Source organism: Somniosus microcephalus, chromosome 21 (assembly GCF_052327205.1).
Source record: "Somniosus microcephalus isolate GS21.2 chromosome 21, FLI_Smic_1.0, whole genome shotgun sequence".
Taxonomy (NCBI): domain Eukaryota; kingdom Metazoa; phylum Chordata; class Chondrichthyes; order Squaliformes; family Somniosidae; genus Somniosus; species Somniosus microcephalus.
In genome coordinates this window covers 8,738,073-8,809,621 of record NC_141007.1, presented here as the reverse complement: position 1 = coordinate 8,809,621, position 71,549 = coordinate 8,738,073, and the positions used below count along the sequence as shown (strand labels likewise).

General features: G+C 50.2%; 1 protein-coding gene across 1 annotated transcript; it reads left to right on the top strand.

Moving 5' to 3' along the window:
- The first annotated feature begins 24,837 nt into the window (after window positions 1-24,837).
- LOC147102579 (glutamate receptor ionotropic, NMDA 2C-like) lies at window positions 24,838-56,336 on the top strand. The gene is made up of 4 exons (XM_085963230.1): window positions 24,838-25,127; window positions 26,006-26,124; window positions 40,926-41,337; window positions 55,597-56,336. The coding sequence occupies exons 3-4, from the start codon at window positions 40,951-40,953 to the stop codon at window positions 56,194-56,196; spliced, it is 987 nt and encodes a 328-aa protein (XP_085819356.1). The 5' UTR covers window positions 24,838-25,127; window positions 26,006-26,124; window positions 40,926-40,950; the 3' UTR covers window positions 56,197-56,336.
- The last annotated feature ends 15,213 nt before the right edge of the window (window positions 56,337-71,549 follow it).

Genomic DNA, 71,549 nt, shown 5'->3' with positions numbered 1-71,549 from the left:
AAGTAAATCGCTGTTTCACCTGGAAGGGGTGCCATGTGACCCGGTTTCCCACAATGATCACAGTTCCCTGATCTCTGGCCGGCTGAACCTCCCTTCCCTTTACCCTTATCCGGATTGGGCCGTGGTCCTGCTGCCCCTCTGCCCTTTAACCTGCGCTGGTGCTCTTTCCGGGGCAGATAATTCCCGTCCACCTACAACCTTTTCCGTAACCATCTGCTACGGTTGACCTTTGTGGACTGAAACTCCACCTGCCTCCCCCCCCCGCAGAGGTGCCCTCCACTGACCCCAAAACATGGCGTTCAAGGGTCCATCAGTGGGAGCTGGTGGCAGCACCTGGGGTGCAGGACCCAGCTGCCTGGAGCCGCCTGGTTATTCCATTCCCAAATTGCACACGTTAAGCAGCCGGGTTATAAATGCCCGTGGGTATTCCGATAAACCCTGCTGCATTTGGCCTGTGTGTTCTCGCAGTCTGTCCTGATCCATGCCCAGCGCTGTCAGTGTGGCGCGCTACCGGGTTTGACCTGTAGTAGGCGGTGTAGCCCCCATGCAAGTTGGCCATCTGGAAAATGTCACCGGGGGCCGACAGGCGTCAACAGCAGTGAGCCTGGTCTTGATCATCTAATTTATGATGTTGAGCCATAAAATTCATCATCCTCTGCATGCTGTCCACGGGCTCTGAATCCACATCAATGGCTCCCAATTCCGCTGCTAGTGCCCTGGCCTCATTGCCATTGAGGAGTCTGCTTTGTTGTGAGTGTCCTGTCCCAACTGGCGGGACTGCGTTGTTATAATTATCTGTGCGGGTCACTGCTGCCATGGGTCAGCCCTTCTCTATCGGGGCTGCTGATGGTTTGACAGAGGAGGGGCTGGCCCGATGGGGGTGTCTCATCCTCACCCTGATAATGAGATGCCTCATACTCCAATCTATGTCATTGCCATCATCTGCTAGCAGGGTCGAACTTTCTGCTACAGGTAGCTAGGCCTACAGTTTTCCTTATCTAATTCCCTTTTACAGGCTTGATGCTTTTTCTGGATTTGAGAGCAGTTTCAATCGAGTGACTCGCGTATCTTTCAAACGGTGCCGTTTACTGCCTGGTTCTTCTCTCAGTTCCTTGTTTTCCTGTACAGTGACCGTGGTTCCAATGCACTGAGCATTCCTAGCTGGCACTGGAACTCCGGCACTTTATCTTGCAACATCTCATGTCTGATTTCCCAGTCTTGGCTTTCTCCTCCAGCCTGGCCCAATTGTTTTCCCTTTCCTATCTCTTCTTCTGATGTAACTGCACAGAACTGTGCAGCATGTATCACCAGTCGCCTGGTTGGTTTAACTTGCAGTTTCCCATCTGCTACTTCTTTATCCACATATTTTCTTGCCGTCCAAAAAGACTGGTCTCCCTCCATCATTATGGGAACGAAATCCTCTTTCCCTGCTGTCCCTGGTAGCTTTTTCTCAAAGGCTTTAGGAGCCACATGGTCACTTTACTCTACTTCTGTCAGGGTTGCTGTCACGGGGCCGTGTGGACACGAGGCCGTGCTGTCAGGGCGAGGCTGGTTCTGGACCCAAGTGCAGACAGACGAGGCGAGAAGCAGATATGCAGTCTTAAATAAAGGTACTTTACTAGAATCACACAAGTAAACAGTTACAAAACATAGGAGCTCAAGACAAGCTACCACATAGGCAAATGGCTAGTCAAGATAGGAACTCAAGACAAGCTACCGTGAGGCAACCGGCTTGTCCAGACTGAGCTCAAGACAAGCTACCCCAGGGCAACCGGCTTGTCAAGATAGGAACTCAAGACAAGCTACCATGAGGCAACCGGCTTGTCCAGACTGAGCTCAAGACAAGCTACCACAGGGCAACCGGCTTGTCCAAAACTGAGCACCTAGTCAAGACTGAGCACCTAGTCAAGACAGAGCACCTAGTCAAGACTAACTCCCTTGTCAGGACTGAGCCCAGAGGGAAGAAACCACAGAACTTAAATACAAGCAAAAACAGGTGAAACCAATAAACCAGATAAAAGGCAGTTAAGTAATAAACACAGGAGACTAAAAACAATTAACAAAGGGAAACCAACCAGTGAAGGTGCCATCTAGGGGTTACTGAAGGAACTGACCGGCACCCTCACAACTTCTAGAGGTATAGAATTGAAAAGTAGGGAAGTTTTGCCAAACCTGTATAGGACCTTGGTTAGGCCACACTTGGAGTACTGCGTGCAGTTCTGGTCGCCATATTATAAAAAGGATATAGAGGCACTGGAGAGGGTGCAGAGAAGATTTACAAGGATGATACCAGAAATGCGAGGGTATACCTATCAGGAAAGGATGAACAGGCTGGGTCTCTTTTCTCTTGAAAACGAAGGCTGAGGGGTGACCTAATAGAGGTCTTTAAAATCATGAAAGGTTTTGATAGAGTGGATACAGAGAGAGTGTTTCCACTTGTGGGGAAGGGCAAAACTAGAGGCCATCAATATAAGATAGTCACCAAGAAATCCAATAGGGAATTCAGAAGAAACTTCTTTACCCAGAGAGTGGTGAGAATGTGGAACTCGCTACCACAGGGAGTGGTTGAGGCGAATAGTATCGATGCATTTAAGGGGAGGCTGGACAAGCACATGAGGGAGAAGGAAATAGAGGGTTATGCTGATAGATTTAGATGAGGAAAGACGGGAGGAGGCTCGAGTGGAGCATAAACGCCGGCATGGACTGGTTGGGCCGAATAGTCTGTTTCTGTGCTGTATATCCTGTATAATCCTATGTAATATTGGAGGACCCTACGCCTTCTTCCCTCTATTTCTTGTCCTCCCAGCCCAGTCAGTCCAATTGATCGGTCTAACTTTCTTGACGCTGGCACTGCCTTCATTCAGCAATGTTTTTGCGCACTCCTGCACTCACTCCCCCTCTCTCACTTTCCTTTGAACCATTTCTTAAAAGCACGCTGTTGCTGATATCCCTGGTGCTCTGATTGCCCCCGATCGGGTTGGATCTGGGAAGCTAAGACTTGGATGGGAGACGGACTGTGAATACCAGGGGCAGTGAGCATTTCTTGCCACCAGAGGCTGCTCTCAGCTCTGTACTTTCACACTGCCTTCAATCAGCAATCTCTCCTGCACTCCCTCTCCCTCTCTCGATTTCCATTGCCCCATTGCTGCACTGCACATCCTCCTGCTGATTCACAAAGGCAAGGGGTCAAGAGAGAGCGAAAAAAGGAAACAGAATTAGCTGGCAAAAACAGAAACAGAACAGGAAGCCTTCAAGTAAGATTTAAGCAAACACTCACCCACTTCCATGGTACACTGGTAGGCAATGCCTGGTTGCGGGAAGGGGTAAGGGGGAATGGTTGGAGGGAAGCCCCTTTAAGGTGGTGGAGGTTCTGGGTTTTTTTATGGGGGGCAAGAAGGTCAGAGACGAAGTGCATCGATTAAATTGGGAGCCGAAGGTTAAGAAAATTAAAAAGATTCTGGGAAGATGGAAGCAAAGGTGTTTGAAAGTGCAAGGAGGAGTGGCAGTGGTGGCAGTTCTCCCGCTCTCCAAACGACGGAACATGTTGAGGGCGGAGGACACTCCTGCAACAGTCCACCTGAGAGGCTTGTGTGAGATTTTATGGGCCGGGAAACCAGCCCTGGTTGCTTACAATACCATCATTGGAAGGAGAGAATGAAGCTGGGCAGGTGGAAGGGGTATCAGTGGGAGAGCATTTTGGTGCTCGTGATCATAATTCAGTTAGATTTAGTGTAGTTATGGAAAACGACAAAGCTAGACCAGGAGTAAAAGTTCTCAATTGGGGAAAGGCCAGTTTTACTAGGCAGAGATCAATGTTCCCTTTAAGCTGTGCGGCTGCACAACGCTCCAGGGGCCCCGCACAGCGCTCCAGGGGCCCCAGTGCTCCAGGGGCCCCGCACAGCGCTCCAGGAGCCCCGCACAGCGCTCCAGGGGCCCCAGTGCTCCAGGGGCCCCGCACAGTGCTCCAGGGGCCCCAGTGCTCCAGGGGCCCCGCACAGCGCTCCAGGAGCCCCGCACAGTGCTCCAGGGGCCCCAGTGCTCCAGGGGCCCCGCACAGCGCTCCAGGAGCCCCGCACAGTGCTCCAGGGGCCCCAGTGCTCCAGGGGCCCCGCACAGCGCTCCAGGAGCCCCGCACAGTGCTCCAGGGGCCCCAGTGCTCCAGGGGCCCCGCACAGCGCTCCAGGAGCCCCGCACAGTGCTCCAGGGGCCCCAGTGCTCCAGGGGCCCCGCACAGTGCTCCAGGGGCCCCGCACAGTGTTCCAGGGGCCCCGCACAGTGCTCCAGGAACCCCAGTGCTCCAGGGGCCCCGCACAGTGCTCCAGGGGCCCCGCACAGTGTTCCAGGGGCCCCGCACAGTGCTCCAGGAACCCCAGCGCTCCAGGGACCCCACACCGTGCTCCAGGGGCCCCGCACAGTGCTCCAGGGACCCCGCACAGTGCTCCAGGGGCCCCAGCGCTCCAGGGGCCCCGCACAGTGCTCCAGGGGCCCCAGTGCTCCAGGGGCCCCGCACAGTTCTCCAGGGGCCCCGCACAGTGCTCCAGGGGCCCCACACAGTACTCCAGGTGCCCCACACAGTGCTCCAGGGGCCCCACACAGTGCTCCAGGGGCCCCACACAGTGCTCCAGGGGCCCCACACAGTGCTCCAGGGACCCCGCACAGCGCTCCAGGGGCCCCACACAGTGCTCCAGGGACCCCGCACTGTGCTCCAGGGACCCCACACTGTGCTCCAGGGGCCCCACACAGTGCTCCAGGGGCCCCACACAGTGCTCCAGGGGCCTCACACAGTGCTCCAGGGGCCCCACACAGTGCTCCAGGGGCCCCACACAGTGCTCCAGGGGCCCCACACAGTGCTCCAGGGGCCCCGCACAGTGCTCCAGGGGCCCCACACAGTGCTCCAGGGGCCCCACACAGTGCTCCAGGGGCCCCACACTGTGCTCCAGGGGCCCCACACAGTGCTCCAGGGGCCCCACACAGTGCTCCAGGGGCCCCACACTGTGCTCCAGGGGCCCCACACAGTGCTCCAGGGGCCCCACACTGTGCTCCAGGGGCCCCGCACAGTGCTCCGGGGGACCCACACAGTGCTCCAGGGGACCCGCACAGTGCTCCAGGGGCCCCGCACAGTGCTCCAGGGGCTCCGCACAGTGCTCCAGGGGCCCCAGCGCTCCAGGGGCCCCGCACAGTGCTCCAGGGGCCCCACACAGTGCTCCAGGGACCCCGCACAGCGCTCCAGGGGCCCCACACAGTGCTCCAGGGGCCCTGCACAGTGCTCCAGGGGCTCCGCACAGTGCTCCAGGGGCCCCATACTGTGCTCCAGGGGCTCCGCACAGTGCTCCAGGGGCCCCGCACAGTGCTCCAGGGGCCCCACACAGTGCTCCAGGGGCCCCGCACAGTGCTCCAGGGGCCCCACACAGTGCTCCAGGGGCCCCACACAGTGCTCCAGGGGCCCCACACAGTGCTCCAGGGACCCCACACAGCGCTCCAGGGACCCTACACAGTGCTCCAGGGACCCCAAACAGTGCTCCAGGGGCCCCACACTGTGCTCCAGGGACCCCACACAGCGCTCCAGGGACCCTACACAGCGCTCCAGGGACCCCACACAGTGCTCCAGGGGCCCCACACAGTGCTCCAGGGGCCCCACACAGTGCTCCAGGGACCCCATACAGTGCTCCAGGGACCCCAGCGCAGTGCTCCAGGGACCCCACACAGTGCTCCAGGGACCCCGCACAGTGCTCCAGGGGCCCCGCACAGTGCTCCAGGGGCCCCGCACAGTGCTCCAGGGGCCCCACACAGTGCTCCAGGGGCCCCGCACAGCACTCCAGGGGCCCCAGTGCTCCAGGTGCCCCGCACAGTGCTCCAGGGGCGCCACACAGTGCTCCAGGGGCCCCAGTGCTCCAGGGGCCCCGCACAGTGCTCCAGGGGCCCCGCACAGCGCTCCAGGGACCGCGCACAGCGCTCCAGGGGCCCCGCACAGCGCTCCGGGGCCCCACACAGTGCTCCAGGGGCCCCGCACAGCGCTCCAGGGATCCCGCACAGTGCTCCAGGGGCCCCGCACAGTGCTCCAGGGACCCCACACAGCGCTCCAGGGGCCCCGCACAGCGCTCCAGGGACCCCGCACAGTGCTCCAGGGGCCCCGCACAGTGCTCCAGGGGCCCCACACAGCGCTCCAGGGACCCCGCACAGTGCTCCAGGGGCCCCGCACAGTGTTCCAGGGGCCCCACACAGTGCTCCAGGAACCCCAGCGCTCCAGGGACCCCACACCGTGCTCCAGGGGCCCCGCACAGTGCTCCAGGGACCCCGCACAGTGCTCCAGGGGCCCCAGTGCTCCAGGGGCCCCGCACAGTTCTCCAGGGGCCCCGCACAGTGCTCCAGGGGCCCCACATACTGCTCCAGGGACCCCACACAGTGCTCCAGGGGCCCCACACAGCGCTCCAGGGGCCCCACACTGTGCTCCAGGGGCCCCACACAGTGCTCCAGGGACCCCACACTGTGCTCCAGGGGCCCCACACAGTACTCCAGGGGCCCCACACAGTGCTCCAGGGGCCCCACACAGTGCTCCAGGGGCCCCACACAGTGCTCCAGGGACCCCACACTGTGCTCCAGGGACCCCACACTGTGCTCCAGGGGCCCCGCACAGTGCTCCAGGAAACCCAGTGCTCCAGGGGCCCCGCACAGTGCTCCAGGGGCCCCACACAGTGCTCCAGGGGCCTCACACAGTGCTCCAGGGGCCCTGCACAGCGCTCCAGGGGCCCCACACAGTGCTCCAGGGGCCTCGCACAGTGCTCCAGGGGCCCCGCACAGTGCTCCAGGGGCCCCACACAGTGCTCCAGGGGCCCCACACAGTGCTCCAGGGACCCCACACAGTGCTCCAGGGGCCCCACACTGTGCTCCAGGAACCCCAGTGCTCCAGGGGCCCCGCACAGTGCTCCAGGGGCCCCACACAGTGCTCCAGGGGCCTCGCACAGTGCTCCAGGGGCCCCACACAGTGCTCCAGGGACCCCACACTGTGCTCCAGGGACCCCACACTGTGCTCCAGGGGCCCCACACAGTGCTCCAGGGGCCCCACACAGTGCTCCAGGGGCCCCACACAGTGCTCCAGGGACCCCGCACAGCGCTCCAGGGGCCCCATACTGTGCTCCAGGGGCCCTGCACAGTGCTCCAGGGGCCCCATACTGTGCTCCAGGGGCCCCACACAGTGCTCCAGGGACCCCACACTGTGCTCCAGGGGCCCCACACTGTGCTCCAGGGGCCCCACACAGCGCTCCAGGGGCCCCACACTGTGCTCCAGGGGCCCCACACTGTGCTCCAGGGACCCCACACAGTGCTCCAGGGACCCCACACTGTGCTCCAGGGGCCCCACACTGTGCTCCAGGGGCCCCACACAGCGCTCCAGGGGCCCCGCACAGTGCTCCAGGGGCCCCGCACTGTGCTCCAGGGGCCCCGCACAGCGCTCCAGGGGCCCCACACAGTGCTCCAGGGGCCCCGCACAGCGCTCCAGGGATCCCGCACAGTGCTCCAGGGGCCCCGCACAGTGCTCCAGGGGCCCCACACAGTGCTCCAGGGGCCCCACACAGCGCTCCAGGGACCCCAGCGCAGTGCTCCAGGGGCCCCACACAGTGCTCCAGGGACCCCAGCGCAGTGCTCCATTGGCCCCACACAGTGCTCCAGGGGCCCCGCACAGTGCTCCAGGGGCCCCGCACAGTGCTCCAGGGGCCCCACACTGTGCTCCAGGGACCCCACACAGTGCTCCAGGGGCCCCACACAGTGCTCCAGGGGCCCCACACAGCGCTCCAGGGGCCCCAGTGCTCCAGGGACCCCGCACAGTGCTCCAGGGGCCCCAGTGCTCCAGGGACCCCGCACAGTGCTCCAGGGGCCCCACACAGTGCTCCAGGGGCCCCAGTGCTCCAGGGGCCCCGCACAGTGCTCCAGGGGCCCCACACAGTGCTCCAGGGGCCCCAGTGCTCCAGGGGCCCCGCACAGTGCTCTAGGGGCCTCGCACAGTGCTCCAGGGGCCCCGCACTGTGCTCCAGGGGCCCCGCACAGTGCTCCAGGGGCCCCGCACTGTGCTCCAGGGGCCCCACACAGCGCTCCAGGGGCCCCACACAGTGCTCCAGGGGCCCCGCACAGCGCTCCAGGGATCCCGCACAGTGCTCCAGGGGCCCCGCACAGTGCTCCAGCGGCCCCACACAGTGCTCCAGGGGCCCCACACAGCGCTCCAGGGACCCCAGCGCAGTGCTCCAGGGGCCCCACACAGTGCTCCAGGGACCCCAGCGCAGTGCTCCATTGGCCCCACACAGTGCTCCAGGGGCCCCGCACAGTGCTCCAGGGGCCCCGCACAGTGCTCCAGGGGCCCCACACTGTGCTCCAGGGACCCCACACAGTGCTCCAGGGGCCCCACACAGTGCTCCAGGGGCCCCACACAGCGCTCCAGGGACCCCAGCGCAGTGCTCCAGGGGCCCCACACAGTGCTCCAGGGACCCCAGCGCAGTGCTCCATTGGCCCCACACAGTGCTCCAGGGGCCCCACACAGTGCTCCAGGGGCCCCGCACAGTGCTCCAGGGGCCCCGCACAGTGCTCCAGGAGCCCCACACTGTGCTCCAGGGACCCCACACAGTGCTCCAGGGGCCCCGCACAGTGCTCCAGGGGCCCCGCACAGTGCTCCAGGGGCCCCACACTGTGCTCCAGGGGCCCCACACAGTGCTCCAGGGGCCCCAGTGCTCCAGGGACCTCGCACAGTGCTCCAGGGGCCCCAGTGCTCCAGGGGCCCCGCACAGTGCTCCAGGGGCCCCACACAGTGCTCCAGGGGCCCCAGTGCTCCAGGGGCCCCGCACAGTGCTCCAGGGGCCCCACACAGTGCTCCAGGGGCCCCAGTGCTCCAGGGGCCCCGCACAGTGCTCTAGGGGCCCCGCACAGTGCTCCAGGGGCCCCGCACTGTGCTCCAGGGGCCCCGCACAGTGCTCCAGGGGCCCCGCACTGTGCTCCAGGGGCCCCGCACAGCGCTCCAGGGGCCCCACACAGTGCTCCAGGGGCCCCGCACAGCGCTCCAGGGATCCCGCACAGTGCTCCAGGGGCCCCGCACAGTGCTCCAGGGGCCCCACACAGCGCTCCAGGGGCCCCACAAAGCGCTCCAGGGACCCCACACAGTGCTCCAGGGACCCCACACAGCGCTCCAGGGACCCCACACAGTGCTCCAGGGACCCCACACTGTGCTCCAGGGACCCCACACTGTGCTCCAGGGACCCCACACAGTGCTCCAGGGACCCCACACTGTGCTCCAGGGGCCCCGCACAGTGCTCCAGGGGCCCCACACTGTGCTCCAGGGACCCCACACAGCGCTCCAGGGGCCCCACACAGTGCTCCAGGGACCCCACACAGTGCTCCAGGGACCCCACACAGTGCTCCAGGGGCCCCACACAGTGCTCCAGGGACCCCACACAGTGCTCCAGGGACCCCACACAGTGCTCCAGGGACCCCCACACAGTGCTCCAGGGACCCCAGCGCAGTGCTCCAGGGGCCCCACACTGTGCTCCAGGGGCCCCACACAGTGCTCCAGGGGCCCCACACAGCGCTCCAGGGGCCCCGCACAGTGCTCCAGGGGCCCCGCACAGTGCTCCAGGGACCCCACACAGCGCTCCAGGGACCCCGCACTGTGCTCCAGGGGCCCCACACAGCGCTCCAGGGGCCCCGCACAGCGCTGCAGGGGCCCCACACAGTGCTCCAGGGGCCCCACACAGTGCTCCAGGGGCCCCGCACAATGCTCCAGGGGCCCCGCACAATGCTCCAGGGGCCCCGCACAGCGCTCCAGGGGCCCCACACAGTGCTCCAGGGACCCCACACAGTGCTCCAGGGGCCCCACACAGTGCTCCAGGGACCCCACACAGTGCTCCAGGGGCCCCACACAGCGCTCCAGGGGCCCCACACAGTGCTCCAGGGGCCCCGCACAGTGCTCCAGGGACCCCACACAGCGCTCCAGGGACCCCACACTGTGCTCCAGGGGCCCCACACAGTGCTCCAGGGACCCCACACAGTGCTCCAGGGGCCCCACACAGTGCTCCAGGGGCCCCGCACAGTGCTCCAGGGGCCCCACACAGCGCTCCAGGGGCCCCGCACAGTGCTCCAGGGACCCCACACAGCGCTCCAGGGACCCCACACTGTGCTCCAGGGGCCCCGCACAGTGCTCCAGGGGCCCCACACAGCGCTCCAGGGACCCCACACAGTGCTCCAGGGGCCCCGCACAGTGCTCCAGGGACCCCACACAGCGCTCCAGGGACCCCACACAGTGCTCCAGGGACCCCACACTGTGCTCCAGGGGCCCCGCACAACGCTCCAGAGGCCCTGCACAACGCTCCAGGGCCCCCACACTGTGCTCCAGGAGCCCCGCACTGTGCTTCAGGGGCCCCACATCACACTCCAGGGACCCCAGCATCCAGGGGCCCCGCACAGCTGATAAGCCGGCTTTTAAATTGAAAAAAACACGCATGCGCGGACGTTTGAAGGGGCCTTGCAGCCTGTTAAAGGGGCCGCACAGCCCAAAAACAAATTACGGGGAACATTGGCTGAGGTTTGATTTAACCAAAGTGGACTGGAAACAGCTACTTGAAGGTAAATCAGTGTCCGAGCAGTGGGAGGCATTCAAGGAGGAGATAGTGAGGGCTCAGAGCAAATAAGTTCCACAGAGAAAAAGGGCGGGACTCCCAAATCTATAGCCCCTGGATGTCAAAGGGCACACAGGGTAGGATAAAGAAAAAAAAGGGAAGCTTTTGTCAAATACCAAGATCTCAATACGGCAAAAAGCCGAGAGGAGTATAGAAAGTGCGGGGGTGAAATTAAAAAGGAAATTAGGAAAACAAAGAGAGGGCATGAAAAAATATTGGCAAGTAAAATCAAGGAAAGTTAAGATGTTTTATAAAGGCATAAAAAGCAAGAGGATAACTAAAGTAAGAGTAGGGCCTATTAGAGACCAAAAAGGTAACCTGTGGCTCCGATTTTCAGCTTGTGTGGGAAATGGTCGGGTTTCCCCGAATGTGGGGTTTCTGACACACATAAAAAAGTGTCAGCCAGCTCCACGCAATTTTCCCTCGAGTGGCCAATTAATTCCCAGCATGTGGGAAGCCTTGCTAATTGTCCAATTCGAGTCAGAAATCCCCACAGTATGATGTCATCATTCGTGGTGCTTTCAAGGTCCGTAGCAAGCACTGCATCCCCTGAAGGCTTCCAAACGAACCATACAGGATGGCAGAGGAGCCTGCAGCAGCTGTGGCCAGTGTCAGACCCCGAGCTGCCTTCAAATTCGACGAGGCTTCACTGCAGGCATTATTGGATGGGGTTAGGGCCCACAGGAAGGTCCTCTTCCCTAGGTCAGGGAGGAAGAGGCCTCCCACTGAGACCAATGCTGCATGGATGCAGGTGTCTGTGGTGTATGTACCTTTAAGAGGAACCATGTTTTTTTGAAGCCCCTGTGTACTGTAGTACCGGTAGTGACCACTCGGGTATATAAGCCCGTATAGCGTCTTGTATAGTTTAGTTCACCTCCAGACTTTGTTCAGTAAACACTTGTTAAATCAACTCCTGCTTTCCGGGTCTTCATTAACACACGGATACAACAGTGTCAGCAACTCGCTGGGAGTCACCAGAAGAACCTTGGCATTACATCTCTAACTCCTTCCTTTACTCCCCCACAGTACCATCCAGAGCCCCCGTCCTCACTGTGGAGGAAACATAGAAACATAGAGATAGGAACAGGAGTAGGCCATTCGGCCCTTCGAGCCTGCTCCGCCATTCAATGAGATCATGGCTGATCTTCGTCTGAGATCATAGCTGATCTTACCAGTTCAGTACCCCGTCCCCGCCTTTTCTCCGTGCCAGACTCCTCAGAGGAAGCTCCAACCTCTGAGGGTGCAGCGTCAGCAGAAGTAAGCGCACCCAGCACCAGCGCAGACACTCACACCCCGGGGGGACCTTCGGGACATAGAGTAGTGTTGTCACCTGGTGTTTCACAGCTCACAAGTGAGCCTCAGCAGATTCTGGAGACAGGGACAGCAGTGGAGAGTCCTCGTCGGAGGGCGCAGGACTCTGCCAGCTCAGCTCAGCTGCGCTGCATGTCGACCCTCTGCCTCTGGGTCCATATGCAAGAGAAGAGGTGATGGATCTCCATGCACAGATGCAGGAGTCTCTGGCAGGTTTTGTCTCCAGGGTCGCTGCGAGTGTGGAGCGAATGGAGGAGTCCGTAGCGACCATGAGCAGAGCCTTTGTGGAGTCATTGGCGCATGAACGCATCACCATGGAAAGGTTGGCAACCTCCATGGAGGAGATAACTCGCCAGGGTACAGAAAACATGGTGAGTGCTCATAAGAGAATGACATCTCTTGAGGAGCGTTGGCCATCTGTTGAACAGAGAAACCAGATCTTCATGGAAGTCCTTCTGAGTAGGACTGCCAGTGCAGATACGGGTCCCCATGGCCCCCTAAAGCGCAGCAAGGTGCTCTCAAGCCACTTCCAAGCGCTGGCCCCTTCTGGCCTGTGCAGCTTCAGGTGAGTGAGCAGCAGCCTGGTGCTCCTGGTGCTCATCCTGCTGTTCCTGGTTCTGCTGCTGCCGCCTCTGCTGCTGGAGATCCTCTAATGGCAAGAAGGGAAGGAAAAAAAGGCATCCCATGCTTCTCGCAGATGCCTCTGCTGAGGAAGCGCTGAGTGAGGGTGGCGAGAGGGGCTTCCCAGGAGCTCACATTGGAGAAGTGTGTGAGGCTCCAACCTTCCACAGCTGTGCCTAAGCCTTGAAGAAGTAGCCCCAAGCCTGCAACAACAAGGTCCTTCAACATACAAGTGCTGTCCCTTTAAATCGCAGCTTTCCCTGACCTGCAGCTGACAGCAAGCAAGCCGGCAAGCTTCACGCCAGGTCTCATCGGCGGGGTTCCCCGCAGGCGTGTTTGATGTGGGGAAAGCCCCAAAGTCGCAACGGCCCCGGAAAATCTACTTCAACAAGGTAATAATTGGTCATTAGTGTGCCGACGACCAGTCCCACCAGCGGCGGCCGGGACTGAAGCGGGTCGCGGAGAAACGGCGGTCTGAAAGTCGGACGGGGCGGGGAATCAGGCGGGGGGGTCCCAACCCGCTTTTTCGGTGATTTTCGGCCCCTGGCCACCTGAAAAGCCGCCCGACGGCGGCCAGAAAATTTACCCCACTGTGTGTGGAGGCAGAAGACGAGGGTATGGTTCTTAATGAATACTTTGTGTCTGTCTTCATAAAAGAGGGGGACGATACAGACATTGTAGCTAAGGAGGAGGAGTGTGATATATTAGATGAGATAAACATAGTGAGAGAGGAAATATTAAGTGTTTAGTATCTTTGAAAGTGGATAAATCCCCAGGATCGGATGAAATGTATCCCAGGCTGTTAAGAGAAGCAAAAGAGGAAATAGCAGAGGCTCTGACCATCATTTTCCAATCCTCTCTGGCTACAGGTGTGGTTCCGGAGGGCTGGAGGACTGCTAACGTGGTACCCTTGTTTAAAAAGGGAGAAAGGGATAGAGCGAGTAATTACAGGCCAGTCAGCCTAACCTCGGTGGTGGGCAAATTATTGGAAAAATTTCTGAGGGACAGGATCAATCTTCATTTAGAAAGGCACAGATTAATCAAGGACAGTCAGCATGGATTTGTTAAGGGAAGGTTGTGTCTGACAAACTTAACTGAATTTTTTGAGGAGGTAACAAGGAGGGTAGATGAGGGTTGTGCGATTGATGTAGTCTATATGGATTTTAGCAAGGCTTTTGGCAAGGTCCCATATGGCAGACTGGTCACGAAAAGTAAAAGCCCATGGGATCCAAGGGAAAGTGGCAAGTTGGATCCAAAATTGGCTCAGTGGCAGGAAGCAAAGGGTAATGGTCAACAGGTGTGTTTGTGACTGGAAGGCTGTTTCCAGTGGGGTTCTGCAGGGCTCAGTACTCGGTCCCTTGCTTTTTGTGGTATATATCAATGATTTAGACTTGAATATAGGGGGTATGATTAAGAAGTTTGCGGATGATGCAAAAATTGGCCGTGTGGTTGATAGTGAGGAAGACTTGTAGACTGCAGGAAGATATCAATGGACTGGTTAGTTGGGTAGAAAAGTGGCAAATGGAATTCAATCCAGAGAAGTGTGAGGTAATGCATTTTTGGGAGGGCTAACAAGGCAAGGGGATACATAATAAATGGTAGGATACTGAGAAGTATAGAGGAAAAGAGGGATCTTAGATTGCATGACCACAGATCCCTGAAGGTAGCAGAGCAGGTAGATAAGGTGGTTAAGAAGGCATATTGGATACTTGCCTTTATTAGCCGAGGCATAGAATATAAGAGCAGGGAGGTTATGCTTGAACTGTATAAAACACTAGTTAGGCCACAGCTCGAGTACTGCGTGCAGTTCTGGTCACCACATTACAGGAAGGATGTGATTGCACTAGAGGGGGTGCAGAGGAGATTTTCGAGGAGATTGCCTGGGCTGGGGAATTTTAGCTATGAGGAAAGATTGGATAGGCAGAGGTTGTTTTCTTTGGAACAGAGGAGGCTGAGAGGAGACCTAATTGAGGTGTATAAAATTATGAGAGGCCTAGATAGAGTGGATAGGAAGGACCTATTTCCCTTAGCAGGGGGTATAGATATGAAGTAATTGGTGGAATGATTAGAGGGGAGTTGAGGAGAATTTTTGTCACCCAGAGGGTGGTGGGGGTCTGGAACTCACTGCCTGAAAGGGTGGGAGAGGCAGAAACCCTCATCACATTTAAACAGTACTTGGATATGCACTTGAAGTGCCGTAACCTACAGGGCTACGGACCAAGTGCTGGAAAGTGGGATTAGGCTGGAGAGATCTTTGTCGGCCGGCACGGACACGATGGGCCGAATGGCCTCCTTCTGGGCTGTAAATTTCTATGATTCTTCTAGATCAAGGAGGATTCAATTTCCCAGACATTGAATTGAAGATAAATCCTTCAGATGTCAAATACAAGATTTTAAAAGGGTTGTTTTAAGCATTTTTTAAAGTGAAGTGGGTTGGCAGGACAGAAGATATTTTATGCGGAATACTGCAATATATTTTTTAATTCTATTATGGATCTCCCTTGGTTCTATAAGGAGGTTATAGAGATTTGGACCCAATTCTTGATAAATATGCAGTTTATGCCCAAGGGTGCTGATGAAGTTTTAGAACAGCCCTTATTTTTAAACAGGTGGTTAAATAGCGATGGGCAGGCATTATTTAACCAGTCTTTTATAAAAGCTGGCATTATATACGTGAAAGATGTATTATACGAGGTGATTCCAGGTTGGTTGCTGGAAGCGATAGTGAGGGACATGGTGTGGGAGGAGGATCAGGAGGTAGAGGAAATAGGGATCGTGTAGGAGAAGATTGTGAGGGCAACGCCACAGGATTGGACGGAAGAAATAAATGCGGAAATCACCAGAGAAAGTAAAATGCATCACGTTTTTCCAAGCTGTCAGCTAGAGAAAGGGGTGAGTTTGTTCGATTAGAAAACTGCAATATACGAGATTTGTACGGGGTATTTAAGGAATGGAGATTCAAGACATCTGCTGGTCAGGAGTTCTGGCTGAGTAAATAACCACTGCAGCATTTTATCATGATTTGGGCGCATTTTAAAAGTCCAGACTGGATTAAACTCGATTTTAAATTGGCCCACAACCAGATATTTACTATTATGTAAGAGGGGGTGAGTGGAGGCGCAACCTGCCCAGTGTGTGGGACACAGGGCGAGACTGCCTCATTTACTGGTCTTACATCCGCAGTTTTCAGGCACTATGTTCGACAGTTGTCTGATGTTTTCTTGCTGGGTGGGGGCCGAGAGCGGGAATGGGAATCCTATGGGACTGTATTTTGAGGTGGGGATTTTAGGAGAGTCGGCCCAAGTCTTCTTCTTCTGCTTCTTAGGCAGTCCCTCGGAACCGAGAATGAATTGCATCCACATTAAAAATGAGTTCTCAGGTGACTGATGAGTCCAATGCAGGACCTACAGTCTCTGTCACAGGTGGGGCAGACGGTGGTTGAAGGGGCGGGTGGGTGTGGTGCTTGAGTTGATGTGCGCTCCTTCCGCTGTTTGCGCTTGGCTTCCGCTTGCTCCCGGCGAAGAGACTCGAGGTGTTCGGCGCCTTCCCGGATGCTTCTCCTCCACTTTGTGCGGTCTTGGGCCAGGGATTCCCAGGTGTCGGTGGGGATGTTGCACTTTTTCAAGGAGGCCTTGAGGGTGTCCTTGAAGCATTTCCTCTGCCCACCTGGGGCTCCCTTGTCATGCTGGAGCTCCAAGTAGAGCGTTTGTTTTGGGAGTCTCGTATCGGGCATGCGGACGATGTGACCCGTCCAGCGGAGCTGTTCGAGCGTGGTCAAAGCTTCAATGCTGGGGATGTTGGCTTGAGCGAGAACACTGACGTTGGTGCGCCTATCCTGCCAATGGATTTGCAGGATCTTGTGGACGCAGCGTTGGTGGTACCTCTCCAGTGCTTTGAGGTGCCTGCTGTACATGGTCCATGTCTCTGAGGCATACAGCAGGGCAGTTATCACTGCTGCTCTGTAGACCAAGAGCTTGGTGCCGAGTTTGAGGTCCTGGTCTTCAAACACTCTCTTCCTCAGGCGACCAAAGGCTGCACTGGCAAACTGAAGGCGGTGTTGGACTTGGTCATCGACATCTGCCCTTGTTGACAGTAGGCTCCCGAGGTATGGAAAGTGGTCCACGTTGTCCAAGGCCTTGTCATGGATTTTGATAATTGGGGGGCAGTACTGTGTGGCGGGGGCAGATTGGTAGAGGACCTTTGTCTTACGGATGTTTAGTGTAAGGCCCATACTCTCGTATGCTTCGGTGAAGGTGTTGACAATGGTTTGGAGTTCGATCTCCGAGTGTGCGCAGATGCAAGCGTCATCTGCAAACTGTAATTCGACGACAGAGGAAGGGACGACCTTGGATCTGGACTGGAGGCGATGGAGGTTCAACAGTTTCCCGTTTGTCCTGTAAATTAGCTCCACTCCAGCGGGGAGTGTACTGAGGGTGAGCTGGAGCATTGCCGCAAGGAAGATCGAGAAGAGCGTTCTCGAGCGTTGGTGCGATGTCACAGCCTTGCTTGACCCCGGTCCATACATGAATTGGGTCTGTGGTGGAACCATTGGTCAGGATCATGCCTTGCATGTCGTCGTGAAGCAGGCGGAGGATGGTGACAAACTTTTGAGGGCAGCTGAATTTGAGGAGCACACTCCATAATCCCTCATGGTTGACAGTGTCAAAGGCCTTTGTGAAGTCAAAGAAGGCCATGTACAGCAGTTGGTGCTGTTCCCTGCATTTCTCTTGTAATTGGCGCGTGGTGAAGATCATGTCCATTGTGCCCCTTAGTGGGCAGAATCCGCATTGTGACTCTGTGAGGAGCTCTTCAGCCACTGGGATAAGGCGATTGAGGAGGATTCTTGCGATGACTTTCCCTGTTGCAGTCCTCTGTAATTACCGCAATCGGACTTGTCACCTTTCTTGAAGATGGTCACAATTACGGCATCTCCGAGATCCCCTGGCATGCTCTCCTCCTTCCAGATAAGAGAAATGAGTTCATGAATTCGCGCCAGTAGTGCTTCTCCACCATGCTTTAGTGCCTCGGCGGGGATTCCATCTGCTCCTGAGGCCTTGTTGTTCTTCAGTTGTCAGATGGCCTTTTCAGCCTCATGCTGGTCTAGTGTAGTGGTGATTAACTTACTGTTCAGTGTGGCCAAATTCATGATTGTTCAATGAAGGAATACTCTGTTTTATAAGGGGTGGAGAATAAACCTGAAAGAGTATTTTAAATATAGACAAAAGAGCATTATAAGGCTCTGTGGATTTATTATTCTGAAAGAAAGTTAAGAATGACATTTATGACTAGTTTTTGAAGTTCAGTAGATTTATATATATTGTAGGACACAAAATGAACTTTAATTTCTGAAGCTAATAAATGGGAAAGGAAAGACTGTGCAGTATAACAGAATAATAATGATGTTCTAAATGTCTTTAATGACCTTAATTTCTGTCGCTAAAAACCGCTAAAGGAATGATAGTCTGGTACAAAGGAATGATCACCATGCTGTAAATGTGTTTAATGATGAATAAATCAAATTTAAAATGTTTTTAAAATATCATCAAATCAGGTTGGGTCTGGGAAGCTAAGAGTTACATTTATTGTGGACTTGGATGGGAGACGGACTGTGAATACCAGGGGCAGTGAGCATTTCTTGCCACCAGAGGCTGCTCTCAGCTCTGTACTTTCACACTGCCTTCAATCAGCAATCCCTCTCTCGATTTCCATTGCCCCATTGCTTCACTGCACATCCTCCTGCTGATTCACAAAGGTCAAGAGAGAGCGAAAAAAGAAAACAAAATTAGCTGGGAAAACGGAAGCAGAACAGGAGCATAAGAACAGGAGGAGGCCATTCAGCCCCTCGAGCCTATTCAGCCATTCAATTAAATCATAGCTCATCTTTATCGTAACTCCATCTATCTGCCTTGGTCCTGTATCTCTTCATACACTTACCTATCAATCTATCGATCTCAGTTTCAAAATTTTCAATTCACCCCCAGCCTCAACAGCTTTTTGGGGGAGATAGTTCCAGATTTCCACCACCCTTTGTGTGAAGAAGTGCTTCCTGACATCACCCCTGAATGGCCTGGCTCTAATTTTAAGGTGATGTCCCCTTGTTCTGGACCCCCCCCCCCCCACCAGAGGAAATAGTTTCTCTCTATCCACCCGATCGACTGCTTTGAACATCATAAACATCTCAATTAGGTCACCCTTCAATCTTCTATACTCGAGGGAATACAAACCTAGTCTCTGCAACCTGTCCTCATAATTTAACCCTTTTAGCCCGGTATCATTCTGGTGAATCTGCGCTGCCCCCCCTCCAAGGCCGATATGTCCTTCCTGAGGGGCGGGGCCCAGAACTGAACACAATGCTCCAGATACGGTCTGACCAGGGCTCTGTACAGCTGCAGCATAACATCCACCCCTTTGTATTCTAGTCCCCTCTTGCGGTAAAGGCCAACATTCCATTAGCCTTTTCAATTATTTGTTGTACCTGTCCTCTAGCTTTTAGTGATTTCTGTACTTGGAGCCCTGTTGACTGAGTAGGCGAGTTTGTAGCTGATTGGGGCATTGTTGAATGATTTTTTTTATTGATTTAGACGTTCTTGGGATGTGGGCGTTGCTGGCAAGGCCAGCATTTATTGCCCATGGTGTTTCCACGCGCCTGCTGCCCTTGTCCTTCTAGGTGGAAGAGGTCGCGGGTTTGGGAGGTGCTGCCGAAGAAGCCTTGGTGAGTTGCTGCAGTGCATCTTGTAGATGGTACACACTGCAGCCATGGTACCCCGGTGGTGGAGCGAGTGAATGTTTAAGGTGGTGGATGGGCTGCTATGTCCTGGATAGTGTCGAGCTTCTTGAGTGTTGTTGGAGCTGCACTCATCCAGGCAAGTGGAGAATATTCCATTACAACCCTTACTTGTGCCTTGTAGATGGTGGAAAGGCTTTGGGGAGTCAGGAGGTGAGACACTCGCCGCAGAATACCCAACATCTGACCTGCTCTTGTAGCCACAGTATTTCTGTAGCTGGTCCAGTTAAGGTTTTGGTCAATGGTAACCCCCAGGTTGTTGGTGCTGTGGGATTCGACGATGGTAATACCGTTGAATATCAAGGGGAGGTGGTTAGACTCTCGCTTGTTGGAGATGGTCATTTCCTGGCATTTGTATGGCGCGAATGTTACCTGCCACTTATCAGCCCAAGCCTGGATGTTGTCCAGGTCTTGTTGCATGTGGGCACAGACTGCTTCATTATCTAAGGAATTGTGAATCGAACTGAACACTGTGAAATCATCAGTGAACATTCCGACTTCTGACCTTATGATGGGGGGAATGTCATTGATGAAGCAGCTGAAGATGGTTGGGCCTAGGACACTGCCCTGCAGCAATGTCATGGGGCTGTGATGATTGACCTCCAACCACCACAACCATCTTCCTTTGTGCTAGGTATGACTCCAGCCAGTGGAGAGTTTTCCCCCGATTCCCATTGAGTTCAGTTTTACTAGGGCTCCTTGATGCCACACTTGGTCAAATGCTGCCTTGATGTCAAGGGCAGTCACTCTCACCTCACCCCTGAATTCAGCTCCTTTGTCCATATTTGGACCAAGGCTGTACTGAGGTCTGGAGCCGAGTGGTCATGGCGGAACCCAAACTGAGCATCGGTGACCAGGTTATTGGTGAATAAGTGGCCCATGATAGCACTGTCGACGACACCTTCCATCACTTTGCTGATGATTTTGAGCATGTGGATGGGGCAGTAATTGGCTGGATTGGACTTGTCCTGCTTTTTGTGAACAGGACATACCTGGGCAGTTTTCCACATTGTCGGATAGATGCCAGTGTTGTAGCTGTACTGGAACGGCTTGGCTAGAGGCGCGGCTAGTTCTGGGGCACAAGTCTTCAGCACGACAGCTGGGATGTTGTCGGGACTCACAGCCTTTGCTGTATCCAGGGCGCTCAGCCGTTTCTTGATACCACGTGGAGTGAATCGAATTGGCTGAAGGCTGGCTTCTGTGATGGTGGGGACCTCAGGAGGAGGCCGAGATGGATCATCCACTCCGCACTTCCGGCTGAAGGTGGTTGCGAATGCTTCAGCCTTGTCTTTTGCACTCACGTGCTGGGTTCCACAATGGTTGAGGATGAGAATGTTAATGGAGCCTCTTCCTCCCGTTAACTGTTTATTTGTCCACCACCATTCACGACTGGATGCGGCAGGACTGCAGAGTTTTGATCTAATCCATTGGTTGTGGGATCGCTTAGCTCTGTCTATAGTATGCTGTTTCCGCTGTTTAGCATGCTTGTAGTCCTGTGCTGTAACTTCACAAGGCTGGCACCTCATATTCAGGTATGCCTGGTGCTGTCCTTATTGAACCTGGGTTGGGCCCCTGGTTTGATGGTAATGGTAGAGTGAGGGATATGCCAGGCCAACAGGTTACAGATTGTGGTGGAATACAATTCTGCTGCTGACCCATGGCACCTCATGGATGCCCAGTTTTGAGCTGCTAGATCTGTAATTAATCTATCCCATTTAGCACAGTGGTAGTGCCACACAGCATGATGGAAGTGTAAAGATGGGGCTTTGTCTCCGCAAGGACTGTGCAGTGGTCACTCCTACCAATAATATCATGGGCAGATGCATCTGTGACAGATTTGTGAGGATGAGGTCAAGTATGTTTTTCCCTCATGTTGGCACCCTCACCACCTGCCGCAGGCCCAGTCTGGCAGGACTCGGCCAGCTCGGTCAGTTGCGGTGGTACATTGAAGTCCCCCACCCAGAGTACATCTGTGACCTTGCCACCCTCAGTACTTCTTCCAAGTGGTGTTCAACATGGAGCACTACTGATTCATCAGCTGAGGGAGGGCGGTAGGTGGGAATCAGCAGGAGGTTTCCTTGCCCATATTTGACCTGAAGCCATGAGACTTCAAGGGGTTTGGAGTCAATGTTGAGGACTCACAGCATCATTCCTTCCTGACTGCTGTTCAGACAGGATATACCCAGGGAAGATGGCGGAGTGAAAGTTGCATGAAAGTTGGCTGAAAGATACGATTCTGTGAGTATGACTGTCAGGCTGTTGCTTGACTGTGGGACAGCTCTCCCAATGTTGGCACAATCCCCAACTATTAATGAGGAGGACTTTGCCGGGTCGACTGGGCTGGGTGTGTCATTGTCATGTCCAAATCGGGTGCTTCGTTCGAAAGCCAATTGTTCCACCCAGTTTTACTCTTATACTTTCTTGTTGAAGTTTGATTAATTTCAGAGGGCCGTTAAGAGTCAACAACATTGCTGAGGCTCTGGAATCACATATCGGCCCAGACTGGGTCAGGGCGGCAGCTTTCTATCCCTAAAGGACATGAGTGAGCCCGTTGGATTTTTAATTACAATCCGATAGCTTCATGGCCAAGATTATTGCCTCTTTATTCCAGATTTAATTAACTGGCTTTCTGGGGGTTTTCCCCAACTGAATTAGTAAGGGGGTACAGAGAGTGTGTACAGGGGGTACAGAGAGGGGGTACAGAGAGTGGGTACAGAATGGTACAGGGGGTACAGAGAGTGGGTACAGGGGGTACAGAATGGTACAGGGGGTACAGAGAGTGGGTACAGAGAGTGGGTACAGGAGGTACAGAGAGTGGGTACAGGGAGTACAGAATGGTACAGGGGGTACAGAGAGTGGGTACAGAGAGTGGGTACAGGGGGTACAGAGAGTGGGTACAGGGGGTACAGAGAGTGGGTACAGGGGGTACAGAGAGTGGGTACAGGGGGTACAGAGAGGGTGTACAGAGAGTGGGTAAGGAGGTACAGAGAGTGGGTACAGGGGGTACAGAATGGGTACAGGGGGTACAGAGAGTGGGTACAGAGAGTAGGTACAGGGGGTACAGAGAGTGGGTACAGGGGGAACAGAGAGTGGGTACAGGGGGTACAGAGAGTGGGTACAGGGGGTACAGAGAGTGGGTACAGGGTGTACAGAGAGTGGGTAAAGGGGTACAGAGAGTGGGTACAGGGGGTACAGAGAGTGGGTACAGGGGGTACAGAGAGTGGGTACAGGGGGTAAAGAGAGTGGGTAAAGGGGTACAGAGAGTGGGTAGAGGGGGTACAGAGAGTGGGTACAGGGGGTACAGGGTGTGAGTAAAGGGGGTACAGAGAGTGGGTACAGGGGGTACAGAGTGTGGGTACAGGGGGTACAGAGAGTGGGTAAAGGGGTACAGAGAGTGGGTACAGGGGGTACAGAGAGTGGGTAAATGGGGTACAGAGAGTGGGTGCAGGGGGTACAGAGAGTGGGTACAGGGGGTACAGAGAGTGGGTACAGGGGGTACAGGGTGTGGGTAAAGGTGTACAGAGAGTGGGTAAAGGGGGTACAGAGAGTGGGTAAAGGGGGTACAGAGAGTGGGTAAAGGGGTACAGAGAGTGGGTAAAGGGGGTACAGAGAGTGGGTAAAGGGGTACAGAGTGTGGGTAAAGGGGTACAGAGAGTAGGTAAAGGGGGTACAGAGAGTGGGTAAAGGGGGTACAGAGAGTGGGTACAGGGGGTACAGAGAGTGGGTAAAGGGGGTACAGAGAGTGGGTACAGGGGGTACAGAGAGTGGGTAAGGAGGTACAGAGAGTGGGTACAGTGGTACAAAGAGTGGGTAAAGGGGGTACAGAGAGTGGGTAAAGGGGGTACAGAGAGTAGGTAGAGGGGGTACAGAGAGTGGGTACAGGGGGTACAGAGAGTGGGTACAGAGAGTGGGTACAGGGGGTACAGAGAGTGGGTACACGCTGTACAGAGAGTGGGCAAAGGAGGTACAGAGAGTGGGTAAAGGGGGTACAGAGAGTGGGTACAGAGAGTGGGTACAGGGGGTACAGAGAGTGGGTACAGAGAGTGGGTACAGGGGGTACAGAGAGTGGGTAAAGGGGGTACAGAGAGTGGGTAAAGGGGGTACAGAGAGTGGGTACAGGGGGTACAGAGAGTGGGTAAAGGGGGTACAGAGAGTGGGTAAAGGGGGTACAGAGAGTGGGTAAGGAGGTACAGAGAGTGGGTAAGGAGGTACAGAGAGTGGGTAAAGGGGGTACAGAGAGTGGGTAAAGGGGTACAGAGAGTGGGTACAAGGGGTACAGAGAGTGGGTAAAGGGGGTACAGAGAGTGGGTACAGGGAGTACAGAGAGTGGGTAAGGAGGTACAGAGAGTGGGTAAAGGGGGTACAGAGAGTGGGTAAAGGGGGTACAGAGAGTGCGTAAAGGGGGTACAGAGAGTGGGTACAGGGGGTACAGAGTGGGTAAAGGGGGTACAGAGAGTGGGTAAAGGGGGTACAGAGAGTGGGTACAAGGGGGTACAGAGAGTGGGTACAGGGAGTACAGAGAGTGGGTAAGGAGGTACAGGGGGTACAGAGAGTGGGTAAAGGGGGTACAGAGAGTGGGTACAGGGAGTACAGAGAGTGGGTACAGGGGTACAGAGAGTGGGTAAAGGGGGTACAGAGAGTGGGTACAGGGGGTACAGAGAGTGGGTACAGGGGGTACAGAGAGTGGGTAAAGGGGGTACAGAGAGTGGGTAAAGGGGGTACAGAGAGTGGGTACAGGGAGTACAGAGAGTGGGTACAAGGGGGTACAGGGGGTAGAGAGTGGGTACAGGGAGTACAGAGAGTGGGTACAGGGGTACAGAGAGTGGGTAAAGGGGGTACAGGGAGTGGGTACAGGGGGTACAGAGAGTGGGTACAGCGGGTACAGAGAGTGGGTACAGTGAGTGGGTACAGGGGATACAGAGAGTGGGTAAAGGGGGTACAGAGAGTGGGTAAAGGGGGTACAGAGAGTGGGTACAGGGGGTACAGAGAGTGGGTAAAGGGGGTACAGAGAGTGGGTACAGGGGGTACAGAGAGTGGGTACAGGGGGTACAGAGAGGGGGTACAGGGGGTACAGAGAGTGGGTACAGGGGGTACAGAGAGTGGGTAAAGGGGGTACAGAGAGTGGGTACAGGGGGTACAGGGGGTACAGAGAGTGGGCACAAGGGGTAAAGAGAGTGGGTACAGGGGGTACAGAGAGTGGGTAAAGGGGGTACAGAGAGTGGGTACAGGGGGTACAGATAGGGGGTACAGGGAGTACAGAGAGTGGGCACAGGGGGTACAGAGAGTGGGTAAAGGGGTACAAAGAGTGGGTACAGAGAGTGGGTACAGGGGGTACAGAGAGTGGGTACAGGGGGTACAGAGAGTGGGTAAAGGGGGTACAGAGATTTCGGATTTGAGTATAATGGGTGTAAAGTATTGAGACTGAGAGACCGCGAGGAGTGTCTGGGAGAAGGACGGACGGTGTTTAGTTCTTCATCGAAGGGTTAACTGTAGAAGTTGAAAGATTGTCTCCGTGCCCTGCTCCGGGCTGGTGTTCCTGCTCCGGGCTGGAGTTTCTCTCTGGGAAGAGCGGTGAGACGGGCAGTGCGGAGTCTGTCCGGTGTGCGGGGTCTGTCCGGTGTGCGGATTGTCCGGAGTGCTGGGACTCCCGCCGGGTGAGCCTCACCAATCTGTCTGGCGCTACCTCCTCCAAAGCTTTGTATTTCCCGGCTGGTTTTTGAAGAGGGCAGTGTTTGAGAGTCCGTTGCTGCGCCTTAACTGTGAGTTTCAGGGTCTGTAACAGCTCGGCGCTTGTGACTGGGGACTGTAGACTAGAGGCTGGGGGCTGGAGACTGGAGACTGGGGGCTGGAGACTGGGGGCCATAGACTGGGGGCCGGAGACTGTAGACTAGAGACTGGGGGCTGGGGGCTAGAGACTGTAGACTGGAGACTGGGGGCTGGGGGCTAGAGACTGTAGACTGGGGGCTGGAGACTGGAGACTGGGGGCCATAGACTGGGGGCCGGAGACTGGGGGCTAGAGACTGTAGACTAGAGACTGGGGGCTGGGGGCTAGAGACTGTAGACTGGAGACTGGGGGCTAGAGACTGTAGACTGGGGGCTGGGGGCCAGAGACTGGGGGCCGGAGACTGGGGGCTAGAGACTGTAGACTAGAGACAGGGGGCTAGAGACTAGAGACTGGGGGCTGGAGACTGTAGACTAGAGACTGGGGGCTAGAGACTAGAGACTGGGGGCTAGAGACTGTAGACTGGAGACTGGGGGCTAGAGACTGTAGACTAGAGACAGGGGGCTAGAGACTAGAGACTGGGGGCTGGAGACTGTAGACTAGAGACTGGGGGCTGGAGACTGGGGACTGGGGGCTAGAGACTGGGGGCCGGAGACTGGGGGCTAGAGACTGTAGACTAGAGACAGGGGGCTAGAGACTAGAGACTGGGGGCTGGAGACTGTAGACTAGAGACTGGGGGCTAGAGACTAGAGACTGGGGGCTAGAGACTGGAGGCTAGAGACTGGGGGCTGGAGACTGGGGACTGGGGGCTAGAGACTGGAGGCTAGAGACTAGAGACTGGGGGCTGGAGACTGGGACTTGGGGCTGGAGACTGGAGATGGAGTCTGTCCTTTACGTTAATCACCGTCATTCTAGGCTCCTTGGAAACCCCAACCTGCACGGCAGAAGCGACAGAACAGGAGAAGAGCGCCAGTTGGATTTGATTGTTGTGACCGGTGCAGACAGGGACTAAGGGAGCCGAGCCGGGCTGTGCGGTGAGTTCACCTTATGCTGTTTAATAATATTCCTCCAGCCCTCCTAGGACACTGAGTGCTGCTTGACTGGGATCAGAGCTTTCTATTCAGTAACTATTGAAATGCCAGCCCTGTAACAGCCCTGGCCCGTCACATACAGGGTACAGAGGGTGAAGACAAGGGGTACAGAGGGTGGGTACAGGGGGTATGGAGGGTTAGTATGGGGTATAGAGGAAGACCAGAACTGTGCACAGTCCTCTTAAATGTGGTTTGAACATAAGAAATAGGAGCAGGAGTCGGCCATACGGCCCCTGAAGCCTGCTCCGCCATTCAATAAGGTCATGGCTGATCATCGGCCTCATCTCCACTTTCCTGCCCGATCGCCATATCCCTTGATTCCCCTAGAGTCCAAAAATCTATCGATCTCAGCCTTGAATATACTCAAAGACTCAGCATTCACAGCCCTCTGGGGCAGAGAATTCCAAAGATTCACAACCCTCTGAGTGAAGAAATTCCTCCTCATCTCAGTCTTAAATGGCCGACCCCTTATCCTGAGACTACGCCTCCTAGTTCTAGACTCTCCAGCCAGGGGAAACAACCTCTCAGCATCTACCCTGTCAATCCCCTTCAGAATCTTGTATGTTTCTATGAGATCACCTCTCATTCTTCTAAACTCCAGAGAGTATCGGCCCATTCTACACAATCTCTCATCATAGGACAGCCCTCTCATCCCAGGAATCAATCTAGTGAACCTTCGTTGCACCGCCTCCAAGGCAAGTATATCCTTCCTTAGATAAGGAGACCAGAACTGTGCCCAGTACTCCAGGTGTGGTCTCACCAAGGCCCTGTACAATTGTAGCAAGACTTCCTCACTCTTATACTCCAACCCCCTTGCAATAAAGGCCAACATGCCATTTGCCTTCCTTACTGCTTGCTGTACCTGCATGCTAGCTTTCTGTGTTTCTTGCACGAGGACACCCAAATCTCTGTAATCACCAACATTTGAAAGTTTCTCACCATTAAAAAAATATTCTGTTTTTCTATTCTTCCTACCAAAGTGAATAACCTCACATTTCCCCACATTATACTCCATCTGCCACCTTACTGCCCACTCACTCAGTCTATCTATATCCCTTTGCAGACTCTGTGTTCTCCTCATAGATTACTGTCCCACCTAGCTTTGTATCATCAGCAAACTTGGAAACATTACACTCGGTCCCTTCATCTAGGTCATTAATATAGATTGTAAATAGCCGAGGCCCCAACACTGATCCTTGCGGCACCCCACTAGTTACAGCCTGTTAACCTGAAAAAGATCCGTTTATCCCTACTCTCTGTTTTCTGTCTGTTAACCAATCCTCTATCCATGCTACTATATTACCCCAATCCCATGAGACCTAATCTTGTGTAATAACCTTTTATGTGGCACCTTATCGAATGCCTTTTGGAAATCCAAATATACTACATCCACTGGTTCCCCTTTATCTACCCTGCTAGTTACATCCTCAAAAAACTCTAATAAATTTGTCAAACACGATTTCCCTTTCATGAAACCATGTTGACTCGGCCTAATCACGTTATGATTTTCTCAGTGCCCTGATACCACTTCCTTAACAATGGATTCCAGCATTTTCCCGACGACTGATGTCAGGCTAACTGGCCTGGAGTTCCCTGTTTTTTCTCTCCCTCCTTTCTTGAATAGTGTTACATTTGCGACTTTCCAATCCGCTGGGACCGTTCTAGAATCTAGGGAATTTTGGAAGATCAAAACCAATGCATCCACTATCTCTTCAGCCACCTCTTTTAGAACCCTAGGATGTAGGCCGTCAGGTCCAGGGGATTTGTCGGCTTTTAGTCCCATTAGTTTCTCTAGTACTTTTTCTCTACTTATATTAATTACGTTAAGTTCCTCACCCTCATTAGACCCTTGGTTCCCCACCATTTTTGGTCTGCTTTTGTATCTTCTACTGTGAAGACAGATACAAAATATTTGTTTAACGTTTCTGCCATTTCCTTATCCCCCATAATAATTTCTCCTGTCTCAGCCTCTAAGGGACCAACGTTTACTTCTGCTACTCTCTTCCTTTTTTACATACTTGTAGAAGCTCTTACAATCTGCTTTTATATTTCTTGCTAGTTTTCTCTGATTCTATTTTTTCCCTTTTTATCAATGTTTTGGTCAACCTTTGCTGGTTTCTGAAACTCTCCCAATCCTCAGGCTTACTATTATTCTTTGCAACATTATAAGCTTCTTCTTTCAATCTAATGCTATCCTTAACTTCTTTAGTTAGCCACGGTTGGATCACTTTTCCCGTGGAGTTTTTGTTTGACCAAGGTTATATAGAAGTTTCACATGACCTCTCTACCTTTCAATTCTATCCCTCTATTAATGAACCCTTGTGTTTTTTTGCTTTTTCAGTGGCCTTTTTAACCTGTGTCACTACCTTTAGTGATTTGTCAATGGGTGCACCTAGATCCCTTTGCTCCTTTACCCCATTTAGACTTATTTTCCAAGGAGTAGGTGACATTCTTATTCTTCCTACCAAAATGCACCACCTCACAATTATCTATATTGAAATTAATTTGCCCTAACCCTAACCCTAACTGCAAGTTTATTAATGACTTCTTGTATTTTGTCACAGTCCTCCTCAGTATTGTCTATAACCCCCCACCGCCACCCCCCCCAACAATTTGGTGTTACGAGCAAATTTTGAAATTGTATTTAAAGAACTTGTCCTTCCACTTTTATTGGAACACCTAAGTCTCTTTGCTCCTTTTAAAATTTTACTATTCCCTCAGGGGATCTTAGCTACAAGGATAGGTTGGAGAAGCTGGATTTGTTTTCATTAGAGCAAAGGAGGTTGAGGGGTGATTTGATCGAGGTGTACAAGATTTGACGGGTTTGGATAGGCTAGACGGGGAAAGGCTGTTCCCATTAGTTGATGGTGCAAGGACTAGGGGACACAGATTTAAGGTTTTGGGCAAGAGATACAGGGGGGACGTGAGGAAAGACTTTTTTACGCAGCGAGTGGTGAGGACCTGGAACTCGCTGCCGACAGAAGTGGTGGAAGCGGAGACACTCAATGTTTTCAAGGGGAGACTGGATAGGCACTTGAGGGAAATAAACTTGCAGGGCTACGGGGATAGAGCGGGGGAATGGGACTGACTGGATTGTATACAGAGAGCCGGCATGGACTCAATGGCCCGAATGGCCTCCTTCTGTGCCATTATGACTATGACTCCTTATTTTTCCTCCCAAAATGTATCACCTCACATTTCTCTGCATTAAATTGCCTGTGGCATCTCTATGCTCAGTCTACTAACCTGCCTGTGCTCCTGAAGTCACTTAGTCAACTTCATAGTTAACCATGATCTCTATTTTTGTGTTGTCTTAAAATGTTGATGTTGTCCCGTTATAACCAGTCTATTTTTATATTTCAAGAACAATGATCCTGGAGGAAATTTTCATTTACATTTCTCCAATCTGAAAACCATCCATAAACCATGACTTTTTTATTCTTTTAATTAACTTCCTATCCATGCGGTGACATTGCCTTTAACACATTGTGCCTTCATTTTATCAACAAGCCTCCCAGGTGGCACCTTATCAGATGCCTTTTGGAAATTCACCACATCCACCGCATTTCCTTTATTAATACACTGTTATTTCCTCAAAGTACACTTCACGTTGTCAGACATGACTTTCCTTCTGCAAATCCATGCTGATTGTCCTTAATTATCCCAGTTTATGAGGAAGGTCATTTATTCCATGTTATGAAGCTTTCCGATGCCAGGTTGATTGATCTATTGTTACCTGGTTGATCCTTTCCTCCCTTTACAAATAGAAGTTTTACAGTGGCACTCACCCAGTCTATTGGCACCATTTCCACATCCAAGGAAGAGTTATGGTCCTGTTGCTTCTAGAATATTTTTTCTAATATATTTATGTATCTCTTCCTCTATCTTTCCATTCTTTGGAAGTTAATAGTATATTCAACAACAATAACTGAATATGAAGCATTAGTGAGCAGCTACAGATGCACAGGGACAAACAGGGACACAAGAATAAAGAGTCGTTCAGAAATCGGAGGATTCAGACAGGGGGAAATGTGAGGCAGACTAAGATGGGTTTGGAGTGCATGTGTGTAAATGCCTGGAGCATGGTTAATAAGGTTGGTGAGCCACAGGCACATGTAGTCACATGGGATTATGATATAGTGACAATAACAGAGACCTAACTCAAACAACGGGAGGAATGGGCACTTAATAGTCCTGGTAACAATATATTCAGGACAGATAGGGAAGGAAAAGGAGGAAAGAGGTGGCAATACTGATCAAAGAAACTATTATAGCACCAGAGAGGGATGATGTACTTGAAGGGCCAAAGATAGTCTATTTGTTTATAATTAAGGAACAATAGAGGAGCTGTTAGGCTACTGGGTGTATACTATAGCCCAACAAATACTGGGAAGGAGATAGAGAGGGAATACAGAGTAGAATTTCTAAATTTGCTGATGACACCAAACTTGCGGGTGTGGCAAACAGTGATGATGACATCATTCGACTGCAGCAGGACATAGAAAAGCTAGCAGAATGGGCAGACAACTGGCAGATGGAATTTAATACAGAGAAGTGTGAGGTGATGCAATTTGGCAGAAGGAACAGGGAGAGGCAATATACACTTAATGGCACAGTTTTACAGAGTGTGCAGGGACAGAGGGACCTGGGAGTTAATGTGCATAGTTCCCTGAAGGAGGCAGGACATATTGAGAGAGTGGTTAGCAAAGCATATGGGATCTTGGGCTTCATAAATAGAGGTATTGAGTACAAAAGTAGAGAAGTTATGCTGAACCTTTATAAAGCGCTGGTTAGGCCACAACTGGAGTATTGCGTCCAGTTCTGGTCACCACACTTTAGGAAGGATGTGAAGGCCCTTGAGAGGGTGCAGAGATTTACCAGAATGGTTCCGGGGATGGGGGATCTTAGCTACAAGGACAGGTTGGAGAAGCTGGATTGGTTTTCATTAGAGCAAAGGAGGTTGAGGGGTGATTTGATTAAAGTGTACAAGATTATGACGGGTTTGGATAGGCTAGATGGGGAAAGGCTGTTCCCACTAGTTGATGGTACAAGGACTGTACAAGGATGGTAACGGCAGCACAGTGGCATAGTGGTTAGCACTGTTGCCTCACAGCGCCAGGGACCCGGGTTCGAATCCGGCCTCGGGTGACTGTCTGTGTGGAGTTTGCACATTCTCCCCGTGTTTGCGTGGGTTTCCTCCGGGTGCTCCGGTTTCCTCCCACAGTCCAAAGATGTGCGGGTTAGGATGATTGGCTATGATAAATTGACCCTTAGTGTTAGGGGGGATTAAATACGTGGGGTTATAGGGATAGGGTGGGATATGTGTTGGTGTAGGCTCGATGGGCCGAAATGGCCTCTATCTGCACTGTGGGGTTTCTGTGATTGTGTGACTAGGGGACACAGATTTAAGGTTTTGGGCAAGAGATATAGGGGGGACGTGAGGAAAAACTTTTTACACAGCGAGTGGTGAGGACCTGGAACTCGCTGCCGATGGAAGTGGTGGAAGCGGAGACACTCAATGTTTTCAAGGGGAGACTGGATAGGCACTTGAGGGAAACAGTTAGTGCCACCGCTAACCTCCCGTTGTATTTTGCGGGAGGCGTTGGCGGCACCGCGCCCGGGCACTAGTTGCTTTGTGCCCTCTCAGGGCGCTAACGGGAGGCGCAAAGCAACCAAATCTTTCCCCCATAAAGTGTAAGAGGTTAGCTAGGGAAAAAGTTGGGCCTATTGAGGACCCAAAGGGAAATCTTCATGTAGAGGCAGAGGACATGGCTAAAGTATTAAGTGAGTGCTTTGCATCTGTCTTCACAAAGGAAGTGGATGATAAGGGTTACACTAGAAGAGGAGAGGGAAGTTATGGACAGGATAGTAATAGACAGAGAAGACGTACTAAAAAGATTAACATTACTGAAAGTCGGTGAGTCACCTGGTCCGGGTGGAATGTATCCTAAGCTGCTGAAAGAAGCAAAGGTAGAAACAGCAGAGGCATTGATCCCAATCTTTCAATCCTCATTGGATACAGGAGCAGTGTCGGAGGACTGGAGGCTGCTCATGTTATACCTATTCAAGAAAGGGAGGAGGGATAAACCAGGAAACTACAGGCCAGTCACCCTAACATCGGTGGTGGGGAAGTTATTGGAAACCATTATCAGGGACAAAATAAACTTTCATTTGGAAAGGCATGGGTTAATCAAGGAGAGCCAGCATGGATTAGTTAAAGGCAAATCATGTCAGACTAATATGATTGAATTCTTTGATGAGGTAACAGAAGGTTGATCAAGGTAGTGCAGTAGATGTTGTACACATGGACTTTCAGAAGGCAATTCGACAAAGTGCCACACAGGAGGCTTATTAAGAACATAATGGCCCAGAAATTGGTGTCTGGGGATTCCCGCGGGTGCAAGCCCCCGACCTACACTTACATAGCGCGCCAACAGTTGAAGCCCGGCCCTGCGTGGATTTCCTGTCAGTGGCCCGGTTCAGCTCCCGGCGCGCTGTGCTTGCGTGATCCAGCGGCGTAGCTAGTTCGATGAGCCGGCTGGGATCACGTGAGCACTGGGCAACCAATCGGAGGTTGCAAAAGTTCATTCATGAATTTGATAGTAAGAACTGTCAAACTCATGAAAACTCCGGGCGCCCAAAACAGTACTTAAACTTCAAATAAAAGTTTAAAAAACATCCCACTAATTAAATGAACTATTAATAACTGTAAAAAACTAATTTAAACAATTATTCAAATTTTTGAAAAAATAATTTTTTAACAAATCGGGTCTAAAAATACACTTACCTTACTGTAAAGTCTTAAAAAATAATAAACCTGTGGAAAAAAATGTCTAACTTTAATTAATAGACCACTTACCTTTTAAAACTAAGTACTTACGTCTGCTTTTCTCTCGCGTAAAAGCTGGAGGCCTTATTGCACGGGCAACCCTGTAAAAAAAAAGGAATTTCAGCGCGCACGCGTTCGACCTCTGAACCCCTTGGTTCAGAGGATCGGAAATGCCGGTTTCCCGCGCATGCGCTGTGCATGCAGAAAACCAGCAATTCCATCGGTCCCACGTGTGAGTACACGGTGCTTACTCACGCATTGGGACCCGAATTACTGGGCCAAGAAGTAGGAGTAGGCCATTCGGCCCCTCGAGCGTGCTCCGCCATTCAATAAGATCATGGTTGATCTTCTACCTCAACTCCACCTTCCTGCACTATTCCCATATCCCTTGATTCCTAATATCCAAAAATCTATCAATCTCTGTCTTGAACATACTCAAAAACTGAGCATCCACAGTGAAGAAATTTCTCCTCATCTCAGTCCTAAATGGCCGACCCCTTATTCTGAGACTGTGACCCCTAGTTTTAGACTCTCCAACTGGGGAAATATCCTCCCAGTATCTACTCTCGTGTAAGAATTTTATATGTTTCAATGAGATCACCTCTCATTCTTCTAAACTCTAGAGAATATAGGCCTAGTCTACTCAATCTCTCCTCAAAGGACAATCCCCCCATCCCAAGAACCAGTCTGGTGAACCTTTGTTGCACCCCCTCTATGGCAAGTATATCCTTCTCTAGGTAAGGAGACCAAAACTGTACACAATACTCCAGGTGTGGTCTCACCAGGGCCCTATATAATTGCAATAAGACTTCTTCACTCTTATACTCCAATCCTTTTGTAATAAAGGCCAACATACCAATTGCTTTCCTAATTGCTTGCTGTACCTGCATGTTAACTTTTAGTGATTCATGTACAAGGACACCCAGGTCCCTCTGAACACCAACATTTCCCAATCTCTCACCATTTAAAAAATACTCTACTTTTCTATTTTTCCTACCAAAGTGGATAACTTCACATTTCTCCACATTGTATTCCATTTGCCATGTTCTTGCCCACTCACTTAGCCTGTCTATATCCCTTGAAGCCTCCTTGCATCCTCCTCACAACTTACATTCCCACCCAGCTTTGTATCATCAGCAAACTTGGATATATTACATTTGGTCCCCTCATCCAAATCATTGATGTAGATTGTGAATAGCTGAGGCCCAAGCACTGATCCTTGTGGTACCCCACTAGTTACAGCCTGCCAACCTGAAAATGACCGTTTATTCCTACTCTCTGTTTTCTATCCGTTAACCAATCCTCAATCCATGCTAGTATATTACCCCCAATCCCATGAGCCCTAATTTTGTTTAATAACCTCTTGTGTGGCACCTTATCGAATGTCTTCTGAAATCCAAATACACTAATGGCTCCCCCTTATCTATTCTGCTAGCTACAATCTCAAAAAACTCTAACAGATTTGTCAAACACTATTTCCCTTTCATAAATCCGTGTTGACTCTATTATTATTTTCTAAGTGCCCTATTACCACGTCCTTAATAATAGATCCTAGCATTTTCTCCACTACTGATGTTAGGCTGACTGGTCTGTAGTTCCCCATTTTCTCTCTCCCTCCTTTCTTAAATAGTGGGGTTACATTTGCTACCTTCCAATCCACGGGAACCGTTCGAGAATCTATGGAATTTTGGAAAATGACAACCAATGCATCCACTATCTCTATAATCACCTCTTTCAAAACCCTAGGATGTAGGCCATCAGGTCCAGGGGATTTATTGGCTTTCAGTCCCGTGAAGACAGACACAAAGTATTTGTTTAATTTCTCTGCCATTTCCTTATTCCCCATTATAATTCCTCCTGTCTCAGCCTGTAAGGGACCCACATTTACTTTCGCCAATCTTTTCCTTTTTACATACCTATAGAACGTTTTACAGTCTGTTTTTATGTCTCTCACTAGTTTACTCTCATGTTCTATTTTCCCTTTCTTCATCAATTTCTTGGTCCTCCTTTGCTGAATTCTAAAATCCTCCCAATTCTCAGGCTTACTACTCTTTTTGGCAGCATTATAAGCCTCTTCCTTTGATCTAATACTATCTTTAACTTCTCTTGTTAGCCACGGTTGGACCACTTTTCCTGTGGGGTTTTAGTGCCTTAAAGCAATGTATATTTCTTGTAAATTATGTATTAATTCTTTAAATATTTGTCTGTTGCTTGTCTGCCATCATATCTTTTAATGTCGTTTCCCAATCTACCTTAGCCCACTCGCCCCTCATACCTACTTAGTTTGCTTTGTTTAGATTTAAGACCCTAGTTTTGTATTTAACTAACTCACTTTCAAACTCAATATAAAATTCTATCATATTATGGTCACTCTTCCCTAAAGGCCCCTTTACTACAAGGTTATTAATTAACCCTTTCTCATTGCACAATACTAGATCTAAAATAGCCTGTTCCCTAGTTGGTTCCTCAACATACTGACCTAGAAAACTATCCCGCATACATTGCACACGTCCTCCACACTATTATTGCAAATTTGGTTTGCCCAGTCTATATGCAGATTAAAGTCCGCCATGATTACTGTATTACCCTTGTTACATGCGCCTCTAATTTCCTGATTTATACTCTGCCCTACATTACAACTACTGTTTGGAGGGCCTATAAACAACTCCCAATGTTTATGCCTCTTGCTGTTTCTTAGCTCCACCCAAACTGATTCTACTTCTTGATTTTCGGAGCTAAGATCCTTTCTCTCTACTGTCTTTATCCCATCCTTTATTATCAGGGCCCCTCCTCCTTTTCCATTTTGCCTATCTCTTCTAAAAGTTAGGTATCCTGGAATATTTAGTTTGCAACCATGTCTCTGTTATGGCTATTAGATCAAATATGTTAATCTCTATCTGCGCTATTAATTCATCTATTTTGTTACGAATACTTCACACATTCAGATATAGTGCCTTTAGCTTTGACTGATTTCTATATTTCCCTGATGTCACCTTAGTCACTGATGCCTTGTTACCTTTGTTACTCTCTCTATCCCTTCCTGACCCACTCTGCTTATTTTTACCCAAAACTCTGCTCTGCTCTAGAGCCTCGACATTTCTCTCGCTGCTTTTAAATTTACTCTTTCCTGAATTGTCCCCCCTCCCCCTTCATTAGTTTAAAGCCCTGTCTACTGCCCTAGTTATTCAGTTTGCCAGGACACTGGTCCCAGCCCGGTTTAAGTGGAGCCCGTCCCAACGGAACAGCTCCCTCTTTCCCCAGTACTGGTGCCAGTGCCCCATGAACTGAAACTCCTTTCTCCCACACCACTCTTCTGTTTGTCCCTATGCCAATTTGCGCATGGCTCAGGTAACAATCCAGAGTTTATTACCTTTGAGGTTCTGCTTTATAATTTTGACTCTAGCTCCTCAAACTCCCTCAGCAGAACCTCATTCCTAGTTCTACCTATGTCGTTGGTTCCTACGTAGACCATGACAACTGGATCCTCCCCCTCCCCCTTCTTCTCCAGCTGCGAGGAGATGTCTTTAACCCTGGCACCGGGCAGGCAACACAACCTTCAAAACTCTCGGTCACGGCTGCAGAGAACAATGTCTATCCCCCTGACTATATTGTCCTCTACCACAACTACATTCCCTTTCACTCTCCCCGCTTGAATGGCCTCCTGCACCATGGTGCCATGGTCAGCTTGCTCATCCATCCTGTAGGCTTTTCCCTCATTCACACAGAACATACTTGTTAGACAATGGCAAAGACTGAGGCTCCTCCAGCACTGCACCTTGGGTCCCCTTACCTTGCAGTCACACCCCCCTGTCCCTGACCACTAACCATACCTGTACCAGTACCTAACCTAAGGGGTCTGACTGCCTCCTGGATCAAAGTGTCCACACAGCGCCTTTCATGCCCACCAGATGTCCCAAAGCGCTTTACAATGAAGTACTTTTGAAGTGTAGTCACTGTTGTAATGTGGGAAATGCGACAGCCAATTTGCGCACAGCAAGCTCCCACAAACAGCAATGTGATAATGACCAGATAATCTGTTTTTTAGTGATGTTGATTGAGGGATAAATATTGGCTAGGACATCAGGGATAACTCTACAGCTCTTCCTCGAAATAGTGCCATGGGATCTTTTACGTCCACCTGAGGGGGCAGACAGGGCCTTGGTTTAACGTCTCATCTGAAAGATGACTCCTCCATCAATGCAGCACTCCCTCAGCACTGCACTGGAGTGTCAGCCTAGATTTATGTGCTCAAGTTCCATGGTGTGGGACTTGAACCCACAACCTTCTGACTTGGAGGCGAGGGTGCGGCCCACTGCGCCACAGCTGACACTAAGGGACAGAAAGCAGAGAGTAGTGGTCAACGGCTGTTTTTCAGACCGGAGGGCAGTGTGTAGTGGTGTCCCCCAGGGGTTGGTGTTGGGTCCACTGCTCTTTTTGATATATATTAATGATCTGCACTTGGGTATACAGGGCATAATTATACAAGCTAGGATTATCTTCCCTGGAATTTCGAAGGTTAAGGGATATTAAAGGGAACTGATGGCGTAGATAGAGAGAAACTATTTCTGTTGGTTGGGTAGTCTAGAATTAGGGAACATAGAATAAAAATTAGAGCCAGACCTTTCAGGAATGAAATTAGGAAACATTTCTACATACAAAGGGTGGTGGAAGTTTGGAACTCTCTTCCGTAACTGGCAATTGATGCTGGATCAATTGTGAATTTTAAATCTGAGATTGATAGATTTTTGTTAACCAAAGGTATTCATAGAATCACAGAAACTTACAGCACAGAAGGAGGCCATTCGGCCCGCCGTGCCTGTGCCGGCTCTTAGAAAGAGCGGTCGTGCTCAGTCCCACCCCCCCGCCTTTTGTCAGTGACCCTGTGAACTCCTCATCCTCCAGCACCTGTCCAACTCCCTTTTAAAATTATTGATGGAATCAGCTTCCACCACTGTTTCAGGTCGAGCGTTCCAGATCCCGACAACTCTCCGAGTGAAAACATTTCTCCTCATCTCCCCTCTGGATCTTTCTCCAATGATTTTAAATCTATGACCCCTGGTTATTGACCCACTCGCCAGAGGGAAGAGTTTTTCACTATCGATTCTATTGAAGTCCCTCGTCCCTGGTCACATCCTGGTAAACCTCCTCTGTCCCCTTTCTAAGGCCTTTACACCTTTCCTGAAGTGTGGGGCCCAGAATTGTCCACAATACTCCAGCTGAGGCCTAACCGGTGATTTATAAAGTTCGAGCAGGATCTCTTTGCTTTTATATTCTATTCCTCTATTTATAAACCCAAGGAACCCATTCGCTTTTTTAACCACCTTATCAACTTGCCCTGCCACCTTTAAGGATTTGTGTATCTGGACACCAAGGTCTCTCTGCTCAGCGACACGTTTCAGAATCGTGCTATTTATAGTGCACTGTCTTTCCATATTAGTCCCCCAAAGTGCCTCACTTCTCACTTCTCCACATTGAACTCCACCTGCCGTGCTTCTGCTCATTTCACCATCCTGTCCGTCAGCCTGAAGCCTAGAACTATCCTCATCACTATCGACTACTTTACCAAGTTTCGTATCATCTGCAAACTTTATAATGCTGTTCCCTACACCCGAGTCTAGGTCATTTATAAAAATTGCAGAGTAATGGACCCAAAAACTGACCCTTGGGGAACACTACTGCAAACCACCCCCCAGTCTGAAAACATCCATCCACCACCACTTCCTGTCACTGAGCCAATTTTGTATCCATCCCGCCACTTTCCCCTTAATTCTATGGGCTTCCACCTTCTGTGTGGCACTTTGTCAAATGCCTTCCGAAGGTCCGTATATACAACATCTACTGCGCTACCTTGATCAACCTTCTCTGCTTTCCCTTTAAGTAGCGCTTGAACGCTGGTTGCTGTTGGGAGAGGGCGTTGGATGAAGCGCGAGCCACCAAATGCCCCCCGTGCAGCCTCTTTAATGAGCGCTAGCAGGCATGTTAAGTGGCAATCAGCTGTTTAACGAGCCTCCGGGCGGCTGTTCCTGGTGCTGGCTTCAAATCCTTTACCAAGATGGTGTCCTGCGCTAAACCGGCATTGCAGCTTAAGACCCCATCTTGGCGACCTTGGAGCCTCTTTAGCATCGAAAGTATTGGGCGAAAATTGCCCCCCTCACTGTTTGTCAATAACTTTTTCCAGATTATCTTCCCTGGTTCCATTCTCATCCTCTCACAGTTTGGTTATTTCCAATCTATCACTTTGGTCTTTGTCTTGTGTCTTTCTCAATTAATATCATAATTCTTAACATTTATGCACGCTTGTCAACTTCGCCATTATAAATTTCACATTCACAACGGGAACTGCCTGAACAGGATTTCTCAGGCTAAAATGATATAGAAATGACAAAACAGGAGCGGCCATTCTGCCGAACCAGTCCGTGTTGGTGTGAGTCCTCCACACGAGCGGTATCCTAACCCCAGGTGTCCGCCCTGTCCCCAGGTCCCTTCATTCCCCTTTCCTTGCACTATTCAATTCAATTCAATTCAATTCAAATCGCTTTATTGGCATGATGACAAGGTACATCTTATGTTGCCAAAGCATCGAAAAACATTTATGGTTGAACACATAAACGCAGATCTATCCATACAGTGTATAAACAGATATATCCCTGAGTGTATAAATATACATTCATATAATTTGTATATACTCTTTTTTTCAGATTTAATGGTTGTCCCTCTGTTTATGGCAAGCTGTAACATAGTGTGCCGCTAAGTTTACACAATTTCTCTGTTCCCCTAGTAGGTATGGGAGTTTTTGGTCGTCATTCAAATTTCTGAATTCCGGGCATATTTTTGTGAATTTTGGGTAGAAATTCTCCCTGATGTCCTGATATTTTCTACAAGCTGTGAGGAAGTGCATCTCTGTCTCCACCACTCCCTGACTGCAGTGATAGCATATCCTGTCCTCTCTTGGCAGCCGGGTCTGCCTGTGTCTGCCTTTTTCGATGGCCAGGCTATGTTCACTAAGTCTGTACATTGTCAAGGTTTTTCTCAGTTTGTTATCCTTTACCATGGTCAGGTATTCAGCCATGTTGTATTGTCTGTTTAGGGCCAAGTAGCAATTGAGTTTGTTTTGGGTTTTTGTTGTTTCTGCCCAATATGACAGGTATTTTTCCTTTTGCTTAGTGACAATTGTGTTGGGTCGAGTTCTCTGTTTTTTTGTTGTTGGTGCGAATGGGTCGGTACCAGGGTGAACATCGGAAAGAAACTGCGCTTGTACTCTAACTGAGGTCTTATTCAGCTTTTATTTAAATTATTCATTACACTCTGACTTTTTTATTCTGTACTCTTGCCATAAAACCCAGGATTTCATTAGTTTTTATGGCCTTATCCACATGAACCCCCCAATCCCTCTGTTCTTCCCCATCACCCAGCTTTCCGTCATTCAAAGTATAATAATTACTTTTTGAACCAAAATGTACATCTCACATTAACTGACATTGAATTCCATTGGCTATTTATTGTCCTGTCCACCATCTTATCCACATCCCCTGATAGCTCTCTCTGGTCTTCAGAGTTATTCGCTATGCCTGCTATTGTCTGTCCATTTGGACACCATTCCCTCTAGGCCTATATCCAGATCATAGACAGTGAACAGAAGTGAACCCTGTGGGGCGCCACTACCCACTTCCAATCATTCTGAAAAACTGCCCTTAACTCCTACTCCCTATTTCCTCCCTTCTAAGCAGGTTTTAATCCAATTTTCAACATTACCACTAATTCCATTCCCCTTAACCTACCCCCCCCCCTTTTGCCACCCCCTTGACATTGGAGTCATTGGTCAGTGCCTCCTTGTTTACAACGCCATAAGATCGACTGGTATAAATGCAACTTGTTGTGGATTTATATTAACTGGATGACCCTTGTCTTTCTTTAGTGAGCCCTTGGGGCTGGGCCACGCCATGGAGGAGATGCTGAAAACCGTCCTCTTCCTTTGTGCGGTAGAGTCTGCCTTCGCCGGGGAAGCCAGCCAACCTGCTGTCAACGTAGCTGTTGTACTCGGAGGCTCTTGGTACCACATGGAAATCAAGGGCAGCTTCAGTAGAGAGAACTTCCAAGACATGCCTGTACAAGTCAACACCGTCACAGTGATAGTGAACAACACCAATCCCAGCAGCCTGATCACTCGCATCTGTGATGTGCTGACCAGATCCAGGATCCATGCAGTTATCTTTGAGGATGATATTGAATCTGAGGCTGTGGCACAAATTCTGGACTTTATCTCTGCTCACATGGCAGCTCCGATCATAGGGATGAGTGGAGGCTCCACTGCAGTGCTCACTCCAAAGGTTAGTTCCAGTTACCATCTCATCAATAGCAATGCGCAGTTCTCCAACAAACCCTTGCACTGATTGGCTGCTCCTCATATCTCTCCTTCCTACATTGCTCTCATTACTTATTTCTTTCTTCTTCAATATTTCAATTATTTATTATTCTGTCTCTCCAAGAGAGCTTATACCACAGCCACAATCATGGTTTCAATTAACATATTTCTATAATGACCATTATTCCCTGCTCTCAGTACTGGTTCAATGCTGATCAGAATTCAAGTTGAAAAGTCAATCTGCCAATATGTTGTACAACAGTAAACAGGGTTTGTGGCAACTTCTTTCCACTCACTTTGCAGGACTCTCGCCTCTGAGGACTTGAGCACATAATCTAGGCTGGCACTTTAGTGCCGTACAGAGGGAGTGCGTAAGATGAGCCCATAAAAGTTCATCTTTCCAGAATCCCCACCCTAACATTTTCCTATTACAACACCTAGCTTCTTTAATGTGTCCTGGCGTTAACCATTCCTACTGGTAAACTGCTCCAGATTTAAATTTTTATTCTTTCACGGGATGTGGGCGTCGCTGGCAAGGCCAGCATTTATTGCCCATCCCTAATTGCGCTCGAGAAGGTGGTGGTGAGCCGCCTTCTAGAACCGCTGCAGTCCGTGTGGTGAAGGTACTCCCACAGTGCTGTTAGGGAGGGAGTTCCAGGATTTTGACGCAGTGACGATGAAGGATCGGCGATATACTTCCAAGTCAGGATGGTGTGTGACTTGGAGGGGAACTTGGAGGTAGTGGTGTTCCCATGTGCCTGCTGCACTTGTCCTTTTAGGTGGTAGGGGTCATGGATTTGGGAGGTGCTGTCGAAGAAGCCTTGGTGAGTTGCTGCAGTGCATCTTGTAGATGGTACACACTGCAGCCACGGTACGCTGGTGGTGGAGGGAGTGAATATTTAAGGTGGTGGATGGGATGCTGATCAAGCGGGCTGCTTTGTCCTGGATGGTGTCGAGCTTCTTGAGTGTTGTTGGAGCTGCACTCATCCAGGCAAGTGGAGAGTATTCCATCACACTCCTGACTTGTGCCTTGTAGATGGTGGAAAGGCTTTGGGGAGTCAGGAGGTGAGACACTCGCCACAGAATACCCAGCCTCTGACCTGCTCTTGTAGCCACAGTATTTATGTGGCTGGTCCAGTTAAGTTTCTGGTCAATGATGGCCTCCAGGATGTTGATTGCGTGGGGTTCGATCATGGTAATGCCGTTGAATGCAAAGGGGAGGTGGTTAGACTCTCTTTTTTGAGATGGTCATTGCCTGGCACTTGTGTGGCGCGATGTTACCTGCCACTTATCAGCTCAAGCCTGAATGTCGTCCAGGTCTTGCTGCATGCGGGCATGGACTGCTTCATTATCTGAGGAGTTGCGAATGGTGCTGAACACTGTGCAGTCATCAGCAAACATCTCTACTTCTGACCTTATATTGGAGAGAAGGTCATTGATGAAGCAGTTGAAGATGGTTGGGCCTCGGACACTGCCCTGAGGGACTCCTGCAGCGATGTCCTGGGGCCTCCAACAACCACAACCATCTTCCTTTGTGCTAGGTATGACTCCAGCCTGTGGAGTTTTCCTTCTGATTCCCATTGACATCAGTTTTACTAGGGCTCCTTGGTGCCACATTCGCTCGAATGCTGTCTTCATGTCAAGGGCAGCCTTTCTCACCTATCATAGGCAGTGGAGGTGCTGAGAGTGGTAGTGGTGAGGTAAAGCTGGGTGTCATCAGCGTACATGTGGAACCTGAAATTGGCCCGGGTTTTGCGGTCAGTGGCGAAGTGACGGCGCTCACCGCTGACCTCAAAGAAAACTGCCCACAAATATCTAGCGATCTCTGTGGCGTGGATTTCACCTTTCCCGCCGTTAGTTTGATTTTGGCGCCAAGTCTAGGGGATCTCCAGCGTCCAGCAACAGTGATGTCATCAAGCAGGCTAAGCAACCAATCACATTGAAGAATTCTCACAGACAGCAAACCAGGAAATAGAATGCACTGAAGCTCCTTCACTTTTTAAAATTTTTACAGAGAACGAAATAAAGGTTGGGACATAGACATAGGATGAAGGTAGAAACTAAAATATCATAAACAAACTTTTAAAATAAATTACATAAAAAATGGAATTTTTATCATAATGGAAACATTTGACATTCCACAAATATAAAATTACTTTTTCAAGGCTAGAGAGATTGTTCAGCAGTAATTATGACTTAGAATGCTGTTATAACCCCAGTTACACCTCATTCAACAAGGCTTAACTTTTTGGGGGGGTTTTAACAGTGATATTACAGCGTAAAAGGGGAAATTCTCATCAGTTCAGTGATTTCTCAAAGATTGATTTCAACAGCACACCCCGTGGAGGACAAGGGAATCACTGGCAGCAATCTCTGGATTTCCGTGTTCAACTGCGTATGTGCGGACGGCAGAAGTTGCTGTCAGTGTCACAGGGTAATGACGATGAACGCTGACAGTTTCACCGTCATTACAACTGCAAAATCTGGGCTATTGTGTTTCTGATGATGTGACCGAGGGGCAGCATGTAGATGAGAAATAGGAGGGGGCCAAGGATAGATCCTTGGGGGACTCCAGAGGTAACAGTGCGGGAGTGGGAAGAGAAGCCATTTCAAGTGATTCGCTAGCTATGATTAGATAGATAAGAATGGAACCAGGCGAGTGCAGTCCCACCCAGCTGGACGACGGTGGAGAGGCGTTGGAGGAAGAGGGTGTGGTCAATGTGTCAAAGGCTGCAGACAGATCGAGAAGGATGAAAAAGGATAGTTTACCACAGTCACATAGGATGCAATTAGTGACTTTGAGAAGGGCTGTTTCGGTACTGTGGCAGGGGTGGAAACCTGATTGGACAAAAGACAGCGTTTATTGTGTTTGTGAGCCTTGCTTTGTGAAGTGCTTTGGTGTTTTCTGGGGTTGTTGCTGCAGTGAAGTTTGGCTCCCGTGGGTGGACAGTTGATTAATTAGATATTGTACCATTTATGAGAACATGAAGCTGTGAAAGAAAGAAAAGAAAGACTTGCATTTATACAGCGCCTTTCACGACCACCGGACGTTCCAAAGCACTTCACAGCCAATGAAGTACTTTTCAAGTGTAGTCACTGCTGTAGTGTAGGAAACGCGGTTAAATTTATAGAGGACCCTGGTTAGACCACAGTTAGAGTGCTATCCACAGTTCTGGCCTTCATATTACAAAAAGGATATAAAATTACTGGAGAAAGTGCAAAAAATATTATAAGGGTGATACCAGAACTGAGAGGTTATAACTATCAGGAGAGACTAAACAGGCTTTAGAAAAGAGAAGGCTGATGCATGACCTGATAGATGCCTTTAAATTTATGAAGGGTTTCGATAGGGTAGACATAGAGAAGATGTTTCCACCAAAACTAGGGGCCATAAATATGAGATAGTCATTAATAAATCCAATAGGCAATTCAGGAGAAACTTCTTTACCCAGAGAGTGGTGAGAATGTGGAACTTGCTACCACAGGGAGTGGTTGAAGCGAATAGTATCGATCTACTCAAGGGGAAGATAGATAAGCACATGAGGGAGAAAGGAACAGTGGGTTATGCTGTTGAGATGAATAAGTTGGGAGCAGGCTTGTGTGGAGCATGGGCTGAATGGCCTGTTTCTGTGCTGTAAATTCGATGTAAGGCTATGGAACGTCCCTCTGTGCCTCTCTCGGCATTCTCAGAAAGGCTTATCGAAACACGCATCGCTGCCTCCTTACGAACAGCAACCCCAACTGCTCCATCTTCTCTCGCCAACCTTCCTGCCCAGTCCACCCGCTGGGGGCCTAAACTCAACAACCTCCATCCCGTCCACTCACCCGTCCCATCGCTATGCCAGTGGATCAACTATCACCGCCCCTCTCCGCACCTCCCTCCAGAATATTGGTTCACTTCAAAAGATGGCCTTTGCTGTCCATTACTTTATTGTGGATGATTGTATTGACATCTCGGCTTTGACGGAAACTTGGCCTCTGGGAGGCAACCCATTGCCCCTTACTGAAATTGCACTCATAACGAATAGGAATACCGATAACACTCAGATTCCCCTCATAACCAACAGTAATACAATAATTCAGTGATAGTCAGTTATGATCTGTAATGCACTGCCGGAAAGGGGGGTGGAAGCAAATTCAATATCTTTCAAAAGGGGATTGGATAAATACTTGAAGCGGAGAGAATTGCAGGGCGATGGGGGAAGGGCGGGGGAAGGGCTAGTCCTGATGTCAGTCTCTGTCTAGACCTGATGTCAGTCTCTGTCTACACCTGATGTCAGTCTCTGTCTAGTCCTGATGTCAGTCTCTGTCGAGTCCTGATGTCAGTCTCTGTCTAGTCCTGATGTCAGTCTCTGTCTAGACCTGATGTCAGTCTCTGTGTAGACCTGATGTCAGTCTCTGTCTAGTCCTGATGTCAGTCTCTGTCTAGTCCTGATGTCAGTCTCTGTCTAGTCCTGATGTCAGTCTCTGTCTAGTCCTGATGTCAGTCTCTGTCTAGTCCTGATGTCAGTCTCTGTGTAGACCCGATGTCAGTCTCCGTCTAGACCTGATGTCAGTCTCTGTCTAGTCCTGATGTCAGTCTCTGTCTAGTCCTGATGTCAGTCTCTGTCTAGTCCTGATGTCAGTCTCTGTCTAGACCTGATGTCAGTCTCTGTGTAGACCTGATGTCAGTCTCTGTCTAGTCCTGATGTCAGTCTCTGTCTAGTCCTGATGTCAGTCTCTGTCTAGTCCTGATGTCAGTCTCTGTCTAGTCCTGATGTCGGTCTCTGTGTAGACCTGATGTCAGTCTCTGTCTAGTCCTGATGTCAGTCTCTGTCTAGTCCTGATGTCAGTCTCTGTCTAGACCTGATGTCAGTCTCTGTGTTGACCCGATGTCAGTCTCTGTCTAGTCCTGATGTCAGCCTCTGTCTAGTCCTGATGTCGGTCTCTGTCTAGTCCTGATGTCAGTCTCTGTCTAGACCTGATGTCAGTCTCTGTCTAGACCTGATGTCAGTCTCTGTCTAGTCCTGATGTCAGTCTCTGTCTAGTCCTGATGTCAGTCTCTGTGTAGACCCGATGTCAGTCTCTGTCTAGACCTGATGTCAGTCTCTGTCTAGACCTGATGTCAGTCTCTGTCTAGTCCTGATGTCAGTCTCTGTCTAGTCCTGATGTCAGTCTCTGTCTAGACCTGATGTCAGTCTCTGTCTAGACCTGATGTCAGTCTCTGTCTAGTCCTGATGTCAGTCTCTGTCTAGTCCTGATGTCAGTCTCTGTCTAGTCCTGATGTCAGTCTCTGTCTAGACCTGATGTCAGTCTCTGTGTAGACCTGATGTCAGTCTCTGTCTAGTCCTGATGTCAGTCTCTGTCTAGACCTGATGTCAGTCTCTGTCTAGACCCGATGTCAGTCTCTGTCTAGTCCTGATGTCAGTCTCTGTCTAGTCCTGATGTCAGCCTCTGTCTAGTCCTGATGTCGGTCTCTGTCTAGACCTGATGTCAGTCTCTGTCTAGTCCTGATGTCAGTCTCTGTCTAGTCCTGATGTCAGCCTCTGTCTAGTCCTGATGTCGGTCTCTGTCTAGTCCTGATGTCAGTCTCTGTCTAGACCTGATGTCAGTCTCTGTCTAGACCTGATGTCAGTCTCTGTCTAGTCCTGATGTCGGTCTCTGTCTAGTCCTGATGTCAGTCTCTGTCTAGTCCTGATGTCAGCCTCTGTCTAGTCCTGATGTCGGTCTCTGTCTAGTCCTGATGTCAGTCTCTGTCTAGACCTGATGTCAGTCTCTGTCTAGACCTGATGTCAGTCTCTGTCTAGTCCTGATGTCGGTCTCTGTGTAGACCCGATGTCAGTCTCTGTCTAGTCCTGATGTCAGTCTCTGTCTAGACCTGATGTCAGTCTCTGTCTAGACCTGATGTCAGTCTCTGTCTAGTCCTGATGTCGGTCTCTGTCTAGACCTGATGTCAGTCTCTATGTAGACCTGATGTCAGTCTCTGTCTAGACCGGATGTCAGTCTCTGTCTAGACCTGATGTCAGGCTCTGTGTAGACCCGATGTCAGTCTCTGTCTAGTCCTGATGTCAGTCTCTGTCTAGTCCTGATGTCAGTCTCTGTCTAGTCCTGATGTCAGTCTCTGTCTAGACCTGATGTCAGTCTCTGTCTAGTCCTGATGTCAGTCTCTGTCTAGACCTGATGTAGAGTCTCTGTCTAGTCCTGATGTCAGTCTCTGTCTAGTCCTGATGTCAGTCTCTGTCTAGTCCTGATGTCGGTCTCTGTCTAGTCCTGATGTCAGTCTCTGTCTAGACCTGATGTCAGTCTCTGTCTAGACCTGATGTCAGTCTCTGTCTAGTCCTGATGTCAGTCTCTGTCTAGACCTGATGTCAGTCTCTGTCTAGTCCTGATGTCGGTCTCTGTCTAGACCTGATGTCAGTCTCTGTCTAGTCCTGATGTCAGTCTCTGTCTAGACCTGATGTCAGTCTCTGTCTAGACCTGATGTCAGTCTCTGTCTAGTCCTGATGTCAGTCTCTGTCTAGACCTGATGTCAGTCTCTGTCTAGTCCTGATGTCAGTCTCTGTCTAGTCCTGATGTCAGTCTCTGTCTAGACCTGATGTCAGTCTCTGTCTAGACCTGATGTCAGTCTCTGTCTAGTCCTGATGTCAGTCTCTGTCTAGTCCTGATGTCAGTCTCTGTCTAGACCTGATGTCAGTCTCTGTCTAGTCCTGATGTCAGTCTCTGTCTAGTCCTGATGTCAGTCTGTGTCTAGTCCTGATGTCAGTCTCTGTCTAGACCTGATGTCAGTCTCTGTCTAGTCCTGATGTCAGTCTCTGTCTAGACCTGATGTCAGGCTCTGTCGAGACCTGATGTCAGTCTCTGTGTAGACCCGATGTCAGTCTCTGTCTAGTCCTGATGTCAGTCTCTGTCTAGTCCTGATGTCGGTCTCTGTCTAGACCCGATGTCAGTCTCTGTGTAGACCTGATGTCAGTCTCTGTCTAGTCCTGATGTCGGTCTCTGTCTAGTCCTGATGTCAGTCTCTGTCTAGACCTGATGTCAGTCTCTGTCTAGTCCTGATGTCGGTCTCTGTGTAGCCCTGATGTCAGTCTCTGTCTAGACCTGATGTCAGTCTCTGTCTAGTCCTGATGTCAGTCTCTGTGTAGACCTGATGTCAGTCTCTGTGTAGACCTGATGTCAGTCTCCGTCTAGACCTGATGTCAGTCTCTGTGTAGACCTGATGTCAGTCTCTGTCTAGTCCTGATGTCAGTCTCCGTCTAGACCTGATGTCAGTCTCTCTGTAGACCTGATGTCAGTCTCTGTCTAGACCTGATGTCAGTCTCTGTCTAGTCCTGATGTCAGTCTCCGTCTAGACCCGATGTCAGTCTCTGTCTAGACCTGATGTCAGTCTCTGTGTAGACCTGATGTCAGTCTCTGTCTAGTCCTGATGTCAGTCTCTGTCTAGACCTGATGTCAGCCTCTGTCTAGACCTGATGTCAGTCTCTGTCTGGTCCTGATGTCAGTCTCTGTGTAGACCTGATGTCAGTCTCTGTCTAGACCTGATGTCAGTCTCTGTCTAGACCTGATGTCAGTCTCTGTGTAGACCTGATGTCAGTCTCTGTCTAGACCTGATGTCGGTCTCTGTCTAGTCCTGATGTCAGTCTCTGTCTAGACCTGATGTCAGTCTCTGTGTAGACCTGATGTCAGTCTCTGTCTAGACCTGATGTCAGTCTCTGTCTAGTCCTGATGTCAGTCTCTGTCTAGTCCTGATGTCAGTCTCTGTCTAGTCCTGATGTCAGTCTCTGTCTAGTCCTGATGTCAGTCTCTGTCTCGACCTGATGTCAGTCTCTGTCTAGTCCTGATGTCAGTCTCTGTCTAGACCTGATGTCAGTCTCTGTCTAGTCCTGATGTCGGTCTCTGTCTAGACCTGATGTCAGTCTCTGTCTAGTCCTGATGTCAGTCTCTGTCTAGTCCTGATGTCAGTCTCTGTCTAGACCTGATGTCAGTCTCTGTCTAGTCCTGATGTCAGTCTCTGTCTAGACCTGATGTCAGTCTCTGTCTAGTCCTGATGTCGGTCTCTGTCTAGACCTGATGTCAGTCTCTGTCTACTCCTGATGTCAGTCTCTGTCTAGACCTGATGTCAGTCTCTGTCTAGTCCTGATGTCAGTCTCTGTGTAGACCTGATGTCAGTCTCTGTCTAGTCCTGATGTCAGTCTCTGTCTAGTCCTGATGTCAGTCTCTGTCTAGACCTGATGTCAGTCTCTGTCTAGTCCTGATGTCAGTCTCTGTCTAGACCTGATGTCAGTCTCTGTCTAGTCCTGATGTCAGTCTCTGTGTAGACCTGATGTCAGTCTCTGTCTAGTCCTGATGTCAGTCTCTGTCTAGACCTGATGTCAGTCTCTGTCTAGTCCTGATGTCAGTCTCTGTCTAGTCCTGATGTCAGTCTCTGTCTAGTCCTGATGTCAGTCTCTGTCTAGACCTGATGTCAGTCTCTGTCTAGACCTGATGTCAGTCTCTGTCTAGTCCTGATATCAGTCTCTGTCTAGTCCTGATGTCAGTCTCTGTCTAGTCCTGATGTCAGTCTCTGTCTGGACCTGATGTCAGTCACTGTGTAGACCTGATGTCAGTCTCTGTCTAGACCTGATGTCAGTCTCTGTCTAGACCTGATGTCAGTCTCTGTGTACCCTGCCATGTGGTATCTTCAGCTGCAGTCTTAATCTTCTGCCACCAGTCCAAAAGTTGATTTCAACTTTAAGGTCCATAGCAGCACAACGGATTTGTTCACATAGACATTTTACGAATCCCAAGCAGTAATTCTCTCAGTGAATTCCTACATGTTAATGAGCACAACCTGGAAATTCAGCTCTGTTCATTTCGACCATTTTAAATGCAGGTTGAAGGATGGAAGAGGAAAAGCAGGTCTCGTTCACCAGACAGTGTCTCCCGGAGTGAGTCTCGTTCACCAGACAGTGTCTCACAGACTGAGTCACGTTCACCAGACAGTGTCTCCCGGAGTGAGTCTCATTCACCAGACAGTGTCTCCCGGAGTGAGTCTCGTTCACCAGACAGTGTCTCCCGGAGTGAGTCTCGTTCACCAGATAGTGTCTCACAGAGCAAGTCTTGTTCACCAGACAATGTCTCCCAGAGTGAGTCTTGTTCACCAGAGAGTGTCTCCCAGAGTGAGTCTCATTCACCAGACAGTGTCTCCCAGACTGAGTCTCGTTCACCAGACAGTGTCTCCCAGAGTGAGTCTCGTTCACCAGAGAGTGTCTCCCAGAGTGAGTCTCATTCACCAGACAGTGTCTCCCAGACTGAGTCTCGTTCACCAGACAGTGTCTCCCAGAGTGAGTCTCGTTCGCCAGACAGTGTCTCCCAGGCTGAGTCTCGTTCACCAGACAGTGTCTCCCAGACTGAGTCTCGTTCACCAGACAATGTCTCCCAGAGTGAGTCTCGTTCACCAGACAGTGTCTCCCAGACTGAGTCTCGTTCACCAGTGTCTCCCAGAATGAGTCTCGTTCAACGGACAGTGTCTCCCAGAGTGAGCCTCGTTCACCAGACAGTTTCTCCAGACTGAGTCTCGTTCACCAGACAGTGTCTCCCAGGGTGAATCCTGTTCACCAGACAGTGTCTCCCAGAGTGAGTCTCGTTCACCAGACAATGTCTCCCAGAGTGAGTCTCGTTCACCAGACAGTGCCTCCCAGAGTGAGTCTCGTTCACCAGTGTCTCCCAGACTGAGTCTCGTTCACCAGACAGTGTCTCACAGAGTGAGTCTCGTTCACCAGACAGTGTCTCACAGAGTGAGTCTCGTTCACCAGACAGTGTCTCACTGAGTGAGTCTTGTTTACCAGACAGTGTCGTGCAGTGAGTCTCGTTCACCAGACAGTGTCTCACTGAGTGAGTCTTGTTCACCAGACAGTGTCTCACTGAGTGAGTCTTGTTCACCAGACAGTGTCGTGCAGAGTGAGTCTCGTTCACGCAACAGTGTCTCACAGAGTGAGTCTCGTTCACCAGACAGTGTCTCCCAGACTGAGTCTCGTTCACCAGACAGTGTCTCACAGAGTGAGTCTCGTTCACCAGACAGTGTCTCACTGAGTGAGTCTTGTTCACCAGACAGTGTCGTGCAGAGTGAGTCTCGTTCACGCAACAGTGTCTCACAGAGTGAGTCTCGTTCACCAGACAGTGTCTCCCAGACTGAGTCTCGTTCACCAGACAGTGTCTCACAGAGTGAGTCTCGTTCACCAGACAGTGTCTCCCAGACTGAGTCTCGTTCACCAGACAGTGTCTCCCAGACTGAGTCTCGTTCGCCAGACAGTGTCTCACAGAGTGAGTCTTGTTCACCAGACAGTGTCTCACTGAGTGAGTCTTGTTCACCAGACTGTGGGCTGGATTTTAAGTCAGGGGCGGGCTGGGGTCGTGTAATCCGCATTTCATGTTATCCACCCGAATCTAAATCGATGTGGGAGATTGATGCGATTTTAACTTAATTGGCCAATTGAGTTCCAGCGTGTGGGAACCCATGACCAATGAGTTTTTCCAGTCTGAAACTCGCCTCCGATGACGTCATCATTGCTGCTGCATTTAAGGTCTGCAACAAGCCTTGCTTCTTCTGCAGACTGCCAACCTTTTGGCCTTTCATGCTACAGGGACCTGGAGGCAGAATGACCAGCGAGAGACCTAGATCTGCTCCCAGGTTTGATGATGCTGCCCTGCAGGCTTTAGTTGAGGGAGCAAGAGCTCATACAGAGGTGCTCTTCCCTTCTTCAGGGAGGAAGAAGCCTCCCCAGCAGACCAAGGCTGTGTGGATCCAGGTGGCAGAGGAGGTCAACTCTTTGTCAATAACCCGCAGAAGCTGGATTCAATGCAGGAAGAGATTTCATGACCTTCTGCGCACTGGAAAAGTGAGTATGAATTTCCCATCACCCTCAATCTGATCCCCATTGCCTTTCCTCACCAGCACTCAGCTTTAGCAATCTCTTCCTCCACATCCCACTTCACACTGACATCCATGCACCTTTACCCATTCCCTCTCTATGGTCACATTCACCTAACTATTCGACTATGCAGCCCTCACACTCCCTATCACTGTGATGCTATGAAAACAACTGACAACACACAGGGAGGGCCCTTGGTCTTGCCACCTCACTCCATCTTTGTCTCCTACGTATCTATGCTATGGATTCTCCACACTCACTCCTTCATTCTCACTCAACCTCCACTTGTCTCCCTCATTGCAGGAAAAGAGAGCTCATAACAAGAGAGAGTGAGCCAGGACAGGAGGAGGGCCACCCTCAGTAGCCCACCTCATCCCCTGGGAAGAGGCGGTCCTGGAGATCGTAGGAGTGGAGGAAGATTCCCAAGTGGGGGATGGGCAGACGGGTGCATCACAGCAAACTGGTGACAGAATAGTTTTCCATCTCTCTCATTGACATTGCATGAGTCGCTGATAATGATTCTGAAGCTCTAACAGATGGACTAATGATCATCTGCAATATGCAATGTGCATGTAACCTTGGCATCACATCTCTGACTCTTTCCTTTACTCTCCCACAGGACCATCGCAAGCACCTGTCCCCACTATCCAGGAGGAACAGCTTGAGCCTCAAGACTCCTCAGAGGAAGCTGCAACCTCTGAGGGCGCAGCAGAATTCAGCGCACCCAGCACCAGCGCAGACACTCACACCTCGGGGGGACCTTTGGGACATAGAGTAGTGTTGTCACCTGGTGTATCACAGCTCACAAGTGAGCATCAGCAGATTGTGGAGACAGGGACAGCAGTGGAGAGTCCTAGTCGGAGGGCGCAGGACTCTGCCAGCTCGGCTCAGCTGCATGTCGGCTCTCTGCCTCTGGGTCCATCCATAAGATCAGCAGTGCTGGAACTCCAGGAACAGATGCAGGAGTCTTTGGCAGGTTTTGTCTCCAGGGTCGCTGCGAGTGTGGAGTGAATGGAGGAGTCCATTGCAAACATGAGCAGAGCCTTTGTGGAGTCATTGGCGCATGAATGCATCATCATGGAAAGGATGGCAACTCCATGGAGGTGATAAGTCGCCAGAGTGCAGAAAACATGGTGAGTGTTCTGAATAGAATGACATCTCTGGAGGAGCGATGGTCATCTATTGAACAGAGAAACCAGACCTTCATGGAAGTCCTTCTGAGTAGGACTGCCAGTGCAGATACGGGTCCCCATGGCCCTCCTGATGTGCAGCAAGGTGCTCTCAAGCCACTTTCAAGCGCTGAGGGGGACCTGACCCATGAGAGAGAAGTTGGTGGCAGACATCAAGGAAGTGGGGGCTCCTCTCCAAGCACTCACACTTCCATGCCACTGCAGAGCTCTCGGTCAGAGCCCCACCAGAGTCCACACCCAACTGAGATCGGCGTCTCAACCCCTGCACAGCTGCAGGAGCAGCAGAGAGTTGCCGAGCCCTCACAGGTTCGCAACCCCAGAGGACGCCCGCCAAAGGTGTCAAGACAGGTGCAGCAGGAAAGTAAGCAAGGGGCCTCCACATCTGCTGAAGCCAGAGGGGAAGCATCATGTAGGAGCACACGTAAGAGAAAGATACTGCACAAATAGTCACAAGGGTGGTCACTTGGGTGAAATTTGATGTTTTCTGTGAAAAAGCCATCAGATGAATAATGTAAATAAAAAATCTGATGGCTACTGCTGTAGTTGTGGTGTGTGTCATTTCGCGATTGGGACTTTCACATTGAGGGCTTAGGATTACTTGCAATTGTCAGTATGGTGGTCAAATAGCTAGGAATCCACAGGGTCTTGGCCATTGTCGATGCTCAGGTAAGAAGCTGTGAGACAAAAGTGCTTGATTGGCTAGGCTAAGCAAATCTGGCCAAGATGAGTGTGTTCCTTGCCTCCCGGGCAGCAATGTTCTCGCGTAAGGCTGCCGCTGGTTGATGGGCCTCTGCAAGATGTTTGTTTTCGCCCTCCTCCTCCTCATCTGAGGAGGATATGTGAGGAGCCACTTGGCCCTCAGGAATCTGCAAGCCACGACGCTGTGCCATGTTGTGAAGTGCACAGCAAACCACGACGATTCTGGAGACCCTGGCTGCTGAGTACTGCAGGGCTCCACCTGATCTATCCAGGCATCTGAAGCGCATCTTCAGCAAACCGATGGTTTGCTCGATTATGGCTCTGGTGGACATGTGGCTGGAGTCGTAGTGCTCCTCAGCTTCGTTGGATGGGCTTCTCAACGGCGTCATTAGCCACGTCTTTAGGGGATAGCCCTTGTCTCCAAGTAGCCATCCGTTAAGTTGGTCTGGCGGACTGAATAGCGGAGGCACACTGGACTGGTGCAGTATGAAGGAGTCATGGCAACTGCCAGGGTACTTGGCACAAACATGCAAAATTTCCTTCTTGTGGTCACACACCAGCTGAACGTTAAGGGAGTGGAAGCCCTTGCGGTTGACAAAAATACCTGGATTGCGATAGGGTGCCTTAAGGGCCACGTGTGCAGTCAACGACGCCCTGCACCCTTGGAAAGCCTGCCAGATTAGCTAATCCAACCGCTTGCGCCGTGACACTTGCTTGATCCTTGGTGAAATGAATGTGATTGTGCGCGATGGCAAAGAGGGCATCGGTTACCTGCGTGATGCAAGTGCGTGCGGCCGACTGGGAGATGCTGCTGATGTCTGCTGCTGATCCCTGGAATGAGCCTGAGGCAAAAAAGTTGAGTGTGGTGGTGACTTTGACGGCCACTGGTAAGGGTTGTCCACCTGGTCCTCTGGCCTGCAGGTCTTCTAAAAGTTCCCCCAAACCTGAGATAACAAAGTCCTGCCACCTGCAAATGATGGCTGATCAAATCTCCTCTTTAATGGTTGAGCTGCAGCTGATAGTCAGCAATCCAATTGTGCTCCCACCAGGTTTCACCATCGTGTTGCAGAACAGGCGTGTTTCACGTGGGAAAAGGGTTAAAATCGCAAAGGCCTTTCAAAATGGCATTATAGAGACAATTTAGTGCTTGTTAAGGGCCTTAACGGCCTATCCTGCCTCGTGGAGGCGGGACGGAGATGGGACCATTAGACACGAATTAATGAAAATTGCTTGGCGGCAGGATGGAAGCGGGGTTGGGCCCGCCCGCCAGTTTTTGCAATTTTAACCCCCCACGTGCCTCCAATCCCGCCTCCACGGCCCAATGAAAATCCTGCCCAGTGTCTCCCAGAGTGAGTCTCGTTCACCAGACAGTGTCGTACCGAGTACGTCTCGTGGTTAGGGACCTTTCTATTGTTGACTGAATCTGTTTAAGTTTCTTTTCCATTACAGGAGCAGCACTCTGCCTTTCTCCAGTTGGGGGCTTCCATGGAACAACAGATCAGGGTAATTTTCAAAGTAATGGAAGAGTACGACTGGGTGAACTTTGCCATCATCACCAGCTTCTTTCCCGGATACCAGGACTTCATAGACCACATCAAGCTTTTTATTGGTACCAGCTATTATGGGTGGGAAGTTGAACAGATTCTTACTCTTGAAATGATGCGAGATGAGAACAATCCAAAAACAATGAGGCTTCTGCAACAGATTGACGCGCAGGTTCTGATTCTGTATTGCTCCAGAGATGAGGCAGAATATCTGTTTGAATTGGCTGAGCAGGCTAATCTCCTAGGCCCGGGCTATATCTGGATACTGCCCACTATCACAGTGGGCAACACAGAACGAGTGGCCAAACAATTCCCTGTCGGACTAATCAGCATAATGACAGAGAGATGGAAGATGAGTTTGCGGCAGAGGGTGAGGGATGGAGTGGCAATCATCGCAAAAGGAGCAGAGAGTTTTTACAAAGCATACGGATATATTCCAGGAGGAAGTGCTGACTGCAGGAATCCAGCTCGAGAGGGCACAAGAAACATACTGTACAGGTACTGATCCATTAAACGTAACATCCATCTACAGATAGCGATCCATTATAGACAGTGACACTTGACAAGCCATGATCGATAATAAACAGTGAACGTTTACAGGTTATAAACCATTATAGATAATGAACCTTTGTAGCTAATGATCCATTATAGGCACTGACTCTTTAGAGATATCCATTATGGACAATATTTTGCACATAATGATCCATTGTAGATATTGAACTATTACAGTTAATGATCCATTATCGACAGTGACTGTTTGCAGGTAATAATTCATTACAGTTAGTGACACTTGAGAGGTAGTAATCCATTATAGACAATATAGTTTTACAGGTAAGGATCCAATATAGACAGCGACCAATTTCAGCTACAGATCCATTATTGACAGTGACCGTTTACACACAACGGTCCATTAGCGACAATGACCCTTTACATGGAATAAACCATTGTAGATGGTGACTCTTTGCAGGTAATAATCCATTGTAGACAATGAAGGTTTACACAGGTAATGCTCTATTATAGAGAGATGACCTATACAGGTAATGATTCATTATAGATAGTGACCCATTTCAGCTAATCATAGAATCGTAGAATGGTTACAGCACAGAAGGAGGCCATTCGGCCCGTCGAGCCCGTGCCAGCTCTCTGCAAGAGCACTTCAGCGAGTCCCACTCCCCTGCCCTTTCCCCATGGCCCTGCAATTTTCTTTCCTTCAGCTACTTATCCAACTCCCTTTTGAAAGCAGTGATTGAATCTGCCTCCCCCACCCTCTCGGGCAGTGCATTCCAGATCCTAACCACTCGCTGCGTAAAAAAGTTCTTCCTCATGTCGCCTTTGGTTCTTTTGCCAATAACCTTAAATCTGTGTCCTCTGGTTCTCGACCCTTCCGCCAATGGGAACAGTTTCTCTCTATCTACTCTGTCTAGACCCCTCATAATTTTGAACACCTCTATCATATCTCCTCTCAATCTTCTCTGCTCTAAGGAGAACAACCCCAGCTTCTCCAGTCTATCAATGTAACTGAAATCCCTCATCCCTGGAACCATTCTTGTAAATTTTTTCTGCATCCTCTCTAAGGCCTTCACATCCTTCCTAAAGTGCGGTGCCCAGAATTGGACACAATACTCCAGTTGAGGCCAAACCAGTGTTCTTTAAACATTCATCATAACTTCCTTGCTTTTGTACTCTATGGGCTCGATTTTGTCAATGGGGAGCTTTTGGAGGCGGGACTCCCACTTTTTGGGTTGTAGTCCCGCCTCCATCGACTTGTGGCCAACCCACGCTATTTTCCCGTGATTGACCTTGTTAATTGTCCCAGCGGGCTCAGCAGGCCAATTAAGGGACACCTGGTTACTGGTGACATCAGTGATTGACATTTCATCTGTCAAGAGCTTTTGACAGATGAAAAATCAGCATTTGACAGCTCTGTGAAGCTGACAAACACTGACAATCTGTCTTCTAACTTGAGTCCTTCTACTCAGACTCAGTTAGAGATCTCTCCAGACCAGAAAGCAGAGGCTGCAACTTTTGACAGTTCAGCGGCCATTCTGCTTTCTGTGCCGGTGAGCCGAGGGACTCCCGAGAACTGAAGGAAAGAAGCCTGCAGGAGAAAGTAAAGGTAAGTAAAACTTATTAAGCCACTTTACACTTACCTCGCACACTTACCTCTGCACACATACACCCATCACTCACCTGCACAATGCACATCTCGACCCCTCCAACCCCTGCAGACCGACGGTCCGCCTCGCTAACTTGGCGTGTTTCGGAGCCGTCGGGAAGCCCACACTTCAGGGCTAAAAATAGGGATTAGGCAAAAAGCTGCCTGTTAACTACCAGTTAATTGGCACTAATCCCCTTCCCGCCTCGGGGAGGCAGTTCCCAGCACAGGTGGGGTACCTGCCTCCTGGGACATTGGCACGGAGGCGGGTTGGGGGCCTGCCCCCCGATTCTGCAATTTTCCCACCACTCCCGCCTCCTCGGGGCTTGGAAAATCGAGCCCCATGCCTCTATTTATGAAGCCCAGGATCCCGTATGCTTTTTTAACCGCTTTTTCATACTGCCCTGCCACCTTCAACGATTTGTGCACACATACCCCCAGGTCTCTCTGTTCATGCACCCCTTCAGGATTGGACCCTTTAGTTTATTTGTCCTCTCCTCATTCATTCTACCAAAATGTATCACTTCACACTTTTCTGCATTAAATTTCATCTGCCACGTGTCCGCCCATCCCACTAGCCTGTCTATGTCTTCCTGACGTCTATCACTCTCCTCCTCACTGTTCACTATACTTGCAAGTTTTGTGCCATCTGCAAATTTTGAAATTGTGCCCTGTACACCCAGGTCCAAGTCATTAATATATATCGAGAATAGCAGTGGTCCTAGAACCGACCCCTGGGGAACACCACTGTATACCTTCCTCCAGTCCAAAAAACAACCGTTCACCACTACTCTCTGTTTCCTATCACTTAGCCAATTTGGTATCCATGCTGCCACTGTCCCTTTTATTCCATGGGCTTCCACTTTGCTGGCCAGCCTATTATGTGGCACTTTGTCGAACGCCTTTTGGAAGTCCATGTACACTACGTCAACCGCATTGCCCTCATCAACCCTCTCTGTTACCTCATCAAAATACTCAATCAAGTTAGTTAAACACGATTTGCCTTTAACAAATCCGTGCTGGCTTTCCTTAATTAATCCACACTTGTCCAAGTGACTGTTAATTTTGTCACTGATTATCGTTTCTAAAAGCTTTCCCACCACCGAAGATAAACTGACTAGCCTGTGCTGGGTTTATCCTTGCACCCTTTTTTGAACAATGATGCAACATTTGCAATTCTCCAGTCCTCTGGCGCAACACCTGCATCTAAGGAGGATTGGAAGATTATGGCCAGTAGCTCCACAATTTCCACCTTTACTTCCCTCAGCATCCTAGGATGCATTCCATCCGGTCCTGGTGACTTATCTACTTTAAATACAGCCAGTCTTTCCAGTACTTCCTCTTTATCAATTTTTATCCCATCCAGTATCTCCACTACCTCCTGTTTCACTATGACTTTGGCAACATCTTCATCCTTGGTGAAGACAGATGCAAAGTACTCATTTAGTACCTCAGCCATGCCCTTTGCCTCCATGCGTAGGTCTCCATTTTGGTCCCTAATCGGCCGCACCCCTCTTCTTACTACCCGTTTATTATTTATATGCCTATAGAAGACCTTTGAATTCTCTTTTATGTTAGCTGCCAATCTATTCTCATACTCTCTTTTTGCCCCTCTTATTTCCTTTTTCACTTCCCCTCTGAACTTTCTATATTCAGCCTGGTTCTCACTTATATTCTCAACCTGACATCTGTCATACACCCCTTTTTCTGCTTCACCTTACTCTCTATCTCTTTCGTCATCCAGGGAGCTCTAACTTTGGTTGCTCTACCTATCCCCTTCATGGGAATGTACCTCGACTGTACCCGAACCATCTCCTCTTTAAAGGCAGTTACAGTTTTGCCTGCCAATCTTTGATTCCAATTTACCCGGGCCAAATCCGTTCTCAACCCACTCAAATTTGCCTTCCTCCAATTAAGCATTTTTACTCTAGATTGCTCCCTGTCCTTTTCCAAAGCTAATTTAAACCTTATGATACTATGATCGCTGTTCCCTAAATATTCCCCTACTGACACTTGCTCCACTTGATCTACCTCATTCCCCAGAACCAGATTCATCAATGTCTCCTTCCTCGTTGGGCCAGAAACATAGAAATTTCTCTTGAACACACTTCAAAATTTCTTCCCTCTCTCTGCCCTTTACACTGTTACTATCCCAGTCTATATTAGGATAGTTGAAGCCCCCATTATCACTGCTCTATAGTTCTTGCACCTCTCTGTAATTTCCCTGCAAATTTGCTCCTCTATATCCGTCCCACTATTTGGTGGCCTATAGAATACACCTAGTAGTGTAATGGCACCGCTATTGTTTCTTAACTCTAACCAAATAGATTCTGTCCTTGACCCCTCCAGGGCATCCTCTCTCTCCAGCACTGTAACATTCTCCTTAACCAATACTGCCACTCCACATCCTTTCTTTCCTTTCCTATCTTTCCTGAATACCTTATAACCAGGAATATTTAATACCCAATCCTGCCCTTTTTTGAGCCAGGTCTGTTATTCCCATGTGGCTATTTGCGCCTGCAGCTCACCAACCTTATTTACCACACTTCGTGCATTTACACACAAGCACTGTAAACCTATCTTAGACCTTCTTGTATTCTCTCTTAGTCTGACCCCACCTAATACAGTACTGTTTCTTACTCTAGTGCTATCTGTCTCTCCCAATCCTTTGTGTACCTTGTTTCTCCTTTCTAATGCTACAGCCTGTTGCCCACCCCCCTGCCAAATTAGTTTAAACCCTCTCCAACAGCACTAGCAACGCCCCCCACCCTCCGCGAGGATATTGGTCCTGGCTCTGTTGAGGTGCAACCCTGGCCTGTCCGGCCTGTACAGGTCCCACCTCCCCCAGAATCGGTCCCAATGTCCCAGGAATCTAAAGCCCTCCCTCCTGCACCATCTCTACAGTCACACATTCATCTGTTCTATCCTCCTATTTCTATACTCACTAGCTCGTGGCACCGGGAGTAATCCGGGGGATTACTACCTTTGAGGTCCTGCTTTTTAATCTCGTTCCTAGCTCCCTAAAATCTGCCTGCAGGACCTCATCCCTCTTTCTACCTATGTCGTTGGTACCGATATGGACCACAACCTCTGGCTGTTCACCCTCCTCCCTCAGAATGTCCTGCAGTCGCTCAGTGACATCCTTGACCCTGGCACCAGGGAAGCAACGTACCATCCTGCAGTCATGCCTGCGGCTGCAGAAGCACCTGTCTGTTCCCCTAACTATTGAACCCCCTATCACTATTGCTCTTCCATGCTTCTTCCTCCCTCCCTGTGCTGCTGAGCCACCCATGATGCCATGGACTTGGTTCTGGCTGCACTCCCCAGAGGAACCATCATCCTCACCAGTATCCAGAGCTGAAAACTGGTTAGCGAGCGAGATGCACTCAGGGAATTCCTGCCATACCTGCCTGGTCCTCCTTGTCTATCTGGCAGTCACCCATTCCCTCTCTGCCTGCACACACTTAAGCTGCAGGGTGTCCACCTCCTGAAACGTGCTATCCACGAAGCTCTCAGCCTCGCAGATGCACTGCAGTGACTCCAGCCACCGCTCAAACTCCGAAAGCTCGAGCTGCTGCAGTTGGCGACACTTCCCACACACGTGGTCGTCCAGGCCACGAGAACCATCCAGGATTTCCCACATGGCACAGGATGTGCATTTCACGGGACTGAGCTGCCCTGCCATGCCTCTATTTATTAGATTAATTAACTAAATTAAAGACTAAAAGACAACAGACAAGAAAAAAAAACAGTGATACTCACCGGCCCGGACCCTGAATGGCAAGGAAAAAGGATGTGACCTGTGATATCCGAGTGGTAAGGTCAGAAACTGAGAGAAGCGAGATATTAGGAACAAAACCCAACTGTTTAATTACACGGTGTAGCAGAGAAACATCTCTTACAGGCTGCAAGCAAAGCACACAATTCTTACTGCACGATGGAGGTTTCACCTCTGAGTCATACCCATAATGCAATGCCACATTACCGTATAAACTGGTGTACCAGGACAGTGAATACATGACCCATTACCTTAAAAACTGGTGAATGGGAACCCTTAATATTTGGCTCCATCTGGTGGATAACTTAAACATTACATCCCAGATTACTATATGACCTTTACCAACCAATCAGTTACCAGCTATCCTGTGACGTCACTCCTTGTGGGTTTTTTTTCCCCTTGCCGCTGCCCCTGCCGGTGAGTCTGGGCCTCGCTCTCTCTCCCGCTGCTTAAATCCTCGGTGTCCTCGCTCGGGCTCCACCCAGGGCCGCTCTCGCCGCCCGCTGCCCCTGCCGGTGAGTCTGGGCCTCGCTCTCTCTCCCGCTGCTTAAATCCTCGGTGTCCTCGCTCGGGCTCCACCCAGGGCCGCTCGCACTGCCCGCTGCCCCTGCCGGTGAGTCTGGGCCCCGCTCTCTCTCCCGCTGCTTAAATTCTCGGTGTCCTCGCTCGGGCTCCACCCAGGGCCGCTCCTGCTGTTTGAGTTAGTGCTCCACTTCCTTCCTGGAGCGCAAACTGTTAGATCCGTGATTCTGAGAGTATGATGTTTTTCAATAACCACACGGATGCTGTAACTTAACAATCAACAGGTATTTACTGGAGTAGGGTAGTCTCAAGACTGGGGTACAGAGGCATGCTCAAGGCTTATATACAGGTGTGGTCACTGCCGGTACTACAGTATACAGGAGCTGTAAAAGTAGTTCTCTCTTAAAGGTACATACACTACAATTCCTCCCCTTTTAGATTAGTAGTACCCATAGTATTCAAATAACAATTAACACTTTAACATGTACATTAAACAACAATAGTCCATTTATAGATTCAGTCTTTGGGGCAGCTTCCTGATCCTTTCGGGATAGCGCCTTTCCTGAGGTTCTTGTTCTTGGTGCGGAGGCGATTCTGGCCCCTTTTCATCAGTTAGTTCATCGGGTTCCACTGCTACTGGTTCGGAGGTAGATGCTACCGGTATGTCGGGTTCATCCCCAGGTACGCAAGACATGGGGTTGACTCGTTCCTGTGACGCTAAGATCTGATCGACGTGGCGTCTCACAATGTTCTCCCCGACATCCACTGTGTACATTAATGGCCCCTGCCGTGTGCATATCGTTCCGGGTTGCCATTTCTCTGTTCGGTAGTCACGGGCCAAGACTGGTTGTCCTACATTGAAGCTCCTTGTCGGCTTCTCATTGATGTGCTGGAATTGTTTGTCCTCAACATTTCTTCGCACATTTGGTCTGAGCAAGTCCAGATGAGATCTCAACCTTCGGTTAAAGAACATCATGGCCGGGGTCTGGTTGGTAACTGCATGTGTCGCGTTTCGGTAGGCTAATAAGAAATTGTCCACCTTATGCTGTAGTGGAATTTCATCGTCGCCTTCTTAAAGGTTTGTACGAACCTCTCAGCCAATCCATTTGTGGCTGGATGATACGGGGCGGATGTGTAATGCCTTACCCCATTCCTTCTCATAAATTTTCGAAACTCTTCGGACACAAACTGTGGTCCATTGTCAGAGCAAATCTGCTCTGGCAAGCCGTTTCTGGCAAATATGGTCCGTAGGACTGCAGTCGTTTTCTCTGTAGTGGTTGAGGACATTTTTATCACCTCAGGCCACTTCGAATGAGCATCCACTGCTATTAAGAACATTGAGTCCATGAATGGACCAACAAAATCAATATGCACCCGTTGCCATGGAGAGGAGGGCCACTCCCATGGGTGTAGAGGGGCATGTGGTGGTGCATTTTGGACCTTCTGGCATCCTGAGCAGCTCTTGGTTAGGTCTTCGATTTGTTGATCGATTCCCGGCCACCACACATAAGCCCTAGCAAGGCTTTTCATTTTCACTCCCCCCAGATGACCTTCATGTAGCTCATTTAGCACTCTCTCCCTTAACTTGGGTGGAATCACCACTCTGGATCCACACATCACTGTCCCCTGGCATACTGACAGCTGTTCTCTTCTGGATGAGAATTCTGGCAACAGTGAGTCACCATGTGTTGGCCATCCCCTCACCGTCAAATCATATACCCGAGACAGCGTCGGATCATTGCGGGTCTCCTTCTCTATATCCGCGTTCGTTACTGGCAATCGTTCAATTATTGACGAATAAAATATCTCGATAGGGTCCACTGCTGGTGCTTCCTCCACAGTAGGCAGTGGCAGGCGCGATAGCCCATCAGCGTTTCCATGTTGTTTCGTGCCTTTATATTCTATTTCATATTGATTCGCCCCTAGAAACAGGGACCATCTTTGTAACCGTTGTGCCGTCATTACTGGAGCGCCCTTCTTAGGATTAAAGATGGAGACAAGTGGTTGGTGGTCAGTCAGCAAGGTGAACTTCTGCCCATGCAGATAGTGGTTGAATTTTTTTACTCCCCATACTAGGCTGAGGGCCTCCCTGTCAATCTGGGCGTATTTGCGCTCGGCTGAGGTTAGTGACCGAGACGCAAAGGCTACTGGCCTCTCCAACCCGTCTGGGAATTTGTGCGACAGCACCGCTCCAATACCATAGGGTGATGCATCACATGCCAAACGAATTGGTAGTGCTGGGTTGAAATGGCCAACACCTCTTTTGATGTGATCAATTCTTTACACTTCTGGAAAGCTCGTCTACGTTCGTCATTCCACTTCCATGGTACCCCTGTTTGCAGGAGGGTGTTCAGTGGGTGTAATACTGTGGACAAATTTGGTAAGAACTTATGGTAGTAGTTTACCAGCCCGAGGAACGACCTCAGTTGTGACACATTTTCCGGTGCTGGAGCCTTGACTACTGCCTCAATCTTTTCAGGGGACTTATGTAACCCCACTTCATCGATGACGTGGCCACAATACGAGATCTGCTTCTGGAAAAACTCGCACTTGTGGCGATTAGCTTGGAGCCCATATTCCTTTAATCTGGTGAGCACCTTCTCCAAGTTGGCGAGGTGATCACTGTCATTTTCGCCCGTGACCAGGATGTCGTCCAAATAACACTGGGTCCCTGGAATCCCTTGCAGGACTTGATCCATCGCCCTTTGCCAAATAGCCGGAGCCGATGCTACCCCGAACACCAGCCGGTTGTATTGATAAAGATCTTTATGAGTGTTAATCGTAAGGTATTGTTTTGAGGCTTCTTCTACCTCCATTTGCAAGTACGCCTGGGCTAGATCAATTTTGGTGAAGCGTTTACCTCCAGATAGCGAGGCGAAAATATCCTCAATTCGTGGAAGCGGATATTGTACCGTGTGAAGGACTGGGTTCACTGTCACCTTAAAATCCCCACAGATGCGGACCTTCTTTGGTTCCCCAGGCGTATTACTCAACGACCTCTTCATTACAGGAACGATGGGTGTAGTCCACTCGCTCCAGTCTACTTTGGACAGTACTCCTGAATGTTCCAACTCTTCCAGCTCTGCTTCGACAGCTGGTCTGATCGCATAAGGCACTGGTCTGGCCTTAAGAAACTTTGGGCTTGCATTTTCCTCTATTTTAATCGTTGCTGTTATGCCTTTTAGTGTTCCGAGTCCCTCCTGGAACACTTCTTTTGCGTCAGTTAGCATTTTTGACAGTCGTCCAGGTGTGACGTCGTCATCCTTTTTGGCCTCAACCTTCAGTGCCTGTATGGAATGCCAATCTAATTGTATCTTCCGGATCCATTCACGTCCTAGCAGTGGTGGTCCTCCATCTGGCAATACATATATATCCATTTTAGGTATTTCCTGGCCTTTATATATCACTTTCACCCTTATTTTTCCTTTGGGGTAGACTTTTTGCCCCGTGTACGTCTTCAAGACAATCTCTGTAGCTTTCAAGGGTATATGTGAAAATAGCCGCTTGTAGTCCCTTTGGTTTATGACTGTTAGGGCTGATCCTGTGTCCAATTCCATTTTCACTTGAACTCCGTCTATCTTGAGTGTAACCCAGATAGTCTGGTGATCCTCCATTTTGGTTACCTTATGTAGTTTCAGACAACCCAGCTCCTTGCTTCCGGAGTCTGTGTCACTTTTCTGTTCGTCTGAACTACTGTCCATCACCTGGTGTACCTTTTTGTACTTCTCCTGTGGAGATTTCTTACTGTTGGTTTTCTTCCCAGACCTGCAGACTCTTGCTATGTGTCCTGCTTTTCCACACTGTCTGCACACTTGGTCCTTGAACCAACAATCCTTCTGGTCATGTGTTGTTCTGCCGCAGCGATAGCACTTCCCTGTTCCATAGGACATTTCATTGGTGCCATATTCTTGCGGTCTCCGTTGTATCTCTGCAGCGCCCCTTGCGGCTGCTTCGTGTGATACTGCCATACTGAAAGCCTTGTCCAGCGTAAGATCCTTTTCTGATAGAAGCCATTTCTGGGTTCCTTCACTTTGCAGCCCACACACAAACTTGTCCCTTAACGTATCTGCTAGTCCCGCTCCAAACTGGCAGTGTTTCGATAGCTTGTGCAGTTCCGTTAGGTACTCAGCATTGCTTTCGTCTTTGTGTTGGTTCCTTTTATGGAACTTAAATCATTCTGCTATCAGCAGCGGTGTGGGGTTTAAGTGGTCCTGTAGGATTTCTACTATGCTTTCGAAATTCTTGTTCACAGGCTTCTCTGGGGTTATTAGGTTTCGCAGTAACCCATAAGTTTTTGCACCCATGGAATTTAACAAAACCAGTGCTTTCCTAGCATCTGGCACTTCATTCGCCCTGCAGTACACCTTAATACGTTCCACATATGTCGCCCAATCTTCGACTTCATTGTCGAACGTAGAGATACTGCCACTCTTCTGCATCCCTGGGTGTGATTTAACTGTCAAAAATGGCATCTCCCGCGCTTCCCCTTCTTCTCCGCTGGCACAAAATGGCATCTCCTGCGCTTTCCTTCCTTCCTGCGCTCACCCTTCATCTCCGCTGCGGCTTCTAAAAATGGCGTTTCCCGCTCTCTTCCTTCTTCTCCGCGGCTCAATGGCGTCTCCCGCGCTCTCCCTTCTTCTCTCCGCGGACACTGTTCAGCCCTTGAGCCCTGGCTGTGCTCTGCGCGTTCTTCTTTTTTTTTTGTGCGCCTTTCCCGTTTCCGCCGCTCAGTCCTGAACCCGGCTGTTGCTTTACCCTCTCTCTCTCCATTTTGTTTTTCCTCGACGCTGCTCGGCTTTCTCTCCGCCGTCGGTCGGCTCCAGCTGCCGCTGTCCGGGAAGGGTCTGCGCTGTACCTGTCGGCAGTCTATTGCTGATCGTCGTGGCTGGGGAACCAAGCCCGGCTCTCCTCAGCCTCCCCTGCGATGTTCACTCTCTGACGGACGACTGGGCGGTTGCTCGTGGTCGACGCCCGTGCTTCTGGCCTCGACTTTCTTCCACCGTCCTCCCGGAGCGAATCCTCGAAGGGAAATGCAGAGTTGCAGGTAGATTCGAATCGACACTCGTCGCCACTGTTAGATCCGTGATTCTGAGAGTATGATGTTTTTCAATAACCACACGGATGCTGTAACTTAACAATCAACAGGTATTTACTGGAGTAGGGTAGTCTCAAGACTGGGGTACAGAGGCATGCTCAAGGCTTATATACAGGTGTGGTCACTGCCGGTACTACAGTATACAGGAGCTGTAAAAGTAGTTCTCTCTTAAAGGTACATACACTACACAAACATCCAGCTTTCAAAATGTACCAAGTTTCTCCCCCTAGGACCCCGAGTTCTAGACTCTCCAGGCAGGGGAAACAACCTCTCAACATCTTTTTTTAAAATGTATTCGTTCACGGGGTGTGGGCATCGCTGGCAAGGCCAGCATTTATTGCCCATTTCCTAATTGCCCTCAAGAAAGTGGTGGTGAGCCGCCTTATACAACTGAATGACTTGCTAGGTCATTTCAGCGGGGCAGTTAAGAGGTAACCACATTGCTGTGGGTCTGGAGTCACATATAGGCCAGACCAGGTAAGGACAGCAGATTTCCTTCACTAAAGGACATTAGTGAACCAGATGGGTTTTTACAACAGTCCAATAGTTTCAGGGTCACCATTACTGATACTAGCTTTTTATTCCAGATTTATTTAATTAACTGAATTTAAATTCCCCAGCTGCCGTGGTTGGATTTAAACTCACATCTCCAGGTCATTAGTCCAGACCTCTAGATTACTAGTCCAGTGACATAACTATTATGCTAGTGTACCCTGTTAAGCCCTCTAAGAATTTTATGCATTTCAATGAGATCACCTCTCATTCTACTAAACTTCAGATAGTATAGGCCCATTCTACTCGCACTCTCCTCACAGGAATCAGTCTAGTGAACCTTCGTTGCACCGCCTCTAAGGCAAGAGTATCCTTCCTTGGGTAAAGAGATCAAAACGATACACAGTACTCTAGGTGTGGTCTCACTAAAGCCCTGTATAATTGCAGCAAGACTTCCTTACTCTTATACTCCAACCCCCTTGCAATAAAGTCCAACAGAGGAAGGAAGCAGTGTTGGATCTGGTTCTGGAAACTGAAGTAGGGCAAGTGGAGTGTGTTACAGCAGGAGATCATCCAGCCAACAGTGAACACAACATAATTCGGTTTAAAGTAATTATTGGAAAGAAACCAGAAAATATCAAAGGTAAAGATGCTAAACTGGGGAAGAGCTCATTTCAGTGATTTAAGAAGGGACCTGGCACAGGTAGATTGGAAAAGGCGATTCCAGGGTAAAGCAGTCACGGAGGGCATTCAGGGAAGAGAGAGTTCAGGTACAAACTAGGCATGTTCCTTTGAAGGGAAAAAGTGGAGCATCCAAAGCTAATGCAGCCTGGATGACAAAGGAAATAAAAGATAAAATAAAACAGGAAAAGGAGGCTTATGACAAATGTCAGGAGCAAGATTCAGTTAATAACCAGGGAGATTATGGAAAGTACAGGAGGGAATTGAAAAAGTTAATACAGGGGGCAGAGAGAGGTTATGAGAAAAGATTAGCAGGCAACATTAAATTGAACCCTCAAACATTTTATAAAGATATAGGCCTAGAAATTGGGTTTTGGCTTAGCCAGGGCTTTAGCGCCGGAAATTAGTGCCGGCGCTAAGTCCCCTGCGCGCGCCAAAAATTCAGTGGCACCGCACCCAAACGGCTGCCGGCGCTACTGAAGGGTCTTAGCGCCTGGAAAAGGGCGCTAACTGCCGTTTCGCGCCGCAATTCCGGCACTGCGGCACCCGATGCGGTGCGGCAGGCTGGGGAAGTGCAGGCCTCCTCCTTCCGTTAAGGAGGAGCTGCCTGCACCCGGCCGCGGCCCGCGCAAATCTGCTTAAAAATGAGCCCGGCACCTCGGACAAGTGCCGGGCTTGCATCTGTTCCGGGGGGGGGGGGGGGGGGGAGAGAAGTCCAGGGAGGGAGCTGCGGGCAGGCGGCCGGCGGGAAAGCGGCCGGCCGCTGCGGGGCCTTTAATGCGCCGGCGCTAACTGCAGTAAGGCACCTCTGGAAAAAACGCTGGTTGCGGCTGCCACGGGCGAGGCGGCCGCAACTCAATTTCGGAGTTCGGGCGGGTTACCACGGCAACCGGGACGCTGCGCACACCGATGACGTCATCGGTGCCGGCGCAGCGCTACCGGAGCAACGCCGATTTAGGGCCCCAGGGAATTTCACTACTGGCCATAACTCCGGCGCAAGGCCCTCTAGCGCCTCAAATGAGGCGCTAAGGCTACTGAATTTTCAGCCGATAAAGTGTAAGAGGTTAGCTAGGGAAAAAGTTGGGTCCAAAGGGAAATCTTCATGTAGAGGACATGGCTAAAATAAACTTTCATTTGGAAAGGCATGGGTTAATCAAGGAGAGCCAGCATGGATTTGTTAAAGGTAAATTGTGTCTAACTAACTTGATTGAATTCTTTGATGAGGTAACAGAGAAGGTTGATCAAGGTAGTGCAGTAGATGCTGTATATATGGACTTTCAGAAGGCATTTGACAAAGTGCCACACAGGAGACTTATTAAGAAAATGGAAGCCCATAGAATTAAGGGGAAAGTGGCGGGATGGATACAAAATTGGCTCAGTGACAGGAAGTGGTGGTGGATGGATGTTTTTCAGACTGGGGGGTGGTTTGCAGTAGTGTTCCCCAAGGGTCAGTTTTTGGGTCCATTACTCTGCAATTTTTATAAATGACTTAGACTCGGGTGTAGGGAGCAGCATTATAAAGTTTGCAGATGATACGAAACTTGGTAAAGTAGTCAATAGTTCTAGGCTTCAGGCTGACGGACAGGATGGTGAAATGAGCAGAAGCACGGCAGGTGGAGTTCAATGTGGAGAAGTGAGAAGTGAGGCACTTTGGGGGGCTAATATGGAAAGACAGTGCACTATAAATAGCACGATTCTGAAACGTGTCGCTGAGCAGAGAGACCTTGGTGTCCAGATACACAAATCCTTAAAGGTGGCAGGGCAAGTTGATAAGGTGGTTAAAAAAGCGAATGGGTTCCTTGGGTTTATAAATAGAGGAATAGAATATAAAAGGAAAGAGATCCTGCTCGAACTTTATAAATCACTGGTTAGGCCTCAGCTGGAGTATTGTGGACAATTCTGGGCCCCACACTTCAGGAAAGATGTAAAGTCCTTAGAAAGGGGACAGAGGAGGTTTACCAGGATGTGACCAGGGACGAGGGACTTCAGTTCTGAGGAGAGGTTGGAAAAGTTCGGACTGTTCTCCTTGGAACAGATTCAAAATCATTGGCAAAATATCCAGAGGGGAGATGAGGAGAAATGTTTTCACTCGGAGAGTTGTCGGGATCTGGAACGCTCGACCTGAAACAGTGGTGGAAGCTGATTCCATAAATAATTTTAAAGGGAGTTGGACAGGTGCTGGAGGATGAGGAACTCACAGGGTTACAGACAAAAAGCGGGGGTGTGGGACTGAGCACGACCGCTCTTTCAAAGAGCCGGCACAGGCACGATGGGCCGAATGGCCTCCTTCTGTGCTGTAAGTTTCTATAAACCTGATTCTAATTGCTTGCTGTACCTGCATGTTAACGTCCTGTGATTCGTGTATGAGGACCCACAAACCCCTCTGAATACCAACATTTACTAGTCTCTCACCTTTTAAAAATACTCTGCTCTTCCATTCTTCCTACCAAAGTGGATAATTTCACACTTCTCCACATTATACGCTATCTGCCGCCTTCTTGCCCACTCACTTTACTGGTCTATATCCCTTTGCAGCCTCTTTGTGTTCTCCTCACAGCTTATACCCCATCTAGCTTAGTATCATCAGCAAATTTGGATGTATTCCACTCGGTCCCCTTATCTATGTCATTGATATAGATTGTGAATAGCTGAGGCACTGATCCTTGCGGCACTCCACTAGTTATAGCCTGCCATCCCGAAAATGACCTGTTTTTTCCTACTCCCTGTTTTCTGTCAGTTACCCAATCCTCTATCCATGCTAGTATATTACCCCAATCCCATGAGCCCTGATCTTGTGCAACAACCTCTTGTTTGGCACCTTATCAAATGTCTTCTGAAAATCCAAGTATACTACGTCCACTGGTTCCCCCTTATCTACCCTGCTAGTTACACACTATGTTCCCTGTAATTTATTTTTGCCTTGCGCGATCCCTTTATGGGGTTGCACAGGCCATTCAAAATATCACATGTGCTCGGTTTTTACATTGAAATGCCGGCAAGCCAGCTGTGCAGGTTCCTGGAGCAGTGAGTGGCCGTGCACCTTACAGGGAACACTGGTTATACCATCAAAAATTGCTAATAGATTTGTCAAACACGATTTCCCTTTCATAAAACCATGTTGGCTCTGCCTAATCA

What these genes read in the sequence shown, in the direction of transcription:
- LOC147102579 (XM_085963230.1), top strand. Translation starts at nt 40,951, where the DNA reads ATGGAGGAGATGCTGAAAACCGTCCTCTTCCTTTGTGCGGTAGAGTCT. An exon ending in CTGCAGTGCTCACTCCAAAG is followed by an intron (nt 41,338 to 55,596) that starts GTTAGTTCCAGT and finishes TTTCCATTACAG; the next exon opens with GAGCAGCACTCTGCCTTTCT.